At 34.7% G+C, this 66,262-nt stretch overlaps 5 protein-coding genes across 6 annotated transcripts; 4 read left to right on the top strand and 1 right to left on the bottom strand.

Moving 5' to 3' along the window:
- The first annotated feature begins 26,958 nt into the window (after positions 1-26,958).
- Positions 26,959-29,224, top strand: LOC125192647 (uncharacterized). The gene is made up of 4 exons (XM_048090269.2): positions 26,959-27,430; positions 27,558-27,655; positions 28,803-28,871; positions 28,945-29,224. The coding sequence occupies exons 1-3, from the start codon at positions 27,211-27,213 to the stop codon at positions 28,854-28,856; spliced, it is 372 nt and encodes a 123-aa protein (XP_047946226.1). The 5' UTR covers positions 26,959-27,210; the 3' UTR covers positions 28,857-28,871; positions 28,945-29,224.
- An 873-nt stretch (positions 29,225-30,097) lies between these two features.
- Positions 30,098-32,090, bottom strand: LOC125192130 (uncharacterized). Its single transcript, XM_048089603.2, has 2 exons — positions 31,672-32,090; positions 30,098-30,486 (listed from the first exon to the last, which is right to left on the bottom strand). Exons 1-2 carry the CDS (start codon positions 31,859-31,861, stop codon positions 30,365-30,367), a joined length of 312 nt encoding a protein of 103 aa, XP_047945560.1. The 5' UTR covers positions 31,862-32,090; the 3' UTR covers positions 30,098-30,364.
- A 3,542-nt stretch (positions 32,091-35,632) lies between these two features.
- On the top strand, positions 35,633-38,244 carry LOC125197459 (cold-responsive protein kinase 1-like). The gene is made up of 7 exons (XM_048096198.2): positions 35,633-35,990; positions 36,277-36,462; positions 36,551-36,681; positions 36,762-36,975; positions 37,067-37,298; positions 37,466-37,616; positions 37,712-38,244. Exons 1-7 carry the CDS (start codon positions 35,945-35,947, stop codon positions 38,033-38,035), a joined length of 1,284 nt encoding a protein of 427 aa, XP_047952155.2. The 5' UTR covers positions 35,633-35,944; the 3' UTR covers positions 38,036-38,244.
- A 6,298-nt stretch (positions 38,245-44,542) lies between these two features.
- Positions 44,543-48,157, top strand: TBL5 (TRICHOME BIREFRINGENCE-LIKE 5). 2 transcript variants are annotated; one of them, XR_007171273.2, is made up of 6 exons: positions 44,543-45,323; positions 46,017-46,209; positions 46,286-46,479; positions 46,552-46,707; positions 46,863-47,271; positions 47,564-48,157. XR_007171273.2 is itself a non-coding variant. In XM_048089322.2 (5 exons), exons 1-5 carry the CDS (start codon positions 44,617-44,619, stop codon positions 47,182-47,184), a joined length of 1,572 nt encoding a protein of 523 aa, XP_047945279.2. In that variant the 5' UTR covers positions 44,543-44,616; the 3' UTR covers positions 47,185-47,375. The 2 variants fall into 2 exon arrangements, 1 of the variants encoding a protein (XP_047945279.2); XM_048089322.2 differs by lacking the exon at positions 47,564-48,157 and having other exon boundaries at positions 46,863-47,375.
- Positions 48,158-62,204: 14,047 nt separating this feature from the next.
- Positions 62,205-64,954, top strand: EIR1 (Auxin efflux carrier family protein). The gene is made up of 6 exons (XM_048095622.2): positions 62,205-63,541; positions 63,604-63,844; positions 63,929-64,014; positions 64,089-64,246; positions 64,330-64,406; positions 64,519-64,954. The coding sequence occupies exons 1-6, from the start codon at positions 62,248-62,250 to the stop codon at positions 64,583-64,585; spliced, it is 1,923 nt and encodes a 640-aa protein (XP_047951579.1). The 5' UTR covers positions 62,205-62,247; the 3' UTR covers positions 64,586-64,954.
- Positions 64,955-66,262: the final 1,308 nt, after the last annotated feature.

Genomic DNA, 66,262 nt, shown 5'->3' with positions numbered 1-66,262 from the left:
GTAATTTTAGTAATAGTCGATGTATTATTTTCATTGTAAAGTTAAAATAATTGATAAGTACTAATATAGTACTCCACAGTGATTAATATAAATTTTGTGTTATACTATAATTTAATTCAATTATTGTTATCGTGCATCGCACGGAGAAAAGATATACTCCCTCTGTCCCACAAAAGATGTCACACTTGTGGGACGGTACGAGATTTTAGGAGGTTTTGTTTTGTGTGTTAAAAAGAGAGAGAAAATATAATTTTTATATTCATGTGAGAGAGAACTTTTTCTAAAAAGGGAAATGTGACATCTTTTGTGGGATAAACTAAAAAGAAAAGTGTGACATCTTTTGTGGAATGAAGGAAGTATTATATTATAAAAGCAACATGTAACTAAGCAGTGTACTATTAAAAGTGTATTGTATAAAAATATATACTGGTATACTATCTAAACAATTTAATCGAAATTATCAAGTTTGATTACTTTACCAATTAAGATAATATATAGTACTCCATACAAAAAAAAAATAGACAAGTTTTATCATTTTGGATCGTTACAAAAATTTAAACTAGTTTAAAAATAAAAAGCTTGAAACCATTATCAATCATACACATCAGTCTAAATGTAGACTATTTCCACCACATTTCCTTCTCTATCTTACCTAATCAATTAGATATCAAAATATCGTAAGAGCGTCTCCAATGACGGACGTCGCCGACGTCCGACCGAACGTCCGCCGTAGTGAAGAAGAAGGGCGCCCACGTCCGTCGGATGGGCTCGGACGTCCGATTTTTTTATATATTAAAAAAAAAAACTCTATAAATAGGGCTCGTTGAACTTCATTTCATTCACACCACTTGTGTTAACAAGTTTCTCTCTCTAAATCTACAAATTTCATTTCTACTACAATGGAGTACAATAGGAACTCCCCCACCACGAGCGGAGGAAACACACCCATGCTTCCCACCGGAACGGAGGGAAACTTTGCGGGGATGAATCCCCAAATGGGAGGCCTTTCTCGTGGTCAGGGAATCGCAAAAGTTTTGTGCGGGTGTCGACTCGGACTAGAAGCGGACGAAAATCAACTCTTCCGGTGAGTACAGCAGCAGTGCTGGTTCGCACGAGCTCCCCGAAGCCGAGGAAGTGGCCCCGCTACCACGATCAGACTCTCGTCGTCGTCGTCGCCCGATGGTCCAAAAGGCTGCGCAGCGGATGGCGAGGAGAAGCGGCAGCGGCAGCGATTCCTACGAGGTCGAATCAGAGGCCCCTGAAGGCCCAGGTATGAACGACCGTCTCGCCCGCGCGCAGCTAACGAAGACCCTGATGCAGAGTATGAATAGGCGGTTTAGCACGCACGATCCTGTGTACAAAAGGATGTGCAAGGATGTGATCGATGCATGTCGGCGCGATTTAGGAATGCCACCCATTGATGATTATGGCGTCGAGATTGGGGGCGGGGACGTCGGAGGCGGCAGCGGCACGGGCGACGGGGACGAGGACGAGGACGAGGAGGAGTGAGAGCTGAGGGTTGTATTTCTCGACTTTTTATGATTATGTAATTTTTAGGTATTATGTAATTTTATTTTTAAATTATGTACTTCCTCCGTCCCATTGAAGATGACCCACTTTCCTTTTTGGTTTGTCCCAATCAAGATGACCCATTACTTAAAATGAAAACACCTTTATCTCTACTTTATTCCCTCTCTCTTGCTTTACTCTCTCCTCTTACCACACAAAATATAACTGCATAAAATCCCGTGCCGCCCAAGAAAGGAGTCATCTTCCTTGGGACGGAGGGAGTAATTTTTTTTAAATTATGTAATTTTTTTAATGAAGTATTCGAATTTTCCCGTATTCCGTGTCGACATTTTAATTTCGTAAATAAAAAGTCCGTAAATTGAATAATGGCGGGAAGTCCTAGTGGATATCGTAGTGAGAAGTCCTAGTGCATGGGAAGTCCTAGTGATGTGACAGTAAAGTGGGAGGTCCTAGTAATGACGTGGCAGGAAGTTTTTGTGGGAAGTCCTAGTGGGAGGGGCGTCACCGGAGAGGCTATAAAGCACCCCACCCACGCCTATTCCCTCTATTCTCATTTTATAGTACTATTCTAACACATTCTGAAACAATTTGCTGCAAAATATTTACAAAAAAATATGTGTGTTCTTATTGATAAACAATGGTGAATGGTTAGTCACGCTCATACTTATACGTTTCGTCTGCGTCAAATTTCACTCATTAATCTAACAAATTTTTTGACCATATACTGAATTTGCAAGACAATTAGACAACCAGAGACGTGTGGATATATTAGAGTAGGATCTAATTAATTATTTCCATATTAGCATATTATAGTTGGCGAACATTTATAAATGACTTATATATACTTCACTTTTTAAAAAAAGTCTAAATTCATTCAAGTACAAGACATTTAAGGTGATTTTCGTTTTGAATAGTACTACATGGTATCCATTTCTTAACAATTTCGCAATTACAACTAAATCAAAACGATGCGGCGATAACGACTTTTGTTTTCAGCATTTTTTTTTTCCACTTTAATAAAATTTAAATTAAAATCATTACGTTGGAGACAAGATATTTTTAACAATCTTGTAAACTAAACCCGAATCATTATTCTTCGTTCAGTATCAATATAGTCGGAGTATTGGGGAAAGTTATAATAATGGGAAAAAAGAGACCTTTTAAAGTATGTTTTGTTGAGAATATAGTAAAAGATTTTTTTTAAAAATGAAAATCACCCGAAGATTGAATGCAAATATTAACCTTTTAAAGAGAACGAGTTTGATTGTTTCGAAATAAAAATAATATTTTTTATTAATTGCCATTTCGAAATAAATGTCGAATTTTTATTATATGCCATTTCGAAATAAAAGTCAATTTTTTTATTATATGCCATTTCGAAATAAAAGTCAATATTTTTAATTATATGCCATTTCGAAATAAAAGTCAAATTTTTTATTATACGCCATAGGATTTAATAAGTTTCAATAGCTTTAGACATCCGTTTCTTTCCGTTTGCAGCTGTCAAGTCACGCCACGCATCAAAGAAATTGTATGTTGAACATAAAACAATTTTATTACTGTAGTTGAATACGAAGCTAAATTTGTCGCCAATTTTATCTCTGCATATGAATGAGCCATAAAATATTTGAGTAATATAAATACGAATTATATTATTTTTACCATTTCCAAAAATTATAAACTTTCTAATTTAGAAAATATTTGAGTAATATATTATCTCTATACATTTTTTATTTACAACTTTATGGCTACTAAACGCTACTAATAACCACCAAAAATTCATATTTATTAGGGACAAGTGCAGTATTCATTTGCATATAAAAAGAACACAAAATACAAATATTGTGTATTAACCTTATAGTAAAGTGATTGATATTTTGTAAAAAAAAAGTGATTAATATTTGATGTCAATGATCTTAGGATTCATATTCACTATAATAATGTATTCTACCTTTTTAATAAGGTTACTTATAATAGTTTTTATACTTTTATTAATAAACACAAAAGATTTCTATTAAAATTAATACAATTATGAATTTGCCTCTTATATGCTATTGAACTATCCTCTTTAATTTATGATAACATACATTAAATGATTTAGCATATTCAATATAGACACCAAAGCATAATTATACAGTTGAATCAAAATAAAATTTGAGCATAAATCATTAACATGAAAAGATAATTCATCAAACCTAATGGAGTACAAAATAGACCTTTCAAAAAAATGTGTACAAATTAGTATTCATCAACATTTAGTAATATGATAAGTAGATGTTCGGTATATGAGATTATATTTCTTAATTAAATATATATACTATTTCGTTGATGAGATTGAATCTATAACTTAATTTTAAATAAATAATTATTTAATAACTAGTAACTCTAATTAAATAATCTCATGATTTAATTTTAAATAAATAATTATATAATTATTAATCATAATAATTAAACGACATCTAATAATATAATATAATACTAGACTGAAATAATTATACACACATTAGTAGACTTGTGTACATGATAGAAAGATTGACTTTAGTGAGGTGGGGTCATGCCAATTATAAAAGGAGCTATTTTATTTAATGATTCTTCCACTGTCATATGACTAATGACAATAAAACAATACGAATGGTGGTAATTAACTCATTTATATCAACCATTCATACATTGAAAATTCTATATGTCCCCACAATTGAATTAAAAGCTGCCTAAGTAAAGTTATTCAATTTTTTTTTTAATGTTTTCATATTTCATGTGTGTCCAATCTCAACAAATTTTGTCCCTCTTTTACAATCTTCTATTATAAATCAACCCGCTTACCTAAAATTACTATACAAAATATCAATTACTATTTTCTAAACTTTGAGAAAGAATTGTTGCGTGGTAAGCCAAAAATCTCTGGTCAAACCTTACGGGGCTTGTTTGTGAGCAGACTCGTGGAGAGCCAGATTCTAGTCAACTAAATATTTATTTAGTTTTTATAAAGTCATCAAAAAAATTATCATTTTTGTAAATAATTATGCAAAAGCCATTTTCAACAAATTAAATTGCATCAAGTTTTCATGGAAGATTTTTTTTCCTTGCATTTGTTCAGTGCATAAAGTATTCAAATTTGAGACCTTTAAAAAAAGAGTGAACTATATAAATGGGACTTGATCTTTCACTTTTGCACATAAATAGTATCTGATATTTTCTTTATATCGTTTTTGGTACTCTGTGACAAAAATAACCCTAGGTACCAAACATGAGATTTTTTTGTTATGGAGGATATTTTTGGAAATTTCAATTAAATAGTACCAAATATGTGATTATTTTTTCTAACTTTCTTATTTCTTTTTTAGTTTCTTCTTCATTCTTTTTTCTTCGTTTTCTTCTTTTTTATAGTAATTTATCTTTCTTTTTTCTCTCTTTTTTCTCCTTAGTTTATATTTCTTCTTCTTTCTTTTTTCTTTTATCTTCTTTATCTTCTTTCCTTTTAAATTTTTATACATACATCAATTGCATTCATAATATAAATAAAAAACAAAATGTCTAATTAAATTAATTATTTAAAATAATTAAATCAATTGAATCAATTGAATATTTTTTATTAAATTACTTTATACTCATTTTAAGATTGAAACAGCTAACTAAAAATATTCAACTCTTTATATCATTATGAATACAATTCACAATTATTATTACATAATATTTTATGATTCATAATTATATAATTATACTATAAATTATTAATTACTACTCCTTCCGTCCCAGATAATTTGGGACACTTTGACCCGACACGGGTTTTAAGAAATCTAATGGAAAGTGAGTTGAAAAAGTTGGTGGGATGTGAATCCTACTTTTAAAGTATTAGTTTTATAATAAAATGTGAGAATGAATGAGTTAGTGGAATATGAGGTCCACTACCAAAAATGGTAAAAGTGAAGTGAGACAAATTATGTGGGACGGCCCGAAATGGAATACTGGGGCGAATTATCTGGGACTGAGGGAGTACTAATTTTTACTATTATAATAATATTTTTATAATAATTAAATATAATTATAACTATAATTATAATTAACTATATTTGAATGATATTAAAAATTAATTATTAAGTTATAACATCAAAATAATAATATTGATATTGACTAATAATAATAGTATAAAGAGTGAGGAGAATGAGAGAAGATATTAAAATATCACTTTTGGTACTATTTTATGTATACCTAAAATATCCTTTATGGCATAAATGAGAAAATGTATTTGTTTCGAGGGCATTTTGGGAAGAAAATTGCATCTGGTACCAAAAATGTGATTTATAGGTGCCAAAAGCTATAAAATAAAGATCAGGTACCATTTACGTACAAAAGTGAAAGATCAGGTACCATTTATGTAGTTCACTCTTAATAAAATACTCACTCAAATTTTCGAAAACTAACATGATACTAAAAAGTAAAACCTATTAAGGTTTCGTTTGGTAAATGGTCATGAAACCGAAATGGAATTCTATGAAATTGAATTTTAAAAAATTGAAATCTAATTCAAATTTCAAATTCCTTCTTTACTAAAATGAAACACTTCTTCCATCCCACCATAATTAAACTATTCTTATTTGTTTTTGAGATGACCTACCTAAAGTGAGTCATTTTTTATTTGGCAAAATATGATTCGCTCTCTTACTTTATTATCTCTTCTACATTATTCTCTCATCACTTCTCTACTTTATTCTCTCTCACCTCAACTATCATTTACTTAAAAAATTATGTGCCTAAAAGAAATATCTTGCTTATGGCTGGACAAGGGAGTAACTATGAAATTAAATCTGATAGAATTGCATACACACATCTATACACTATACACACAATGCATACTCACTGAATACACACACTATATACATACTAGAACTCTTCACATGACATGCAACACCCCACACTTACTAAATACATGAACAATATACATTGCACACACTTAGTGAATACACACACAACACAACACAACACAACACACATAAGACACACAATACACACACTACATGTGCATGTGCGCGCGCACACAACACACGCGGTATAAATACCAAAATCTTTTTTAGTTTTCTCTCTTTTTAATGCTTTCTTTATTTTAATTTATTTGTATTTTCTTTTTTATTTTTATTATGATATATTTATGTGTTTCGAACATTATTATTTTCTCCATTTTCTAGTGTTTTTTTTCGTTTGCTTATGTTATGTTTTAGTATGTCTTTCACTACTCCATCCATTCCTGAAAAATATGAACTAATATTTTTTTAGTTTGTCCCTGAAACGTATGAACTCTTTTAATTTTAGAAACTCTTATCTCTCTAATGAGGGTTGATCTACTCTCCACTAATAATATTTTAATTACTCTTTCTTTCTATCTCTCTTATTTTACCAATTATGGATTAAAACTCATATCGGACTAAATGTTCATACTTTTCAGAGACGGAGTGAGTATTAATTTTGAGTTAACTCTAAAAACATCACTAGAGAATGTGGTTTGCATATTTTCTTTACATAATAAAAAAATATATCACCAGAGGTCCCTGGATAAAAAATTAATCACATTTGAGGTACTTTCCCTCTAATTTTGGACTTTTTCACCCTTTTCGCTCTAATTTTAGACATTCTGCCCTTTTTCATTCTTTAGTTTCAAGGGATAATTTTGTCTTATGTTATCCTTTTGGCCTTTTCGTCTTAATTATGTTACATCTATGGCCTTTGATAAGTTACATATTGGGCTTTATTATTTACTCCCTCCATTCATCAATAATTATCATTTTTGTCTGTCCACTAATAAATACTTCATTTGTTTTTTTACTATCTTTGGTAATGGACCCCACATTCGATTAACTTTATTTCACTTACATTTTACTATAAAACTAATATATAAAAATAGGAGTCACTTTTCACTAACCTTTTCCATCTACTTTCTACTACAACTCTTAAAATTTGTATCCGGTCAAATTTGGCCTTGTAACTGTGGATGAAGGGAGTGCATCTTTCGTCACATTTAATATTGGAGTTTTATGATTAAAGATGCATACATAAATTATCGAAAAAATAATATATGTAGGATATAATACTTAGTCAGTTACTTATAGCAGTTATGGTGGTGGCACTATTGCGAATATTGTCATAAATGTTAACACGGGCTTAAGCCCTTATCATTAAAATAATGGAACACCATTGTGTACAATGTGCAATGCGTGTATTGTCTGTATGTTTTCAATGTGTGTATTATGTGAGCGTGTAATATGTATGTTGTGTATGTTAACTTTTTACGGACTCAATTTCCACATTGGTTGTGAGAATAACTGGTGTGGGGTATATATACTAAATGGTCTCTCTTTCCTAACATGCTAGTCTTTTGGGGTGAGTTCTTGATAAGGCTAATTTCATGCATTGGTTATAAGGTTAAATTCTGCAGTTTCCCAGGTCTAACAAACCTTTTTGAGCCAGGTGTGTAGAAAAAATGCCAGTCCCAGGAGGATTACAAAGATCACCTGGTGAAGGAAGCTGGCAAGGAAAATTGAGCAGAAGGATGAAGAGCCACTAGACTGAGGAGCATCGATTGGAGGGCAAAATAGGAATCACAAGAACAGTCTAGAAGCTCTATCCGCTATAAAAGGGAGCACACAATCTACATGAGGGACACACTTGATCATCACCTTTTTCCAGCTCCTAGCTTAGTTTTTCTACCTTTTTCTACACACTCACTTGGGGGAAAGTTTAGGAGGGTTTTCATTTCATCGGAAGTTTGGGTGAAACACCGTCTCTACGGAGGCGAAGAAACAATTGTCTTTAATTTTCTGTCTACTTTTGGTACTCGCCGAGTCCTCGCTGTTCGAGGCTCGGCTTTGGTGTTGTTTCTATCGTCGGATATCTCGTATTTTGCAATGGATATTTCTGTTTATGTTTTGTTTATCTTATTGTGTTGTTTTGGGTTTGATTTGCCGATCTTTGTTGGTTGATCTGAGTTTGAAGCTGTTTTATAAGAAATCTGTTGATGAGCGGTTAAATCTACGTAGATCAGTGAGGATCGGAGATGGTAATGATGTTTGGTTGTTGTGGATGGCTTGGATCCAGAGTGGATTAAGCGTCCCGTGGTTGGATATGTTGTTTGAGTTTCATTTAGTTGTTTAAATTCTGCATTCTCGTTTACCTCGTCTAGTAGCCGTAGATCTGGCTTAGTTTTAACTGTTCTTCGATTTTGTTGCTTTTAATTTCGCCTGCTTTGCTTCGACTTTCGTTCTTGCTTTGTTTTAACTGGTTGTTTCATAATAAATGTTGGAGAAGATGATGTCGCTGTTAGTTAGTCCTTTAGTTAGTTATTTTGCAACTTTTCAATCGTACTCTACCTTTTCAAAAAATGGTCCCCACATTCAGTTGTTTTCCCGGGTCTAGGTTAATTTAGGAAACTGTTTGTTTGATCTAGCAATTGTCTCGCTCCATTTACCTTAATATGCATGTTTCTAAGTTTCTGTCTAGATCTAGCTGTTAGAGTAGCATATTTCAATTACCAAGTCTAGGAATTAAAGCTCAACCCTAAAATTGCGTGGCAGCAGCCAACAAAAAATAGTCCCCAAGTTCTTGAACATGTTTACTTGCGTATTCATCTCTATGGATTCGATCCCTACTTCCACATACTAGTTTTCCTAGGTAAAGTGGGTTGAGGGTTTTTTGAAGAGGGAGTTAAGGAAGTGATTGTGTGCCCGACGACATGTAGCTCAAGGTTCTCTGAGTTCCTAGACCCAGTGTCAAGCGGATTTCCTGGACCGAGGGTTTTCTTCATTATTTTTAAGAACACGCTTTCGCTAGCCGTCATTAGCTTCTAAACACAAAAAAAAAAGATACAGCTCTTCAGTTCTCATGTTTGGTCTGTATCATAACTGTATACTGTGTGTTATGTGTGCTTTTTTGTGTATATTTGTGTATTGTGTGCAATGTGTGTATTGTGTGTGAATGTATGTGTGTATTGTCTTTGTGTTTTTCAATGTGTGTATTATGTGTGTGTATGTTGTGCATGTTATGGTATATTGTGTGTGTTATGTGTGCCTTTTGTGTGTGTGTGTGTGAAGTGTATATTGAGTGCAATATCTATATTGTGTGTTTGTGTTATGAGCAGTATATGGATTGTGCTCTAGCCTCTATGTATGTACAATGTGTGTATTATATGTTTGTTTGTGTGTAGTGTATATATTGTGTGTGAATAATGTGAAGTCTATATATAGTGTGTGCGCAATGTGTGCACGATATGTATATGTGTCCATCGTGTGTGTGTTTGTGTATGTATATTGAAGGACCTACTAGACACACTAGTAGATGGGGGTAGTCACTGTATGCACAGAAAGAAAATAACAGGTTTCCTAGGTCCAGCAAATCCGCTAGATCACACGGTCTAGGAACTCGTTGGTCGTCGAAAAATCCTGGTCGTCGGACACACAGAGCACTCCTTCAAAAAAAAAAAAAAAACCTCAACCACTTTACTAAACCTAGCACTGGGAATTAGGGATCGATCCCATAGAGATGGATGCGTAATAATCTTGCTCAAGGATTTGGGGATTGTTTTTGGGTTGGCTGCTGCCATGCATTTTTTTGGGTTGAGGAAATTAAACTTAACTTGGAAATTTTAAACTGCTAAGCTAACAGCTAGATCTAGGCGAAACAACAAAGCATGCACGGAGGCTAAATCGAACAATCACTAGATCTAAGAAACTACTCTAATTACCTAGATCTGGGAAACAAACTGACGGTGGGGACCATAACTGAAAAAACAGAGTACGGACGAAAAGCTGGAAAAACAACTAACTAAGGTACTAACTAACAGCGACATCATCTTCTCCAACCAAATTGCGTAAAAACTCAGAAGAAAAACAGCATGAGCGAAACCGGAACAGAGCAGACTGGATTAAAACAATTTTTATGAGTAACAATTAAGAACTAAACAGATCTACGGATGCTAGACGAAGTAAAACAGATAGCAAGCGGAAAACTCAGAATCCATGCATAACTCGACTTCCCCTGTTCAGATCCAACCTCGAACGCTAAATCCACTCCGGATCCAAGCGTCCGACACAAACTCCAGCCCAAAGAAACATTTCATAACTTCCGATTTAACCAACAACCTCCGATCAACAACAACACCGCAGATCTACAACCAAATTCCCAGATCGAGCACCAAAGCAGCAAAAACAAAGATCAACATGTAACTTGCCGAAATAAAACTCTCAACAGCAGGATCAACGTAAATCAACTTGAAATAACACAAATAATACGAAAACTAACAGAAGTGCATAGATAATCAGTAACATCAACAGCCCAATCGACTTCCAAAAGTGAAGTTCGAACGAAAAGAGTGCAAAACAAACTGAAAATAAAGAGATTGTATCTTCGCCCTCACGCGGACAGTGTTACGACTGAAATTTCTGAAGAATTAACCCCCTTGGAACCGAAACTAACCCAGATCTCCCATTTCCCAAGTGTGTGCTGTGTGTGAGCTAAGAGTGAGCGAAAAAGAGAGTGATATCTTGTGTGTTGCATGCTCCTCTATTTATAGGCGTTGAAGTGGGGCCCAACGAGGTATAGATAGACTTTGTTGCCCTCAGCTATTGACTCCCTTCTTCAAGCCTTCTCTTTTTTCCTTGGATTCTGCTCATTTCTACTTCATTCCTTCGCTAGACTATTTCCTCCAGCATCTCCTGGATCTAGCGATTCTGTCACACACCTGACTTAGAAACCGTGTTAGACCCAGCAAAATGTAATATTTTTTTCACTACATAACCGATGCATGAAATTAGCCTTATCATATATGTAACGTGCGAGTGTGTATACTGTGTGAGCAACGTGTGTATTGTATGAATGTGTGTGTGAATTGTGGGTTTCGTATATGCAATGATATACTCCCTCCGTCCCGCTTTAGCAGTCTCATTGACTTTTCTGTACTCGTTTTGTAAAAATGATAATAAATAGTTAAAGTGGAGAAATAATAAAGTAAAAAAGAGAATAATGTAGATAAGACGCTTCTCTATATTATTCTCTTTTTTACTTTATTATTTCTCCACTTTAATTATTTATTATCATTTTTACAAAACGAGTGCAGAAAAGTCAATGAGACTGCTAAAGCGGGACGGAGGGAGTATTATATATGTGCGTGCATATTTTAGGTGTAATGTGTGTTTTTTTTTTGCGCGCGTAGTATATGTATTGTGTATGCATGATTGTGTGCTATGTATATGTGTCTATGTGGACAATGTGTGTATTGTGTGTGCTATTTGTATGCATTGTGTGAATATGCCCAATGTTATTTCCATTTGCAATTTTAAATATCTCTTGGTATGAAATTCAAATTGTACAATTTATATGATTTGCTATTCTAAATTCAAATATTTTTTATATTAAACGTTGAATTTTGAATTGAATGCTCTCCATCTTCCATTATATGGTACCAAACGAAGACCATCTTCCATTATATGGTACCAAACGAAGACATAATCTACTTGAGCAGAAAGAGCCCATAATCATCTCATCAACTATTATCAGTTATAAAGCTTAATATTAAAGATGAGCCAGTGGAAGCATCCATCGCTTTTCCGTTATGTGATTTATATTTTAATTAATTTGCTTAAGAAAATTTGTAGCCTAGCTAAACTCGAATAGAACACTACAAGGATTTATCATTCATAATGTGGCTCCAAATTTTGTTAACCAGTGCATGACCCACTTCATTAAGCAATCATTTCATCTATCCAAAAACAACTTGTTATTTTATTTCTTTTTTTTATTTAGTAAAACCTACTCCATCCATCTAAAAAAAAAAGTAGGCAAATTTTACTATTTTAGTTGTCCTTAAAATTAGACCATGTCTAAATATGAAAAGTTTTCAACCAATTACACACTACTCATAATATGGACCCACAACACTATTTTCATTATCTTTTTATTGTCTTTCTTATTTTTTTTTTCATCTCTCTTTTACTTTACCAATTGCATATTAAAACTCGTGCATATACAACTTTATCCTATTTTTTAAGGACGAATGGAATAATATTTTTATAAAAAAGTCAATTAACATCCACTGGCATACATGCTATAGTTTTATTGTATATACTGTTTCAAACAGATAGCCATTTTAAACGGTTGGCTATATGTTTATGGCCACAAAATCAGTTATAAAGACTAAATATTAGGCACCGAATGGTGCATGTGCAACCGAATTCGTTGGGGATCTCAACACTAACTAAATTTAATTTTGAATGGTTAATACATGCTCCCACCATTCAACAATCCATTCTACAATAAGAGTCACACTTCATTTTTATCATTAATGGTAAGTAGGTCCCACATTCCACTAACTCACTTCTCTTCACTTACATTTTATTATAAAGAGTGAACTACATAAATAATACCTGATTTTTCACTTTCGCACATAAATGATACCTGATCTTTATTTTATATCGTTTTCGGTACCTATAAATCACATTTTTGGTACCTGATGCAATTTTCACCCCAAAATACCCTTTTAAACAAATTCATTTTTCCATTTGTATCCTAAAGGATATTTTAGGCATTGACAAAACTAGTACCAAAAGTGATATTATAATATCTTCTCTTTTATCCTCACTCTTTATACTATTATTATTAATCAATATTAATATTAATTATCCTCACTCTTTATACTATTATTATTAATCAATATTAATATTATTATTTGATGCTATAAATTAATAATTAATCTATTTTTTTATTATCATGTAAATATACTTAATCATAATTATAGTTGTACTTATATTTAATTACTATAATAATATTATTGTTATAAAAGTAAAATTAGTAGTAATAAATAAATAATAATTATTAGTTTATATTAAATTAATAACTAATCAATATAGCCTTAATCAAAATTTAAAATTGTGAATTGTATTCATAAGGACAAAAGAGTTAAATATTTTTAGTTAGGTGTTTCAATCCTAAAATGAGTATAAATAATTTAATTAAAAATATTCAATTAATTTAATTACTTTAAATAATTAATTTAATTAGGTGTTTTGTTATTGATTTATATTATGAATGCAATTAGATGTATGTATAAAACACTAAAAAGAAAGAAGAAAAAGAAGAGAAAAGAAAAAAGAGGAAACATAAACTATGAAGAAAAAAGAAAGAAGAAAGAAAGATAAAATACTAAAAAGAAAGAAGAAAATGAAGAAAAAAGAAAGAAGAATAAACTAAAGATGAAAAAAAGAAATAAGAAAGGAAGAAAAAATAATCACATATTTGGTACTATTTAATTGAAATTTCCAAAAATATCCCCTATAACAAAAAAATCACATGTTTGGTACCTAGGGTTATTTTTGTCATAAGGTACCAAAAAGGATATAAAATAAAGATCGGGTACCATTTATGTGCGAAAGTGAAAGATCAAGTACCATTTACGTAGTTCACTCTATTATAAAAAAAAATAGGTCTAATATATCACTAACTTTTCCAACCCACTATTCTTTATATTTCATAAAACTCGTGTCCTCAATAAACGTGACTCTTATTATGGGACGGAGGGAGTATATGATTGTATCATTAATTAAATTTATTAGATTTTTAAATTAGGGTATCAAAAATCTTATTATAAACTTTAATTTATCATAGTTATGCAGTAAAAACATCTAACAGTAAAACTATAAGTTTTAAAATTAACTAAAAGTAGAAAATAAGTAAAATTACAAATTAAATTCAATCTATTATTATAAAGGCTTTATATCTAAAAATCACGACATTTAACTAATTATTAATGTAAACTTCAAATATAGTATAAATGTTATACACAACACTACAAACTTTCAAATATACATTTTACGCACAACACAATTATTTCGTGTTTCTAATTGCTTCTACTAACCAACATGATCAGGTGGTCAATGGAACCGTTTCTCAAACATAGGCAGATGCAGAAAAAGATGTCATTCGAAGCTTTACCAACTCAGTTTCTTATAATTGATTAGTTATATACATATTAATATTATATAAAAAATCTAATTTTAAGTTAGTAGTACAATACATTAATCTAACTTAAAGTTATGTTTACGTATACTTAGTATTTTGAATTTTTCTTTACTTTCTATTTTCCTTTTGACATTTCTTCTTCTTTTTGAAGTAATTTTTCTTTGATTATTATTATTATTTTTTTAATTTTAGCCCTTCATAGTCCTTCATTTTATGACAATTGATCTTTATTTACGTTATTTTAGTAAGGATTAAAATGATTTCAGACAATTTCAACAAAAATAACAACAAAAGGAATGAAAAAGTAAAGTCCCTATACCCTTGGGGTGTGTCAGCCTGTATTCTCAAATCTCAAATAACTTCATTTGTCCCATTAGAAATGAAATGTTTTTCTCTTTCGATTGTTTCATTGAAAATGAAATGTTTCTTGAAACGAAAATAACACTATCTCTGCTTTTTCCTTATCTTACTTTACTCTCTCTCCATTAACTCACAAAACAACATTGATCATGTGTCAGAAACCAAATGTTTCATATTTATTGGGACGGAGGGAGTATATTACACTATTTAAAATTATTTTATAAGTACAATATATACAAAATTTTATTGGATTTTCTAAAGTAGAATATTTTTATTTATTAAAAAAATTATATTTGGAATATATATCTGACCCGATATTGATGCTTAATATCACGAAACTTTATGAAAAAATGTTTTTTCTTATGAACTTTGAACCTGATATATAATATCACGAACTTTAATACCCCCCCCCCCCCCCGTTTCATAGTAGTGGAGTCATTTTGTCACTTTAGTACGTTCGGGTCATTTCCTTTTTTAGTAAAAGTCAACATATTTCTTCTCACTTACTTTACTCTCTCTTACTTTATTCTCTCCTACCTTTTTCATTTCCTATTTTATTCTTCCTTTACTTAACTCACTTTTCTTAATCTTCGTGCTGGAAAGAAATTTCTACTGCTATGGAACAGAGGGAGTAGTTGTTTAATTTTTTCCATCAGCAACAAAATTCAAAAACATTAAAATGAAATGGATAATCATATCTGGCTTCTACGAACTTTTTAATCACACCACTATCATTTTTTCATTAGTAACCATATCTTAATTATGTGATATAATAACAAATGAAATATAGTCAGATTTTGTTGTTGGTGGAGAAAATTAAACAACTACTATTGAAATTCATGATATTATACGTCAAAGTTCAAAATTGTAAAAAAACAAAATTTTAAATGTTTTGTGATATTAGGCTTCAACAGGCGGGCACACATGTAACTAATGAGGGGCTTAAGCCCTTCCCCAATTAATTTTTTTTTTTTTTATTTTAGTTATATAATATTATGATTTTGTTGGTATTTTTTGTGTTAAATAGAGTGCAAAAGTTCCTATTAAAACAAAAAATATAGGAAAATTATTATTTCATACAAAATTAGAATATATAGCCCCTGCTATAACAACTTTTTCCGTCTGCCTCTGGGCGTCAATATCCCTTTTCTTTATTAAAAACAATAATTTTTATTAATATAATAACTATTTTTACAACAATCATTATTATATACACAAAAAGTGCAATTTTCTATTTACCAAATTGTAACTTTTATCACTAGAACAATCATTTTTTATATAAGAACAGTAATTTTTAATAAAACAACTTTTATTAATAAGAACAATAATTATCTCTTGGAACTTATGGTACGAGAGTGTTCATACAAATTTTTCTCTTAATAAACTGCATCCAATATTAACAATGAGTGAACTATACTTTTAGTCTTCATACTTTGCTGCTCGCATATTTGCAATTTCTAGACTTTAAAAATAGCATCAGACATTTTTAAATTTTGAAAAATAATTATTTAGTTTTAAATGAATTTAATTTTGAAAAATAGCATCAGACATCAGACATCAGACATTCTTTGCTGCTCGCATAGTTGAATCGCATTCTCTTTTTATGGATAAATGAATTTAATTTTAAAAGCTGCGCTACGGAGGACTCGAATCTGAGACTTTTGGCATCAAGCATTAATCTCTGTACCGCTTGGCCTAGTCACACACATAATCATATTCCTTTTTTATTTGTCCAATGTAGTTGAGTTATTTCCTTTTTTAGCAAAAACTTTATTTTCTCCTATACTTTACTCTCTTATCATATGTCTTACTTTATTCCCTCTCTTAGAGCAATAGCAATAGGGGGTCCAGAGAAAAGAGGAGAAAGAAAAGCCCGAGAGCGGCTGGGCAGTGGCTAGAGCGCCTATTGTGCGCCCGACCGCAGCCGATAAATACCAATTAATTCTGTATTTGACATTAATTAGATAAAATGAATTAAATGGGAGGCTAGGCTGGGCTGTGGCAAGGCTAGGGCATTGGCTAGGCCGTGGAAGGGCATAGCGATGTAGTAAGAGGAATTTTAGGCTGGGGTTTTTTTGTATTGGTAACGCTCTTACTTTACTCTCTCTACTTTAGCTTTTAACATTTGAGCTGGTGGTCTGACTTTTTGTTGAGGAATGGCTCGGGGTCAGGTTGCGGCCGACCTGTAGTGTTTCATTGCGTAGCTGGGTGGTTTTTTTGATTTAGTGGTAGGTAATTGGGGGGGTTTTGCATAACTTTTTGGGTTTGTCTTTTTGTTGCTTTTTTCGTTTGTTTGTTAACGACTATTTTGCTCATTGTTTTCCTTTAACTTAAGCATTTCTTTTTTTATCAAAATTAGAAACAATATTGATGATTATATATATAGTCCATAAATTGAATTAACTTTATAAATAATTATATTGTGTACTTCTTATTTTATTTTACCATTACATATTTATTGTATCTATGATTATATGTAATATGTTAAAATATAAAAATATTTAATAATAATAAGATAGATCTAAAACTAATTTTATTAATTTAAATCCTCATTTACCATGAAAAAACTGCATATAGCGATATAGTTAATTTAATATGGGAACATAACAATGAAATTCAGGGAGAGTGATCCATTGCTAACTAATTAGTAATTCCAAATTAAGACAACTCTTAGCCATTAGATTAGGAGATCTAGTGATTGAAATAATGTCATATGGATTATATTTTTATTTAAGGAAATTATTAAATATAAATAAGGGGTATTAATGTCAATTCCTTCTCATTAAAATCATCTTAAAATTTTAAGTTTACATAACTCTCTCGATTTAAATTATTTTTTCGCAAAAAATATATCAAATTAAAGATAATTTTATAAGGATTTCAACGAGATCTCAATTGCAAATGTTCCGATGACGTTCGGATGATGAAATTTGATATTTTTTATTTTAGTTTTCGTATATGTTGATAACCAGATTTTTATCAACAAATACATCAAAAAATCTCAATAAAACCATGTAAAAATCTCAATAAAATCATGTAAGAATCTCAATAAATATGGGTTGATATTTTCTTGTACTAGTGTTGATATTCTTATGTCATATTGTTGATATTTGTAATACACTATGTTATGTTGATATAAAAAAACATTCACGAAAATGATCATATGATAACATAATGACGATATTACCCATTTGTTGATATTTTGTCTACAATTTATTGAGATTCGTAAGATTTAGTCTCATCCACTCATTTTAAAATCTAAAGGTGGAGATTTGGTCTTGATTTTGAATTAGGGTGCTATAAGCATTTGATTCAATATGTAAAACACTAAACGACTAATACTAATCAAACACGTATAGGAATTAAACTACTATAGATAATTATTGCTTATATACAGTATATCTAATATATATGAAAGGTGCAAACAAATTTCCATATAATTAAGGCAATATGGAAAATGAGACTATATTTTTATTTATCACATTGAATTGCTACTTTGATATTTTTTAGTTGAGTCAGTTCACTAGTGAATATTTTCCCAAACCAAGAACGTTTAAGATAGCCGATAAATTATTTAGCTTTAAATGTAAATAATACTATGAATTAAAGAAGGAAGAGTAATATGAAATCGAACGAAGATGTTTCATTTTAAAAAGAATTAGTTCGTTTAGTTCGTCGGATATATTAGCCATGTTAATATTAGTCCACAAACTTAGCTTTGCCCAAATTAGAATACGTGGAAAAGAATTAGAAAGAAAATAAAAGTTCATGTATTTCATTCAAAATTTCAAGTCCACATTAATATTAGAGTTGATTTATTTATTGATAATCAACCAGATTTAGAAAATTAAAAACGAGACATAAATATTTAAAAATACAGAATTTATTGTAATGGGGCAATACATTTATCAGTACAACACCCTCCCGATATACTCGCCTTGTTTCCTGAAGATTATGTTTGTGCTAAAAATAGCCACTCATTATTCAAATAATATTAAGGCAATAATATTGATCCATGTTACTGCAAGTGCAATAGAAATTATTGAGTCAAATATCACAACTTTCTTCATTTTTTTAGTTTAAGTTTTTCATTAAACCAATGATCTCATGTTGTCACATGGGGAAGACACATATAAATTAAGATTAATTTTAGAAATAATTGGTGAAAATAATTGACTCACAAACACCGTCGGCTATGTCAACATATTTAATATATTAACAGACTAGGAAAAATATAAGATTTCCAATTTTTTCCTCAACTACATGCAACGAACATCCTATTTATTAATAAGAATCTGTCCAGATTCCAGTTCACTCATATATACTTTATGTATGTAACATGTTTTGAATAATTACAATTCTTAATAATTATAATTAGAGGAGTAAAATATACGTATATGACCATAGTTTAACCATAAAATAGAAACCTCTCTTTTGTCCAGTACTATAGTTCTATAGCTAATCAATCACGGTTTCTTTTAATTAAAACAAACCACTAAGTCCACTCATAGACGTGATCATTTATACACGCATATAGATATAGTGTAAGTTAATTATATGTAGTACTTTTCGAAAAATATCTTGATCCAAAAAGGCTGGATCATCTCGATGATTGTGTGTGTTCGGTGAAGGCAAGAAACAAAGTGTAAATTCCTCCTTTAAACTATTTCATCCGCCCTATAATAAGAATCATATTCGATGTGATCACAGATTTTAAGAAATATAAAAATAGTATTGACTTTTATATTGGTTTTATACATCCAATCATTCATCCATTTGCATCAAGGTTATATTACATACTATGATAATTACATATGTAAGGTTCCCTGGTTCTAACGACGCTTCACCACTATGTATAGTAGTACATATTTTTTGCACTTGTATTGGACATTTCGTATGTACATAAATAGACTGTACCCACCCTGTAATGACATTATGTGCATAAAATCTGCATATGAGTTTTGACAAAAATAAAATAATTTTTTAAATCACTGTATATGTATTTATTGAATGAAATAATAATATTGAATCACAAAAATTACAGATCCATATATATCCTCACACATATACATGTAGGAATAACATCATTAGTTTAATTCTTAGTTAAAGATTAGTTTACCAATTGATGTGATGAGCATTGTAGGCACAATGTATGAAAACTTACAGTTTACTAAAAGGTTTTGAGATGCGCGGTTGACTCCCGACAAGGAATTTTTCTATATCCAAGTCACTTGAAATTTGAAGTGAAATTTATGACTTTAGACAAAATAAATTAATAGGGGTATGATTTTTACTTTAAAAAAATTCCTCACACACAGGAGAAAAAGTGGAAAGCAAAATCATTACTACAGGCTCAAAGTGAGGAAAAAAAAATGAAGTTTAAGGGACCTACAACGGGTATGTAGTGTGGGGATTTCATATGATTCAACGGGGGTTTCAAATGTATCACTCCCCCGTCTCATAAAAATTGTCTCAATTAAAATCTTTTTAAAAATAGATATTAAATATACTCTTTAATCTTTTTATTGTGGGACCTTTATTTTATTACACACGCATCAGATCAAACTGGGATAAACTTTGAAGGAAAGAGAGAGTAGCTATTTGTTAGTAGTTTTTAACAATCATCGAGAACCATTTTCTCCAATTCTAAATAGCAATCTTCTTTAAGCATATACTACGTTGGAAACACAAAACTTACACATATTTTATAATATTTCAATTCACTAAATAATAAAGTAATATTTTAAGATGGAGAGTGGCAGGGCAGTAGAGGGAATTGCAGCAAGGAGAAGAAGGCGATGTGAAGAAGAGGAGAGGGAGAAGTGGACAGCGGCGGTAGAGGGAATTGCAGCAAGGGAGCAGGAGAGGCGCTGTGAATTTTAGAGTATACCCTAAAATCTAAATCACTAATATCTTACTTATATGCTAATAAGTATATTAACTAAAAGATAATTAAAAAATTAAATTACATTTAATTATAATAAAAATATAATTTATTAATTTTAAAAAATAAATCGGGTATTTCGGGTATACCCGATCGGGTATCGGATAATCCGATACCCGACCATCCAAAATTCTTACTACCCGATCCCGATCCGATACCCGAAAAATCGGGTTTCGAGTATCCAATTATCCGACATTTTCGGGTTCGGATATCGGGTATCCAATACCCGATATCCATTTTGACACCCCTATCGAGTATTATGAGTATAACTCGCACTTGAGTCGTTCTAGGCCCAACTCGAGCATACGCTTGGCCCGACTCAACTTACCACGGCTCTGATACCACTTGTTAGGACCATTAACTGCATGATATTGTACGCTTTGGGTCAGGGACGGATCCAGCTACTAGTTAGCATGGGCAAATGCCCCACCTCAAATTTCATCACATATACATAAATTATACGGAGTACATAAATATACTCCCTCCGTCCCACTTTAAGAGTCCCGGTTTATTACTTTTGGGTGTCCCACTTTAGGAGTCCCGGTTGGAATATTCCATAATTGGTAATAGGCCTCACATTCCACTCACCTTTTTTCCACTCACATTTTATCATAAAACTAATATATAAAAGTAGGACCCACATTCCACTATCTTTTTTCACCAACTTTCCTTTATATTTCTTAAAACCCGTGCCGAACTCAACCGGAACTCCTAAAGTGGGATGGAGGGAGTATTTGTTTTAATTTCTCACTAATTGTCCCTCTTAAATCTCATAAATTTTGTCTATATATATTTTTGCCCCTCTTCATATAAATTCCTTGATCCGTCCCTGCTTTGGGTCAAGATATGCCCGTATAGATTTTTTTTGGGTCACTCACAAAAAACCTTAAATTAACTTGAGTTGGACTACATTGTATATAGCTTCCAGCTTCCAACATCCCTCATTCATCAAATATGTTATGAGTGTGTAACTGAACACTCATCCTACATAACAATCGATGATAAAAGTAGACAATATAAATAACTGCCGATGAAATTACGGTGGAAGCACATTTTATTTTATAATGGTGTAATTTTCAAAATTTTATTCCTTCAATAGTGAACATATTTTGTTTATTGTATGTGACCTTCCGTTTATTTTTGTCAACTTTTTAGACCAATACGAGAAGAGTTTAACATACATAAATAGTGGCATGCATCAAAATTTCTTTTATGAATATTGGTGTTCATTATCAATCAATCAACCCGTACATATATGTATGATGAAATTGGAGGACAACATCTCTTGGGCAACAAAATGCACGTTCTTGCATTGAACATTGCACGACACACAATGTGCTAGAGCATATATATAGTTGTTAACAATGGGAAAATCAATAGTTGAGACATTATCTATAGAGTAGTGTAGGAGACAAACACATAAGGCTAATATCTGCACACCAGGGATGGGGCTACTATAGTGTAATCTCATACATATATGATGCTCTTTTGTGCTGTTTTAGAACAATATGCATCCCACTTGTGGCCTACTTTCACTTTTTCAACATTCTTTTGGGATGGAGAAGAAGAGGTGAGAGAGAGATTTTATTAAATTCCATCCCCCAAAATTTAATGGTCCCACTAATTGTGTTTGTTTCTTTTTCAATTTTCTAATCCATCAAAATATGGGAAAAAAATATACTCCACTAATTTAGAAAAGAGATTTCAAGTGCATAGGCTTGTGGGTTGTGACAAGGAAAAGGACTTTTAGGTGAATCATTGGGGGCACTAAAGAAAAATTCATTGAATTCTTATAAGTTGTTGTTTCAACTTATGCCTCCCATCAATTGTCGGCCTCTCATAATAGAATGGCTGGAATTTTAGGGCCTTGGGTTTGTAAAGGCTTGGTTTGGATAAGACAAGTTGACAAATAAAAAAAGAAAAGATTGGGAAATTCTAAAGGAGTGATGATTTTTAGGTTTTCTAATGAACTAATTTTAGGTTTCACCAAGCCATAAAAAATATCAGAAAAAATTGGATTTCACTATCACATTTGGAGATCCTTTATAAGTGAACGACACTGGACCTAGGTGGTGTTCGGTTTCCTAGATACAATGATACCAAGATATAATATAGGATTAAATTGTGAGATCATTTTAGTTATGGGGGTTAGTGATGACTAATTATTCTACGATTATCCATCTAGGATTGAGTTGTGGATTAAATCTCATGAACCAAACACACTACATATGTAATCCTGGGATACAACCTTGCAAATTGAACACCCCTTAAAATATGATAGTGAATTAATTAATAATAGTTGGACTATGAATTAAATAATTCACACAATATAAACTAAGCTCATTGACCCAAGACCCATGTAACAGTTGCTCTGTATATTTTTTTTTATTGTAGAGTATGTGGAATCACAAAAAACCTAATTTTCTTATAGAGAAATGCAGAAAAAATAACACTACGCAACAAGGATTTCCTACCTTCTCAGTGATTGTAATTTTGTATCAGAGAATAATTCATGCATCAAACCAGAATACACATGGATAGCAATAGTAGTGAATTCAATTGCAGATATGATCAAATCCTTGAAATCAAGCAACAAGTAAGATTTATACATCATATTAAAGTGAATTTTAAATATATTGAGCAAGAATCGACCCATATGGTTCCTTTCGGAGGGTAAATTATCACTATAGTGTTGAGGCATTTTGATGATGGTTAATTGGTGGCCATAAGGAATCTTTAGAGGCACCTATTACAAACTCAACTTTGGCCCATACTAACAATTTAGAAATGAACCACAAAACACTTTATTCTTGCACCTTTTGGGTCAATCAAATTAATCTGTCCCATGATGTAATTGATGTTAACTCCCCACAATATATTTAAAACAGACAAAAAGAAAAATCAAACTTTGTCATTGTTGTCCCTTCGTACCCTGGTCCGTTGGGGTTAAGACTTGTTTTCTTTGATGAAAATATCCGTTTATATATTATGTTCTAATGTTTTATGAAAAGGTAATTTATGGAAAGTATTACTCTTATTTAGTCATATTGGAGATGAAATCAAGGTAAGATTTTATGAGATAGTTGTAATAAAATAACAATTTGCAATCATCCTTCCGAATAAAGTAGCATCAATATATTAGCCACTTCCAATGAACAAAAGATAAGATGACGGATGATAGCAAATATACAATGCTGGTTTTGGTGTCTTTATTTATCTATTGTGAAATTTGTACGAAAAGTGAGTTGAGGTGGATTCCATCTTCATTGCCTAACTAGGAAAGAGCATATTGATATATGCACTTCCCAAGAAGCATTGTGGATTTCATACCATTTGTGAAAGTTAGGGGAAAATTAGGTTTGGTTTTGAGGTCATTGATTTGATGTAATGCAAGTCATTGCCACTTAGAGTTAGAGTAGATCTTGTGACACGATTCAAATTTTATATACTTAAATTAGAGCAAAGATCTGCCACTATACTTTTAAAAAATTAGAGTCCTCTCATTAAAAAAACACGAGCTTGAAACCAATATGTTCATTAAGCAACACTCTTTGCCCATGTGAATGAAGCAAATCATTTGGTTAGTCCCCTAAACCTAATGCGCTGACCGTTGGAAAGGGGAATTAGTCATTTATCTGTCGACAGAGGAATATATCGAGAGAAATAAAACCGGACTTTGACATCTAAAAAGTCTATCTTTTGACAAGAAATGCCCAATATATCTTTCATGACTTCTTAGATATCTCGACCGATTTTAAACTTGCATTTTGTAATAATACACGAATATCTAATTTTTTGTTTCAGAAATGACTTGGGGGCATCCTATAAATTGGAAAATAGCAGTGGCATCTTATGTATACAGGATCCTTCACATTAGTGTTTGGGTCCAAATCTGAAGTTTTTGGGTAAAATTGAAACTAGCCCAAGTTTGATTTAAAGCAATTGGGCTTATATTTGTTATCCCACTATATGGGTTTCATAATCACTCGCTCGACTACAGTGGACATCTATGTCCAACAGATTAAACAAAATGTTACTAGTATTATTAATCAGACGTAGGGCTTAATTAACTAGGGATGGGCAGTTTAATTTGACCCCAAATCAAACTAAACCATAAAATACGATCTATTGTTACTAAAACTGAACCAAATGAAAATATATGGTTTGTGTGATTGGTTAATATGCTTCATAATTGTAATACTATAATCAAGCTAACGTCATTAAAATAACAAAAAATATGATACCGTTTAAGAATCAAACAAATTTTTTTCTTAAATAATAGTAGTAGTACTAAACAATTCAATCCATGAATGGAATGAGTTATAATATCTCTATACTACTTACTATAATATTTAGAAAGAGCATATATATCTTAAGGAGAGAGGTAAATAAACAAAAAAAATCGTATAGCTATCATATTTACTTTTCCTTATTAGAAGTCTTATTTATGGACAGCATGAATTTTTAAAAAATGTTAAGAAAAGTGGATGAAAAAAAGTTAGTGGAATAAGGATCTCACTTGTATATTTTAGTTTTAAATGAAATATGAGTGACATAAGTTAGTGGAAGGTGGGACTCTTATTTGCGGACGGACTAAAATAGAAAAACAGGACTCCTATTTACAGACCGTGGGAGTCTCTTTTTTCATGAAAAATTGTTTTCCAAAGGTAGTGGTATTCGAAAATATATTATACCGTTTTCACCATTTTTAAGAGGTATTTTTATCTCTCCACAAATGAAGAGGTAAAATTTTATAACTACCATATTCATGGAAAAACCGTTCTCCAAGGAAAATGTATTTGAGAAGGTATTACACTTTATATTTTTAATGCATATACTATTATTTTATTTTAAAAAATAATTTACCATCCTATCAACCTTTTTTCCTTTGGAATGTGTTACTTTTTGGAAGCGTATATTTTAATTTTTGAGAAGGTAAACACATGATATACCTTTTTCATTTACCTTTTCTTCTTGGAGATATTCTAAAGTATTCCCTATGTCCAACTCAAGATGTCCACATTTTCGTTTTAGTTTGTTCCACTTAAGATGTCCTCATTCCATATTTGGAAACAAATTCATCTCTCTCATCTCTTCATTAAAACACCCAACTAACTTTCATCTCTCTATTATATTACACTAAATAATTTTTCCTAAAAATTTTTGTCACTCAAAATTGTGGACATCTTGCATGGGACATATGTAGTAGCATTCTTTTGTGCATATACTCCCTTCATTTCACAAAATTTGTCTTATTTTATCATTTTTATTATTCTCATAAAGTTTGTCACAATTAGAATCTTGCCAAAAATATGAATTAAAATATCTCTCAATCTCCTTAATGAGAGACTTGTATTTTACTATATACGTCCATTTAATATTCCCTCTGTCCTATTAGAAATGAAACATTTTCCTTTTTGGTCTGTCCTATTAAAAATGAAACGTTTCTAAAAATAGAAATAATACTCTCTCTACTTTTTCTTCTCTCTTACTTTACTCTCTCTTCATTAACTCACAAAACAACACTATATAAAATCTTGTACCGAAAGTAAATGTTGCATATTTAGTGGGATGGAGGGAGTATAAAATAGTAAAACAATTTCTTAAAATATACGTCGGAATCAAATTGAGTCGAACTTTGCGGATAGAGGTGAAATGACGTTCATGAGTAGTGTCAGACCGATTAATAAACCAATAGACTCAAAACTAATGTCGGTTTTGCAGTCTTATTTTTAATTATTATTTTTAGGAAATATTCTTTAATCTTTTCTCTGATAGAGACAAAAATCCACGCGAACATGGGGCGCTGTGAATTATCACATGAATTCTCGTAAAAGCCCTCCTTTAAAAATCCTTTTCATTTTCAATATTTGTCTTCTTTTACACAATAAAAAAGGGAATAATAAAGGTTAAGATATTGAATACTCCCTTGAAATAAAAATACATAGGTAATCAATACATATTCAATGGTGTTCAATTCCCTTGAAAAAATTTTAAACCTCATATTTCAAGGCTGCTTCCTCATTAATATCCTCCAATCCTATAATAATTCTTATTCAATTACTAATACACAACGACTCATTTAGTCACAATTCATAATTTATGTCGTTAAAGAACAAAATCGAATCAAAAATTTGAAAACACAACTGTAAAATGCTTTAAAGGCAAGTGGCGATTTTATAAACGCCGTTGTAACACACTCTCCACAGACCAGAGTCCACTTCCAAATTCCAATCCTCACTAAAACTACTCTCATTTCGCTTCTGCGCTTTGTCTGAAAAAGGGCAAAAGAAAAAGCCGGCGGAAGAAAGAATTCAGCTCTACTTTCCTCCCAGCTTTGCTAACCTCCGCCAATTTCACTATCAATTACTGAATTGAAAATGCCAATCAAGACTGAATCCGCTACTCCGCCGCCGAGGATCGGAAAGATCGGGCCTTACACGGTGTTCGTGACGCCGAATGATGGGCCCAGGCGCGAATCTCCAGCTCCGGTTCAGGCTCCCTCGCCGCCGGCGGTGATGGCCCCGCCTGCCCAATTCTACAAAGAAAAGCCTTCTTCTTTTGCTTTCTTCTGGGACGCTGTAGCCAGGGTTCAAAATGGTATCTTTTTCACCTTCCCCTTTTTGGAGCCTTATTTCTAATTTAATTTTGCAATTATGATTTACTCATATGCATTGATAATTTTGAGAGGGAAAGATTTGGGCTTTGATTTGATTTATTTTTGCAGCTCATGCGAGTTTGGACGAGCATGTGGCACACTGGTTTGGCTTGAATCAGTCAAAATATCAGTGGGCATTGGATGATTACTATGAAAGCAATGGAAAGGTGACTTTTTTTGTTTGTGTGAGGGTTTCATGGCTATTAGTACTACTATTTTTTCTACCATAGTGAGATGAGATTTGCGGTTTGTGTTTGGGATTTTGTTGCTTTTGGATTTGTTGGGTGTTTTCCCAGCAACTAGATGCCTCTAAATAAGTTTTTTACTCAATCAAAAGGGGAAAGTTTTGATTTTTATTCTTGTGATGGATGAAAGGTTAGTTCTTTAGAATAATGGGGTGGGATTGAGTTGATTGGATAAGGAGGCTATATTATCAGGCACTTGACTGAAAGATTAGAGAGGGAAACTCGAAATGTTCGGATAAAGGTGGAAAAAGACTACACTTAGAGATCATTCACACCATAGAAAAGGTAGCTTATTTGCATAAACGGGTGAGTAGTAGTATATTTTACAAGCTAAAGCATAAAAGATTAAGAGGGTGTGGTTGTAGAACATAAGTTATGACAAATCATGTTCCTGATTGTCATTCTTGTAGATAATAATCAACTTATTTTGGAGGGATAAACTGTTTAGTGATGTTCACATTTGCAATACTGGCTGAGTAAGATGATGCTTAGACTGTGTATGTGTTGCTTCTTGTATAAATTTTGCTCTCATTTTATCAGAATTTATCGACTCAAATCTATTTTTGAAGTGAACGTTCTCTTTTCCCTTTTCCGGGTCTTCCTTTGCAAGTGTGGTTAGCTTTTTTTTAAGGGGATACATTCAATCTCTTACTGCCACTCGTGGTTATACTATAGTCTATACGCAAACATATTGGCCAAGGATTACCTAAACACATTGACCAGTTCCCTTGTATCTTGTTAGGTAAAAGAATTTATGGTGATAAAAAGAAAAGGAGATTGGAATGAATTTTGATTTTTTTGGCCTACAACTTCGGGTCAATATTTGGTCTATGTTGTGTAACTGAGTAAAGTCGCTTCTTAAGAGTGCGGGTGGAGGATCATATACCATCCTCTCTACTGCTCGAGCATATATTCCTGCCCCTACTATGTTGGATCACTCATATCTTGTGTTAACGCAATAACAAAGTTGATGTTTCAAAGATTCAACTCCAACTCTGACATGAACATATATTTGTTGTGTTGTAACTGCATCCAAAAATTCTCACCTTTTGTCACGTGTCAATTGCAGAGTCAGAATGAAGCGAAACCACAGGTTAAACCGAACAAAATTCAGAATGTGTGATGCGCTAACAAGCAGGTAATATTTCCATTACTTTTCCCCTTGAGGTTCTACTAAACTTGCTCCTGATCTTCGAATTAAATTGTTACAGCGAAGAGCAGATATCATTTTGAGATTAGTCAAAATTTGGGATACCAAATAGCAGATTGACCAGTGTGGGGAAATTCTTGCAATGTGTACTACTAGTCTACAATATGGCCGTTATGCTCATGATCGAGCTAACCTATCTACGCGATATTGTGGTGTTTACAGCAGAAGCAAAACTGTTATAGCTTGTTTGTACTATTAATTTGTGTTGTAAAACAAATACTGCTAAAATTTGGCAATTTTTCAATACCAGAAGGGGTATCAAGTGCCTGGTTTTTTGTTCACTTTGTACCTTCCATTTCTTCTTCAGAGTTTTTTATATGCATATTCAAGTCTGTTGTTGTACTCTCTTCTTTTTACACGTAATTTGCGTGAAAACCAATCTGTTCAACGCGCTTACGATATCAATTTTAAGTTTTCACCTAAAAGTTAAAACAGGCACAACGCTTCAAGGGTTTTGTCTTTCGATATTTTTCATTTTCAGAAAATATCAAAGCGCGGGTAAAGTTTAAGGAGTATTTTTGTAAACTGCACTTTTATCATTTTTAATTTAATGACTTGTTTTGAAAAATATTTTGTTAGATATCCACACAACCATGTCTCTTCCATTAAATAGTGGTCTCATCTCACTTTTTAGCACATTATTTGCTTACGTATGAGTAGAAATTTTAGTAGTACTAGTATGAGTTTGTATAAAAAATAGAACTTTATAAATAAAATTCAATTTTTTATAATTAAAAATGATTTTATAATGACAAAACTATTTTATGTATTACTACGAAAAAGTTCATCACATAATTACAATTTAGCTTTTGGAATAAAACATAAATTATCTGTTAATGGATAATAATGGTAATGAAATAATGATAACAAAGATCATCATCACCAAAACCCTTGCTTTCCAAGCCAACCAAACCAGAGTCTGTTTTTGTCTCTCCTTTACTAGAAATTCATGAATCAGGAAAAAAAAACCAGTCTTCTACCAGCTTTTTTCCATTTGAGTATTTTATCGAGGCAGATTTTTGTAACAAAAACTGTTTTCGAACCACAAATTTAGAAACTATGTTTCACTATGCCACATACATAGTCTTGGCATGGAGAAATCACTATGATATTCTACACAAATTTATTAACCTGTGTTGACAGCTCATTGCACATATAGAAAAGAAATTCGAAGTTAAGCAGTCATGTACTGACAAATCTTGAACTCCAACAAACTGTAATACCCACAGACATACATAACAATGGAACAGCTACGATGATTCACACTTGCTGCGTCGTCTATGAGGCACGAAATTAGATTATGCATGTGAACTGCCACGATGTACAGAACTAGAAACACAATGAATACAAAAGAGACGAGTGCAGCAGCAGTGAACTAAGAGGTATCTGTACATTGTTTGAGAGTGTAACCAAACATATAGCTAGACGGCAGGTATGTTGGCAAAGGAGAAACCTTTGTAACCTTTGTATGCATAGTAAGCAATCCGTGTATAGTAGAATCCAGGAAGGAATAAAATTCCACCCAGTATGGCAAAAAATGTCCCTGCATATACAGCATTGTGCCAAAAATAGGTTACTAACGAGCCAATGGCAAAGTATACATCCTACAGTGGAGTACAAAGAAAAATATACACTGATACAATACAATACAATAAACAGATCAGAAACTTGGCCTACATAGTCTCTCCATCAACCAACATGAAGTATGGAGGCAAAAATGATTACAGCGTTGGATGGAGAACAATCAAGGCTGCTACACCAGTCGTCACTTGATAGCAATGGAGATAGACATAATTTTTGCTCGATAGTTGGATATTAATCATGATACTAACATATAAGCAGTTTCTAATCTTATGATGCAATGTCCAATCACGATCTACAGATATCTCACTTCTTGTCTTATCAATGTTTCGAGAATAGCCCCGAACAGTATATCAAACCTAGACGAGTTTCAAGATTCTATAGTTGACAGCTTGAAATATCCACAATAAGGAAGAGATAAAAATATCACTTTGAACTTAACGAATCATGTCTCTAAACCTCTTCCACAGAGAAACACTAACAATTAGCAGATCTATCAGTAATCGATGGAAAATTTTTCCATATTGCAATCCATTCATAATGAGATAGACATAATTTTTGCTTGATAGTTAGATAGTAGTAATAATCATAATAAAAACATAAGCAGTTTCTAATCTTATGCTGCAATGTCCAATCAACAATCTACAGATCTCTCACCTTTGTCTTAACAATGTTTCGAGAATAGCTCCGTACAGAAGATCAAACCTAGATATGTTTCAAGATTCTATTGTTGATAACTTGACATATCCACAAAAAGGAAGAGAGCAAAATATCACTCTGAACTCATAGAACCATGTCTTTAAATCTCACACTAATAATGAGGTGATCTATCAGTAGAGTTTTCCATATTGCAATCTATTCAACTCACATTCTTTTCTGTTTGCTCAAATCACCCTGCTTAACTGAACAAGAGCAAATTTTAATCATACGTAACAAACTGAACTAATCCACTCCACGCTCCAACAATATTATATGAAAATAATAAAACCCTAAACAATTTCTGAATCAACCTAAAAACCCAATTGATAAAAAAAAACCCCTAGATTCTCCAATTGACAGCTCAAAAAAAGGGGGAAAACGAAAAGAAAAACAGTTTAGCTGAGAGAAGCGTGGGCAAATAAATTGAGAGGCCGGGGAGCAAGAATACCGTGAGCGCGGTCTCCGCCGACTTTATTAACGGCCATTACGGCGCCGAGGACGATTCCGAGCACGCCGAAGACGAGGAGGGAGAGGGCGAGTGCGATCTCCTTGATGGGGGGCTTGTTGTTCACACTGTATGAGGTTCCCATCATTATGTCCTCGTCGGAAATCGAGAATGTGTGGTCCACATATGCCATCGCTAGTTTCGACAGATTTCTTCAAAATGTTCTCTTTTTCTTTCCTTTATCTTCAGTAACTAGATTGGATTCCAAGAAACGGGAAAAACTGACGAAAATAAGAAGATACTAAGCTTGATTGAAAAGGGGAGCTGTGAAAATGGTGACCTTAAGGATTAACAGTGGGCGATCGATACCGTGCGTGGAGAAGAAGGGATTTTGGGGTTTTAATGAATTTTTTCAATTGGACTTTTTCAATATTTTGATTTTTCTCCAAACATAAACATTTTGATTTTTCTCGATACTTCGGCAATTAGTTTTGAGTTTTTAATTAGCTTAAGTAATTGACCTTCTGGAAGTAATACTGGCATAAAAATGTATTTTCGACATTATATTAATTAAAAAAATAATTAGTAATATCAAAAAATATTAAAGTGATTTCACGTACTTCATCAAAATCATCACACATTTCTATTTCCATTCGTCCAACAAAATTTGTCATATTTAACTTTTTTATTATTTTTAATAGTGAATCTCATATTTTACTAACTTATTTTCACTCGTGTTTTATTAGTCCATAAAAGTATAACTCATGTTACACTAACTTTTACAACTCACTTCCATTATATGTATTAAATCTCGTATCCAGTCAAAATATGATAAAATTTAAGGGATCAGAGGGAGTAGTGCCTAAAATATTTTGTCATTTTTTTGTTTATGTTATGAGGGAGATTTCTTATTTATGTTTTGCGTGAAATAAAAAAGTACTCCATCGTAAAAATTATAAAATGTAAATAGCAAATACTCACTCTAAGAGCAAATACTCCTTTTTGTTTTGATGGAGACTTATTGTATTTTAAGAATTCGTTTACAAGAATTTATCGGGGATAAAGGGAGTATAAAAATTAAGTCCATCTTGATAATTATAAAATGTAATAGTAATATAGTACTTAGTTATAGGGATGTCAATCGGGCTAATCCATTCAGGTTCGGGCCAGCCCATTCGGGTTGTCGGGCTGTTTGGGTGCAGGCCATTCGGGTTATGGATTTTTCGGGTCATAAATTTTCAACCCTAACCCTAACCCGTCGGGTTTTGGGCTAACTCATCGGGCTATTCGGGCCTAAAAGCTTTCGAAAATAATCTCTTGTATCAAAATTTTCTTCTATAAAATGATTTTAAATTTTAGATACTTTTTTCTTTTTAGTTTAGAATTATATAAAATCTTTAAATTTTCATAGTTTTCTTCAATAATACTTGAAAAGAAGCCTTTCATCTCGATCAACTACAATATAAATTAAAGCTTGTGTTCGTGTCATTATTATGACATTGTTCGTAACTAATTCTTTATGAAAAATAAAAATCACATCTTACATAAATCATTATTAAAATGATAAATATATTAAGATTTTGATTGGTTAGTTCTTAATTTTGTCTTGATTGGCTTTGGTGGTGGTAAGACACTAGTGGCAGATGATGGGACGATGCAATAATGAGTTGAGATGAAACTTGAAAGCTGATATTGTGGAATCGAGTGGAAAAGTGTAGAATGGAGATTGAATAAGACTAATGATTGTGTAGAATGAAGATTGAGGATTCAAAAATATAAAAAAACCCCTAAAACTTAATATTTTATAATTAGAACTCACAACCCATCGGGCTGACCCGCAACCCGTTCGGGCCAACCCGTTTAACCCGTCAACCCATTCGAGTCAACCCGTTTAGCCCGTTTTGTATTCGGGTAATAAAATTACAACCCTAACCCGCTCATATTACCGGATTGTTCGGGCCGGCCCACGAGTTTCGGATTGAATTGACATCCCTACTTAGTTACATCATAAATTAGCATTTATGAAAAGTAATTGTATAAGATTTCTTTAACGAGGTTTTAAATTGTACAGATAAAAATTGAGTCAATCACAACAACTCAATTTAATAAGGTCTAATATTAATTGATCTAAGGTGTTCAATTATTATTGGATTAACCTGATAATGACATAACCCAATAAAATCTAAAATGAATTCAATATACTACTAAAAAAATTTCGATCTAAATACAAACTTGACCAGCTACCTTCAAATACAAATACAACTCGTACCACAATTATATTATGATAATGGGGTCCTATTCTAATGCTTATAGCACCCTAATCTAAAATCAAGACAAAATCTCCATCCTTGAATTTTAAAATGAGTGGATGAGATTAAAGCTCACAAAATCTCAATAAATAGTAGACAAAATATCAACAAAAGGGTAATATCGTCATTATGTTATCATATGATAATTTTCGTGAGTGTTTTTTTATATCAACATTGTGTATTACAAATATCAACAATACGACATTAGAATATCAACACAAGGACAAGAAAATATCAACACATTTTTATTGAGATTGGACATGCATAATATTGAGATTTTGCCTACAATATGTTGAGATTTTTTGTTGCATTTGTTGAAAATAGCTGCTTATCAACATATACGAAAATTGAAATATAATTTATCAAATTTCATCACCCGAACATCGTCGGAACATATGCAATTGAGATCTCGTTGGAATCCTTATTAAATTATCTTTAATTTGATATATTTTTTGCGAAAAAATAATTTAAATTGAGAGAGTTACGTAAATTTAAAGATTTGAGATGATTTTGAGGAGAGAGAAAGTAGTTAGTTATAATTACTACATATAGGATTTGACATTAATACCCTTTTAATTTAATTAATAATTATTTAAATTTAAAATATATTACACTTAACATTATATTAACCACAAAATCTTCTAATCTAATAGTTGAAAATTGATCTCAATTTGGGATTGTTAATTAGTTAGCAATTGATTACATCCTATGATAATGACCAAAATAAGATTTATATGATGACAAATGATATTATATTATTAAACATGTCTTACACGATTAAACCAAATTTTAAAAATAAGATTTATATGATGACAAATGATATTATATTATTAAACATGTCTTACACGATTAAACCAAATTTTAAATCTAATTTATACGATAAAATCCAATTTAGACAATTTAAACTTGATTCATAACCAAAAGAATGAAATTAAAGTATAACTTTTAATAAAAAAGGATAATTAAAATAATTAAATAATCATACTCATACCTGTCATATAAAGTCTCACATATTTGTAATTCGGTTCGTTCACAAAAATTAGTCTAATGCCAAAAATAGAAAGTTTCTCCCAATTTATTACCACTATTATTCATCGGTGACCACTTTTTATCTTTCTGTCTCCTATTTTACTTATTTTTTTAAAAACTCTTTTTCTTACTTATTCTATCTATTTTATCTCTTTTTGTTTCATTTATTTATTAAATATTGCATTAAAATTGTAACAATTGGTTGATGCTATTGCCAAAGTCTGTTTTCAATCTCAATCTCTTTTACCGTAAAAATAACTTAATTCCCCCAGCATGTAGGGCAGACGTTCGAGTCATTAACAAGATAGATAAAGTACTATTTCCATCATCCCATAAAAATATGATTTTGCGAATGATACTGATTTTAGTATGGAATTGATAAAGTAGAATGGAGACAAAAAGAAAAAAAAATAACTAGAATATTGTTAGTGGAGAATGAAATTAATAGAGAAAAATTTGCTAAAAATATAAATAAATTAGTAGTAATTTTATATGACAAAAAAAATATTTAAAAAAAGACTATTTAACAAAAAATAAGTAGACAAATAAATTCAAAATCTTAATTAAACTAACTAAATCGGCAAACATAATTACATAAGTAGAGATTGCGACAGAAAAATTCTTGCATAGAGCGTTACAGTTGTAGTCATGTACCAGCATTGAACTGGACCTGGTGTTCATATATTGCTCTATTTGTCAATCTTTATGCTTCTCCTATTTGTTTTATACCAAGTGTTGCCGGCCGAGAAGCGCTGCCTCTTTTAAATAACAACATTAAATCTTTCGATAATCACACGCATTCCCAATTTCGATAATCCCACGCATTCCCAATTTCGATTATACCCATGTTTTTATTACTTCGCGCAAACAAGAATAGGAGATAAATAAATAAATAAATAAGATGAAGATTGAATTTTTGCTGGAGTAGAGTCGGATGCATGCAAAGGGTTTTGATGAGAACGATGCCCCGTGTAACAGTTGAAGGTATGAATTCCATATGAGTTTTCAATTTTACGCAGCCATTTTTCATTTTTACAAGCTTAGTGATACGAGTTCTTGATATTGCTGTCGAACTGTTTGATGGATTGCCGCCAAGAAACCCAAAGCTAGAAATGAAACCTCTGCTTTAAATTTATAACTGTAGGAAATTGATTTTGTTATTTGTCATAATTGTAAAGATTTTGTTATTTGTCATGTGAAAGCAGTGGTTTAACTTTAAGCTGATTATTGTAAAGATTTTAGTTTGAAATTTTGTAATGGATGGATGCAGTGAGCACTCCACCATCAGCTGCTCTTGGCATAGAGAGTTCCCCTTCAAAACATGCTTCTTTACCTCTCTTCATATTCCTTGGTGGGATCATACTACTCCTTTTGCTCATCTTAATATTCATTTCTCGGAAAGTGATCAAGCCCGCAAAATTCAGATCCCTCGTTGCTCGGGCAGTAAACCGGCCAGGTTTGGTCTTTGATAGTTTTTTAGAGAATCCTGTTTAGTCAATTCAAGTCATGTTCTCTCATTGTGGCCTTTGTTTCATGTGCTTCAGTAACAAGAGATATTCTAAGTGGAAATCTCCGTACGATTAGCTATTTCAACTTGGAGACACTGAAGAAGGCTACCAAGAACTTCAATCAGTTGAATCTTCTTGGAAGAGGTGGATTTGGACCTGTCTACTTGGTAAGGGGTTGGAATTATAGGAGTTGTGCCCTTACATGTTTTTGTGATTCCAATTATCTATCTTGTTTTGTTATTTGAAGGGAAAGCTGGACGATGGAAGGCTGGTCGCAGTAAAAAAGCTGGCAGTCGAGAAATCACAGCAGGGTGAATCGCAATTCCTCTCTGAGGTGAGGATGATCACAAGCATACAGCACAAGAATCTCGTTCGCCTTCTGGGTTGCTGTTCTGATGGGACTCAACGGCTTCTTGTTTATGAGTACATGAAGAACAGGAGTTTAGACCTTATCGTTTATGGTAACACATTAACCTATAACTTTGCTCTTGTGCTCAAATCAAGAAAAATTGCACGACATAAGTTATTTTTTCGTGTGATTTGTGTATGCAGGGAAAAATGACATTTTTTTGAACTGGGGTACTCGATTTCAAATAATTCTCGGGGTTGCTCGAGGACTGCAGTATCTGCATGAAGATTCGCACATCAGAATCATACACAGGGACATTAAAGCGAGCAACATTCTCCTTGATGATAGATTTCAACCTAGGATAGGCGACTTTGGCCTCGCAAGGTTTTTCCCAGAGGATCAAGCTTATCTCAGCACCGCGTTCGCAGGAACCTTGTAAGTAATTCTCTCCCGTGCAAGTAAACTAGGATATATCTTCGTGTAAAGAATAACTTTATAGTGACTCTACTCATATTAGAATCGCTGAAAAATTGGATGAAATACGATTAAGAATTGGGAAAACAGATTGATAACCATGACTGTGTTTTGCATCTTTTCTGCAGAGGATATACTGCACCAGAGTATGCCATCAGAGGCGAGCTGACTGAAAAGGCTGACATATACAGCTTCGGAGTTCTGGTGCTTGAAATTATCAGCTGCAGAAGAAATACTGACCTAACCTTGCCATCAGAGATGCAATACCTTCCAGAATATGTAACTTAAAATCCTACTCATTTTCTTGATTTTGTTTCTAATCCACGAGTGAAACTCACTACATCCGCTCTTTTTGGTGCACGTTATCCCATTAGGCATGGAAGCTATACGAGAGGTCCATGCTAACTGATCTCATAGATCCAAGAATACGCGAAGATGGCTTCGTTGAGAAGGATGTGCTGCATGCCATTAGAGTAGCTTTCCTATGCCTGCAGCCTCAAGGAAATCAAAGGCCACCAATGTCTGAAATCGTAGCAATCCTAACTTGCAAGGTTGAATTGGAGACGATGCCTGCGAAACCTGCCTTCTTGGAGAGAAAGAAGAGGAATGATGAGAAGATTTCATGGGACTCAATATCAGAGCCTTTCCCTTCTCCTTTAAGGAGCGACTCTCCTACCTTCCCTCGGCATCTAAAGTAAGATTTTGCCAAGCAATTTTTCGAGCAATATGCAGAAACCGTATTTTGTTATTTATTCATTTGGCTATTTGTTACATTCAAAACATCAACATTTGTTATGTAGATAAATAAACTCATGGTACTATAATTCTTCTCCTCTTCCAGATTGAAATCAGTGACCATTTTGAAACTGTATTTATCAATAAATACAACAAAATAATTGGCTACTTATGTGTATATGTTCACCCCCATTGCACATGGGATGGGCCACAAATACTATATCTGATACCCAAATTCACTTTTACACAATTTTCATAATATTTGATAATTCTTCATATTTGCACATATGTATGTAGGGATATATTCAGATTCATAAGCTAAATGATGTTAAAGATCAAAACATTTATAGTCCATTGGATCTTGTAATGTAACCGTTAGATTAATGCCACGTGTCATCTAATAATATAGATTATTAGTCAAATAATGTAACTTAGCTAATAATGTACTATTTTAGTACAATAATGTAGCATTTTAGTCTAATAATGTAGCTCGGCTGATAATGTAGCATCTTGGGTTAATAATGTAGTTTATCACAACTATCCAATCTCAGGATCCAAAGGCTGAGATTTGTTTTGACTTTTAATAGAATTTCACTTATTGACCTTAATGCGCTCCGATGTATGCATATGCAAGTGAAAGTGACTGGTATTAAGAAAAAAGGTAGGACAAAAAAGTGTGTGCATGCATGAGATGGGATGAATGATTTTGCTGGAACCACCCAACTTATAGTTAATAAAATTTGCCTTTTTTACTCTGCTTTTGGTTGGCCAAAGTAAAAGTCTGCATTTAATTAATATTTTCTGCTGCAATTCAATGCCATTTCCTATATCAGGTTACTAGTCCCATCAACACATAATTAATAACGGATCTAAACTAACTCATATAAAATGCTTTATTTTTTGCTGCTGTTCACACGGACACACTTGTATCTGTGTGAGACTTCAATTATCTACATCATATTAGCAACAAAATACATAGAAATGACTAGAGAAGATAAAGATGTATATACCCTAATTAGGAGCTTTTTTTTCAAATTTGAGAACACTTCATTTTAATGATGTAATAACAAATCACATAATCTTTCTCACCTAAAGTAAAATTAACTGAAAAAAGAATTGATTGGCACTTGTTGATCAAAGAGATAGATACACATTATATGTACGGATACAAAATACATCATCATTTTCCAGCAATATCATCACCTAATTAAACATACATAAAACTAGAGAAATATAGGAAAATAACAATCTTCTAAGCAAAAAAAGACCTGTGGATTAAGATAGTTAGAGTAGAGAATTGTAGGGTTTAATTCTACTTGTTGTGAAGAGGGTTTGCTCCGGTTGGAACAAGGCGCTTCTGGTCGCCATAGGCGACATTCGGGGATGAGTATCTGGAGAAATGCAGCCTTACTGAGGTGGTTGTCCTCTCTCTAGAAGATTGTAGATGATTGATTGGATGAGCAGCAGCAGCAGCCATAAGTGTTGAGGTGGTGATGAGAATGTGATGATGGAAGAGAAGAAGGAGAAGGAGAGAAGCCTTCATTGTAAAAAATGTGAGCTGAAAATGAAACAAATATGGGATTATAACATGTTTGAAAGTGACCAATTTATTAGTGAGCAAAAGGAAACAAGTATTTGCAGGTTTGAAGGCATTTATTGAAGACAGTGGAGATTTCTGATGCATCGACATCTACCATATCAGAAATCTCTCACCAAACTGCATTTATTGCCTTGTAATTTCCATTGGTCGTCAAATCTAAAGGGATAAAGGAAAAACACTTTTCTTTGGGTGAAAGAAATAGAAAGGATTCTGGAGAAATATGCATCTCCTTATTCACCTTTCCATTATCTTTATGCGACTATATATACTTATATGGGGGCGGACACTAAAATGAACATGATCGAGTAGGGGCTAAAATTTCAAAATCTTGGTAATGGGGGCTTTTATGTAATGATATGTAATAAATTTTGAACAGTTATAGAAAAAACTTTAAAAAATGAATTTAAATGGGTGTGAAGCCCCTTGCTCTCTCCATGTAGATGTAGGTAATGGTATAATATAATGTGTCTGTGTGTGCGCGCGGCAGCGTGCAGGCACCCAACGTTGAAAGGAATTTAGTTAAGAAAGCCTTTTCATTTCAATTCATTCTATTTTAAACAGTACAGTACTTACTACTTATAAATAACTTTTCAAGAAAATTAGAATGTACTAAGTATAATTATTAAAATTTGGAATGATAATAATAAAATAGTACTACCTCCTCCTTTGCAAAGAGTACGAATGATGAGTTCGATACGGATTTTTACAAATAAGAGGAAAAGTAAGAGAGAGAAAGGATAGTGAAAATAATGTTAGTAGAGAGTGATGTTCACATTATTGTAATGATAGTTGTTAATGATAATGGTATAAGTTGTGAAAAAATAATGTGTAGGGGTAATATGTTGTTTAAATTTTCTAAAATTAGAAAGTTCATACTTTTCAAGGACGGACGAAAAAAAAATAGTTCACACTCCTGGGGACGGAAGGAGTATATATTTTTGATTAATAACTTACTACCTCTGTTTTCTCATAACTGAAACGGTTCTTTTTTTTTCACCCGTTTTAAGAAAATCATAAATAGTTAGAATGAAGATAAAATATAGTAAAATAGCAAATGACGTAGAGAAATGTCTTACCTACATTAATATCTTTCTTACTTTACTTGCTCTCCACTATATCTATTTATTATGATTTTCTTTAAAACAAGTGCAAAAAAGATGTGACTCAGCTATGAGGTAAACCAAGGTTAAGTAAGAGCATCCACAATAGCGGACGAACGCACGCCCTAGTGGCTCGGGCGCCGCGCTCGCCCGTCCAACTAGCATGTGACGGATGAGAGCGACGTACGAGCGGTTGTTTGCTATTGTGCTAACGTGATCGGCTAGCGGTTTTTTTGATTTTTTTTTTCAAACTTTATATATACGGCTCGTTGCACTTCATTTCATTCGCACCACTTGTGTTAACGAATTTCTCTACCTTCTCTCTTCATTTCTCATCTGATCTGTGGATAAAAGAAATGGCTAGTGATGGTGATGCTAACGACGCGCGGCGAATTAATGAGAGTTGTGGGCCTATACATCCGCAGAGATAAATCGGTTAATACAACAACACTTGTAGCAGCAGCAGCAGCCGACGGTCCCTCGTCCCATCCATCATCGAGTTGTAGTCCCCCTGGACCACGTCGGTGCCCACTTGTATGACGACCACTTCGCTGAGCAGCCACGGTTTGGTGAGACCTTTTCTGGCAGCATTTTAGGATGCTCTGGCCGGTATTTATGAATATCGTGAACGCTTTAGAGCGTCGGTACAAGTACTTCCGGTTCAGGGAGGATGTGAGTGGCAAACCCGGTCACTCACCCATAATGAAATTGTTATTGCACTTTCTCCATCCGTATTCGTGTCGAATTTTTAATTACGTATTTGTGAATTTGTGCATTTGTTATACTGGCTAGGGTGTCGGCTAGTCCTAGTGCTAGGCTATTAGAGCATCTCCAATGCTACATAGGCCAGCAATAGGCCAGCAATAGGCTAGCCATTCTCTCCCCTGCCACGTCAGCAGCACTAAAAAATCTACCTGCCACATCAGATTTAGGCCAGCCGCAATAAAAATAATTCAAAATATACTACATTTACGGAATTAAAATTACGATTAAATTACGAAATTAAATTTACGACACATATACGGGAAAATTAATCCATTCCATTTAAAAAAAGTACAAAGATTTAAAAATAAGTACATGATTTTTTTTTTTAAAAAAAGGGCTTCCACACACAAGCCCCGCCACTCTCTACTCCTCATCGCCGTCGCCGTCGCCGCCGCCGTTGCCGCTGCCGCCACCCGTGGTATCTAAGCCCACGTCTGAACCCCCTAGCCGTGCCCTCGCGACATCCAAATCAACCCGCATGCTCTCGAGCATCGAGTGAAGAAACATCTTCTCCATGGGGTCAGTGGCGGTCCTCCAATCTTGGAAGACCTTGTATATCTGAGCCCGCGTTTGGTTACACGAATGGAGAGTGTACTCGAGTGGGGCGGCGGGTGGGAGGGCGGAGGACTGGACCTCGCGGGGCGATAAGGGGGATCCGCCCCTCGCAGCCCGTTGCGCCCACTTCTGTCCAACCGGGTGGGGGCGACCAGCAAATGAAGGAGGGGATGGAAACTCCTCAGCATCCGCGGGGAGGTCGTGGGATCCGCCGCTGCTGCCGCTGTAGTCGCCGGTATAGTTCAGTCTCTGCTTCTTCGGCCACCCAGCGTCGCACCCCGCACGGAACTTCTCGGAGTCCTTTAGCAACAAAAAGCACTCCCAGAAGTGGAACTCCTTGTACGTCCCCGCCAAGGGGAACTGACTCTCGGCTATCCTCCGGGCGTCCTCCTCATTCTGCCCACTAGTGAGCTGACGGAGGGCGTTGGCGTACAACGCCGAAAAACGGCCGACCGCGGCCCTGATGCGCTCCCACCCCTTCCGGACCTCCTCCCTGAAGTCCTTTCCGTGCGGGCAATGCCTCCTGTAGGCAGCTCTAATCTTCACCCACATGTTGACGACCCGCTGGTTGTTCGCAACTAGCGGATCGTTGCACACCTCCAACCACCCCCTGGCCACCCCAGCGTACTCATCCTCCGTCCACTTCCTCCGGCCGGGGTGTCGTCAACAACGGGCTGCGACGACTCGCCGACCGCCTTGGCCTTCCCCCTCGTCTTCTTCTTCTTCGCCGCGGCCCGTCCCGCTGGAACGGGAGTGTCCGGATTGCCGAGATCGATCCCCATGTCATGCAATAACAAAAGATCATCGCCAGTGAATTGCGTCTCCACGGGGGTCGACATGTGGGACGAAGCCGTCAAAAAATCCATAGAGGGACGATAGACCGTGTCCCCCCCCCCGGTGACCCCTGCATCCCTCCCTGCCACATCATCCCCATCATCTGCTGCAGCATCTGCTGCTGCATCTGGGGCATACCTCCCCACCCGCCACTCCCCTGCCCCCCGCCCGGCATCCCCCACTGCATACCCCCCGGCATACCCCCCTGGTTCCCCCCCCGCAATCCCCCCGGCGCACCGGCCATCATCCCCATCAACTGCCCCCAAGGGACGTTAAACCCTGGGCCCATCTTCCCGCCCATCTTCCCGCCCCATCCAGATCCCACAGGTACGTGGGAGTCTGAGATCCACTCGTCACTGGACTGGACTCGTTGTTGTGATCCATCGCTCGATGATGCTCTTGTACAGAAAGTTAGAGAGAGAGAAAACTCGTTAAAACAAGTGGTGCAAATGAAAATGAAACGAAAATCGCGTTTATATAGATTTTTTTTTTTTTAAAAAAAAAAATTAAATTCGGGCGCTGGCCGGTCACTAGCCGATCGGGCCGCCACAATGGCGGCCAGCGCATCGGCCAGCGCCGAAGGATCGGCCAGCCCACGCCGATCGGCTCGCCAATTTCCGGCTAGCCGACCAGCCAGCGACGCGAATCAGCTAGCCGGTCGCTAGCCGACCATTGGAGATGCTCTTACTGTGCAATGGTTAGTCCTAGTGATGTGGAAGGTTGTGATTAGTCTTAGTGACATGCAAGAATGTGTTTTTGGTTAGTCCTACTGCTAGGCTATTGGTTAGTCCGCACTATTGCGGATGCTCTAAGGAGTACTCCCTCCGTCCTACAATAATAGTCACATTTTGCTATTTCGGTCTGTTCCACAATAATAGTCACATTTCATTTTTACCATAAATGGTAAGTAGGTTCTACGTTCCACTAACTCACTTCACTTACATTTTATTATAAAATCAATATAAAAAAATGGATCTCATATTCCACTAATTTTTTCAACTCACTAGTACTATTCTTTACCTTTCTTAAAACTTGTGTTCATACTTAATGTGACTCCTATTGTGGGACGGATGAAGTATATCTAATTTGTAATTTTAATAAATATTACTACTCCGTTCCACAAGAATATACACTATTTTCTTTTTAGTTCGTCCACTATTTTCTTTAATAAGGTGGGACACACTCTCCACTAACAATACTTTACTTACTTTTTCTACATACATTCTCTTACTTTATCAATTTTGCATTAAAACCATGCCGTCCTCAAAGTGTATATTCTTTGGAGACGAAGTGAGTAAAAATTTACTAAAAAAATTATTTTAATTAATTCTCGGTGATTAATATAAATTAAAAAATCAGAGTAATAAGTTTCATTAATATTTCCAAATGCATGATATTTGTTATTAAAAATTACTGCACCATAATCTTAAATCATAATTTGAGAAATTATAATCTCCCATAACAATATTTTGTTTTCATTACTAAAAGATTATTGAATTAAATTTGTATTAGTTGATAATTTTCTGCCAAGCTAACTGCAAATCTTTTCCAAAACTCAAGAGCTCAACAAATCCATAAGCGTGAACCCAAAACCTAGACGATGTGAAATGTAGTTGAGATATTCGATTTTTACGAAATGAAAAACCAGTAAATAAAAACCGAAATTTCGAAACAGCAATGTGAAAAAACCATGGTAGCTTCGTCCTTGCACTTCACCAGAAACAAGCTCCTAACTTTCTCTCTCCTCGTCCTCCTCTCTCTTCTCTGCTTCCTCCTCTTCAACAGAAGCCCTCTCGATCCCAAACTCAGAGATCTCAGCCTCATCTCCCAATTCCCCGCCCCTCTCCTTGACTCGAGATCCCCTCTCTCCCACGACGAATTCGATGATACCAAACAACCCACTTCAATTTCATTTGATATCCAAGAAAAAACGGCGCCCCTTTCATCAAAATCTGATCTTGATGATGAACCTTCAGAGCCATCAATTTCTTCAAATGAGGAAAATGAAGTTCCCACCTCATCAAAATCGAATCTTGACGACAAATCTCCTCAGAATGCTTCAGAGCCTCTGGATCCATTGGAGACGGACGAGGAAAAGACAGCTCTCATTACACCGGAGTCCAATTCCGATGACAGAAACAGCACGGAATTGGAAGAATCTGGTGCAAAGGTGGAGTCTTTGGAGGAGACCGGTGGTTTAATTGATAATGCGGTGGCGGAAAAGCTGAGGAATTGTGATATGTACAGTGGGAAATGGGTGAAAGATGAAGGGTATCCGCTGTATAGAGCGGGTTCTTGTCCCTACGTGGATGAGGCTTTCGATTGTCAGAGCAATGGGAGGCCGGATTTTGGGTATACACAATGGAGGTGGAAACCGCATGGATGTGAACTTCCCAGGTTTATCTCTCTTTTGAGGGTTTGAGAAATAGCAATACAGTGTGATGATGTGTTGGTTTTTGTTTGCTGATATAAGCTAGTTTATGGTGATTTGTTTGTTTGCCTCTAATATGTTAATTTGGTTAATCCAATGGCTTGGATATTTTGGTGAAAAATGCAAACAAGTTGTTTTTTTTATACTTAATGTTGCAGTGTTGGCATTGCTTAATTCCTACTCTGGAATTTGAAGATTTGGATTAGAGGTTGGAGTCAATTGTTGTGTTGCCATTTTTGGTATATACTTGGTGAAGTAAGCTTTACTCAAAATTGGTGATAGTGATAAATTAAGTAGTTGACACATTTATCTAGAGTGCTACCAATTCTTCGTAATCTGGTCAGCATTTAAATTTTTTAGTTGGGTACAACAGTCAAAATTTTGGAGGCAGTAATATTAGGAAGGACTGTTTAAATAAAATGAAGATGTTGGCATGAAAGTGTGAATCTTGGTTATATTTTCCAGTTAGAAGTTGCAAGAAGTAGAATGATAGTATGAAATGAAGCTCCTTTAGTGAATTTCTTTAGCAACAGGATTATGGTTCAGGTAGACTTGAAATTGTACTTATGTGTGCTTGCTGTTGTCTGATCATGTGTTTTGCCATTCACGCGCCTTGTTTTAGCGATGCCTATTTATATGGAAAGCTTGTGACTTTGTAGGTTTAGCGCGACAGACTTCTTGGTGAGACTGAGAGGAAAGAGGCTTATGCTGGTGGGAGACTCTATGAACCGTAACCAGTTTGAATCTCTGCTGTGTCTTCTGCGTGAAGGGCTTCCGGATAAGTCCAAAATGTATGAAACTCATGGATATAAAATAACTAAAGGAAGAGGCTATTTCATGTTCAAATTTGAGGTAAATCTGAGCAGGTCATTCTTCGTGTCATCGCTATTGAAAATACTTATGATGGCTGTTGAACTGGTTCTTGCAGGATTACAACTGCACTGTGGAATTTGTTCGGTCCCACTTCCTTGTCAGGGAAGGGGTTCGTGTCAATGCACAAGGAAGTTCCAATCCTACTCTATCCATCGACCGCATTGACAAGACAGCTGCTCGTTGGCTGAGAGCAGACATACTCGTGTTCAACACGGGGCACTGGTGGACCCATGGAAAGACGTCTAGGGGGTATGTGAGACGATACTTCCCCACCAAATAGAGTTACGTTTATATTCATGAATATCACTCCCATTGCTGCAGGAAAAACTACTACAAAGAAGGCGATTATGTCTACCCTAAATTTGATGCTGTGGAAGCATATAGAAGAGCCATCAGGACTTGGGCAACGTGGATCAAGAAAAACATGAGCCGCGAAAAGCTGGTTTTTTATCGTGGATACTCGTCTGCTCACTTCAGGTACAACTTTCCCAACTCTGTTATGCTTTATTTTATCTATCATTGCTTTCAATTCTTGGACCACATTTCCTTCATTGTTAGATAAACAAACTATACTTTCTAGCGTGTTAGGAGATTTTCGATCTTGTTCAAATGCTTGCATTTTTTAACTACAGAGGTGGAGACTGGGATTCTGGTGGATCGTGCAACGGAGAGACTGAACCGGTAGTGCAAGGGGCAATCATCGATAGCTACCCTCAGAAGATGACGATTGTGGAGGAAATCCTCAAGGAAACGAGGGTGCAGGCAGTGCTTCTGAACGTTACACGCCTGACCAATTTCCGCAAGGATGGACACCCCTCCGTCTATGGAAAGAACGTGACTCAATTGAAGAAGGTATCTACGAGAAGGCAAGACTGTAGCCACTGGTGTCTTCCCGGAGTGCCCGATGCCTGGAACGAGTTCATCTATGCTACATTGGTAGCCAGACAGACATAGTCACAAAAATCGTGTAGCCATTTAAAGTTAATTGGTGGAGTCGTCCTTGAAAATGTAATTGATGGTGAGCATTGAGCAATGCAAAAGGTAAGAGAAGCAAAAAATGTACTATATTCATATTTGTATTTATTTAGTTTGTTTATAAAAAAAGCCTAAACATAAATCATGTCCGAATTGGACGATGATTTCTACTTTGTTCTGAGTTTTCTAATGATTGTAGAAATGAGCATAAATCAACAAAATAAGTCAGAACCGAACAAAACATTTGTAATTCGGTAAACTGAACCAAACAAAAGATTCTTAACTGTAACAGTAAAAAAGAACAAAGAAAAACTTGAAAGGAAGATCTTATAAAGTAGTTTCTTGATTTCTTTTGTAGGATGCATCTGCAACGGCGCCAGATCAGACGGGCTGTCTCGTTCCGAACTGCCATCAGAACGCCGTTGCGTCTCACTGCAGAGGGCTGACAACCGCGGAGATCACATCTCTGTCTGACGGGATGACGCGCCCACACACGTGGCACGATATGGAGTGCGCGGTGAAGTGGACGTCGTTTTGACCATTGGAATTTTAATTTTTTTAATAAAATAAAAAAATATCAATAAAATCGGAAATAATAGAAATTTCCTACTTCCACAAATATTACTGTTTATTATCGTTAAATCAATTTTTAATTTTTTTTTCCATTTTAAACCCCTAATACATTCATAAATCATCTATAAAACCTCAAGCAGTCCCCTATGCAAGGGTGTGGTGGCACCGCTAAGCGAGCGCATATACCGTCGGGCACTTGCACGCGATGTTGCCGCCACGTACAACTCCAAGAAGATCTAGTCGAACACATTTGGACGAGATTTGGCAACGAGTAGGTGATTCCACAAAAATTATGTATTTCATCACTTTCACTAAATTGTAATTTTAGCATTTCAATGTCATTTTAATTTTATTTTTAATATAACGTCTTTTTAATATAGATGTCATTTTTAAAAGTTTAATAGGAGTATATTTTTCATTGAAATTAAATTGGTTTATGCAAAAATAAAATAAAGAAGAAATGAAATAGTGAAACCCATAAATAGTTAATGAGTGAACTATAAAAATGGTTCATGGACTATAGGTTTTTCTCGCCAATAGTCCGGAGACTTTAAAAATATCTCCAGACATCTCTGGACTAAGGGTTTTATCTAAAAAATTGTCCTTTTGGCTTTTTTTGAACAGAAAATGCCCTTTTAGGGTGCTGGACAATTTGGTCTTTTTACACTTTTAACTTTTTTCAGTGATGTACTAAATCTGATATTATTTCAAAATTACTCCCTCCGTCCCAGTTTAAGAGTCACATTTTGCCATAAAAGTCCGTCCCAGTTTAAGAGTCACATTTAGAATTTTCCATATTTGGTCATACAATTTTACCCCATTGTTCATCAAAATTATATCAAAATGTCATTATCTACATAAAAAGAAACCAAATCAAAAATAAAAAACTTAACCTACCCCAACCCCCCTAACCCCACCCTCATTTGACTTTCATCTCTCTCTCTCTCTCTCTTTCCACCTTCCCGTCTCTCTTTATTCCTAATTGAATGAACCTTAATCGACGCCTCCTATAATCGCCTCTCTAAATCCTCCATTACTCCATCACCGTTCCCTTCTCATGGCCGATGAATGGGATGCAACGCCGGAGTTTGAATCGTTGCCATCTTTCGATACACCACTCGAAACCCTAATCGTCCCAAATACACCACCGACAGTCATTGACTGGTGGAAAATCGAACGAGCGGTCGATTAGTACCACCGATCGGGAAACCCACGACCGTTTTGGGGCGTTGACGGGTCTGAAACGCTTCCACAATCTGAGGTCATCGACGAATCTGAAATTCTTCCACCAGCTGAGGTCTTCGACGGATCTGAGACCTAACCACCGTCTGAGGGCTTTCACGGATCTGAACGTCAACCACCGTTCCAACCCCATGACGACTCTGAAACGCAGGCAACATCCCTGCCCTTTGATGACTCTGAAACTCAGCCACCGTCCCACCCCTTTGACGACTCTGAAGCTCAACCACCGTCTTCATTAAAGGTGGATAAGATTCTCATCGCTGAAAGCTTGGAGTTTATACTCAATGATTCATGTCCTCCATTTCCTCGACATAATTCCACGAAGAATGTTCGAGAATGCATTATGCATGTACTTGACGAGCTCTTTGAGGAATAAGGTCAAGCTATTTTCCTTTTAAGTAGCTCGACAAGTCTTGGTTAATGACGATGAAAGATGGATATAAATAGAATCTGCCAAGACGATTCGATTGGAATATCCTTGAGTGACAGAATGTTTTGAGGATCTTTTGATCACTCAAATAGTTTCTGACACACAAGTCATCGCCTAAAGTAATAAGAAATGACTACAAGAAGGTTTAACTGAAAAGTAGAAAATCTTCAGAATAATAGTCGTTATATTACTGTTAGAGGAAAGTAACATGATAGATGACGAATTCATAAAGGCTGCATTTTCTTAAGTCCTAGTTCATTTGAACAAAAGACTAGATATGGAAATGGGAGAGCCTGAATTGTCGTCAAAGTTTGTTTAAAGCGAGAAAAGATGCTTTGTGAGTTGGATTGCCCTATTTTATAGAAGGACAGTGACTTACATGACAATGCAACTTCTAAGTAAGAGATCTTGATCCAGTTAGGTTTTTGTTGCAGTGGGAGCTATTAATGCTCAAATATTGTTTTATGGTTAATGCTTAAGGCAACATAGTATTAAAATAATATAAGTGCGACAAGGTTGAGTATTCAACAACACATCAACTTCTTAATCATTGAATGATAAGGTATTTATGGCTCTTAGTCATAAGGCCAAGAAAATACTTAGCAATTGTTCGAACTGATCTAAACTATCAAGATTTTAACATTTCGTTAAATAGCTTGAGAGTTGAGAAAGTCTATTTGATGCACTATGAGTTAGAATCATTTGATTTTTCAAGAGATTCAGAATACTTATAGAAGTGCAACATAGAAAGACTAGCAAGTCTCAATGGTTTGCACCATAAGGAGACGAGCAAAGGGTTATGATCAGTAGTGGGAGTCTAGTCTCCATTAACGAATCCAAGCATTCATCTAATGAATGGGATAGTTATGTAAGAAGGAATCGAAGTCTTTCTAAGACAAGTTTGATTAAGTGATGAGTTGTGCTCATTAAGATCTTATCATTGATGGGATAAACATTAAAGAAACTACCAACATCATTACCTTCTACAAAACACGAGTTGTGGACTAGAGCGTCTCTAGTCTAGCACATCTCAAGGTGTAATATTGTTCCAACACGTGTTGGAAAAGTGTCCAAGAAATTGGAGTTGTGTACTGAGGCATGTTTTAAGGTTTGTCCCAAATGATGTAAGATTATAAGTTCTGTAATCTTCAAAGATATAATTCTTGTATGAAGATCATGAGATGAACTACAAGCCTAACAGCGTGGTGACTCTCAAAATAAAGAGAGAGATATCAGATTTTCCACATTACCAAGAAGTCATACCATTAGAAACTTTTGCACTAATAAAATCAACTTCAGTACCTAAGATTGTAAGAACCATGTCGTAGTGGGAGCGTTCCGCTGGAACACAACAAGTTCATGGGTCTAAGAGTGTCGTAAGACTCAGTCTTAGATTAACTTGAATATAATCCCTTTAACTACAATGTGGTATTGATTAATTTGGATAATCATCTTTGAAAAGGTGATAGGTTCCATATTACAATCTATGATAGACAACATATTTTACAAGACTTGTAATACTACCTACAGGCTGTGTCAGTCAGTGGGAGCAAGTATCTTTACAAGTGTAAATGTGGATCTCAAATGGCTAGACAATGACAATGGGTTATGCTCAAAGAGAATTATCTTCTCGCTATCGTTGTGCCAGGATTTATTCGATCATATTGTCTATTAGAACTTACATAAATTAGAATGTATGTATTATGATTGTCAAGACAGCCTTCTATAAATAGAAGTCTTGAGGAAATCATCTACTAGAACATTCTAATGGATATGAAATTAAGGGCAAGAAACGCATGATTGGAAGCTAATATAGACCTTCGTGGTCTTGGGCAAGCATCTAAATCAGAGTATATGTGTTTTATCGAAATTGTCAAATATTTAGAATTTGACTTGTGTCCTTAATAGTGCATTACATATGGTATTATTGGTACTCTACGATGATGAAATCTACAAAAGTTGCAAACAAATAAGATTGGCATCTGGCGTAGGAAACTGGTTGTCTGCCCAGTTTAAGATAAAGGATTTAAGAGAAACTAATTACATTCTTAGCATCTAAGTCTTTTTAAGATTGCTAGAAAAAATGTTGAGATTCTCTTAGGAATTTTATATCTACACATTGCTTGGAACATTTTAGCATTAGAAAATCCATGAAAAGGTTTATACCTTTCAAGATGGAATTGTCTTGTCTCTAATCAAGTGTCGTTTGACGCTTAGTGAGATCAAGAATTATGAGACTAGTTTCGGAGATAGTTGTCTCATGTATGCTATAATGTGTACTAAGTTTTGATATTAGTTGTGCTTATGCATGACAAGTATATATCATATTAACCATGACAAAGGACTTTGATTGAGGTAAAGAGTATACCATAGTGCTTGAGAAAGACTAATTGCTATATTCTAGTTTACCAGTCATTCATGTAATGTCCTTGGGGTTACACTGACTTAGTTTTATGACTAATCAGTGATCGAGTAAGTCATCCTCTGAAAATGTGTTTACCTTAGGAGTATCCTCCTAATAGCTTTAATCGTAAGTTTGAGTATGCCTATGAGTATTACGTTTGGTTGTGATTACTCTAGTGAAGGCTAACTCAAGGGACACACGAGCTAATAAAGCTAAGCAATCACATAGAGAGATGAAATTAATTAAAAGATCAAGTACGCAACAAAGACATTATGGTGGAAAAGATATGATCAGAGAACAACCAAACAGATTTTTCACATAAAATGCCTTTGTGGAAACATGTTCAAACATGATGTGAAATGAATGGTGGTTCGATATATCTAGTACCAAGATCTGCTTTGTGTATAAGTGGGAGAGTTTTTGGCAGTGGGTATACTCGAAAGCATGTTTTGAGTATAAGTGGGAGATTGTTAGGTTTGGTATACTGAAAAGCATGTTTCGAGCAAGTTTCGCTCGAATAGAATCTTGCTTGTATACGTAAAACTCTATAATCCACTTTTAACCCGATTCAATATTATTCGAGCAGTTTCGTACGAATAGAATCAGTATATTATTACATTGTGTTTGCTTGTGCATTTATAAGATGTTTTATAAACATTTAAATGTATAAGAAGCAAACAAAGTCTAAGTCTTTTGCTTAGTAGACTGGTTGTGGGCGTCGTCCACTTTAAGGTAACACAGTCGGTTCTATGCAATGCTTTGCAAAAGAAAAAGAAGAATTTCACAACCCAGATAGGCTTAGACTACCTATCGTGAAAGGTTGCAATGTCAGTCCGATTATTTCTAAGTCTTTCTGAAATAAGATGACGTTGGTGTGGTATAGCACTGAATGGATCTAACGGCAAGACATGTCTTTATGCTATCTACTGAAAGACTAGGTCTTGATAAATAACTATTTCTTAATCTACATACGTTAGCATTGAGCATACGGTATTGATTATGCACTACTTTGACTTATCAAATGGTGCGGGTTTTTCGCAACCCAATAATCCTGATATATTGGGTAGTGATGATTAATATATAGCGGTGCTAGGATTGCTATTATGTTGAATCGTGCGCGAGGCGAGTCTCGTTTGATAATGTCCTCAAGAGGAGCTTGAACAAGGTTTTATTATTCGGAAACTGGCCAGTTGGAGTTTTATTACTCTATGAATAATAAATAAGTGTTTCTTGCTAAGTCCACTCTTGGAATTAATAAGATGTTAATTAATTAAGTCCATAGCAGACATTAATTAATTAATGGACATTTATATCTTAAGCGCGGGAAATAAATAATAAACAAAGTGGAAACCCGGATTACTTGTAATTTCGGATTTGGATGGGGAGAGTTCAATATTACTTCTGTAGTGGCTGCTCGTAATATTCCAATATAAGCTTGTATTAAATTATGGGTTCAATTTAATTAGTAAAAAGCTAATTGGGCGAGCCCATATCCAAAACCTTCCATAGATCCCTGTCTGGGCCCAAAAGGAACTTAATATAAATAGGAGAATAAAGGAGACAGAATTATCACAATTTTTATTCTCAAAATTTTCGAAAATTTCGAACTCTCCAGCTGTGGAGGATTTCGAATTCTTCACCTATTCCCAAAAGGATTTCTTCTGTCTTCTTTATTCGAGTCCTAGTATTTTGATAAGATCAGCCCACCCTGATATCGAGATACAGTGCGGGAACCAGAGAGAAGATCCGTGGTCTAGTATTGAAGATCATCACGTGGAGAAGGCGCAAGCAATCGTCGATTCTTTGGAGAATCAAATCGGTAACTCTAAACCGTAGTATTCATGTTTAGGATTTACTTTCTATGAGCATGAATTAGTTGCGTTCTAGCATGCAATTTTCTGTTTAACATGTGAATTGATTAATCGCATAATCGGTCAAATAGATCCGTTTCTGATTTATTTGTTTTGTACAAGTCTTCCGCTGTGCAAGGGGCACCAAACCCCAGCACCAATTCCCCGTGAAAGTGTGTGCAGAGAAGTGGAAAACTAAGCTAAGAGCTGAAAAGTGATGGAGCGTATTCTTCATGTTGATCGCATGCTCTTATTTATAGTGGATAGAGCTTCTAGACTGATCATGTGTTCCCTACTTTGCCCTCCAATTTGATGCTTCTCGGTCTAGTAACTCTTCCTTCTTCCGCTCATTTTCCCCGCCAGCTTCTCCATCCAGGCAATCTTCGTCTTCTTCCTGGGGCTGACGATTTCTCTACACACCTGGCTTATAAAACCTTGTTAGACCCATGAAATCACAGAATTTTACCCCATAACCAATGCATGAAATTAGCTTTATCATTGATCTTGTTGTCTAACATGAAAGATCTTCTCTAATCTGTGAGTATTTTTTCAATTCTAAGCCACCCCCTGTGTAAGATTTGGAGGTTGTTTCTAGGGAATTGATTGAGGGTTATTGCTGCCTTGGCTATGTTGGCTTGTATGCTCCTCCAGGATAAAGTTTTTCTGATGGATTACATGTGATAAACTATGTATTCACTGCATTGGTTGGATTATTGTGAATGTAGCCACCCCTGTGATGGTTTGGAGACTCTGATTTTGTGCGATTGGTCCTTTGTGATGAAATTTTTCTGAGAGAAAAGCATGCTATTTTGTGTATTCACTGCATTGGTTGGATTATTGTGAATATAGCCACCCCTGTGATGGTTTGGAGGCTCTGATTTTGTGTGATTGGTCCTCTGTGATGAAATTTTTCTGTGAGTAAAGCATGCTAATCTGTGTATTCACTGCATTGGTTGGATTATTGTGAATGTAGTCACCCCTGTGATGGTTTGGAGGCTCTAATTTTGTGTGATTGCTCCTCTATGATGAAATTTTTCTGATGATAAGCCACCCCTGTAATTGGTTTGGAGGCTTAAGCCATATGATGAAGCTTTTCTGATGGTTTTTAAACAAAAACACACACCTACATCAGTTACACCTGGAATTCATACAAAATGCAGCTTATATACCCTAACCCAAAATGCAGGCTATAACCCAAAAACAAGTTTACATCCTAAACACCAACCTATTTTGATGCTTATACTGTAAACCCCATGACCCAAGTGGCCTATCTAGAAACCTAAACATTGCTTAGATGCCCTATGTCATATGAGGCACCCACATCATTCTCAGGGAGTAGTAGATACTCCAAGCTTTCTGAAGAGCTGGAAAATTCTCGTGCGAGTGTGTCAATATATTCAAACTTCTCAAATCCAGAGAATCCACTAGATCACGGGGTTTAGGAACTTAGAGAATCCTCGAAATCACCTGTCGTTGGGCACACAATCACTTCCTGCTTTTCAAAACCCTCAACCCACTGTTCTAAAAAGAATTAGTATAAGGAAGTAGGGATCGAATCCCACAGAGATGGATGCGTAAGTAAACATGCGAGAAGATTTGAAAACTGTTTTTGGCTGCTGCCACACATTTTTGGGGTTGAGATTAGATTCCTAGACTCGGGAAATGAAATGCTCTATTCTAACAGCTAGATCTAGGCAAGAATAACAGAACATGCATTACGATAAACAAGACGTACTCAAGATCACTTCTCAGCGAAAACAATTGCCAGACCTAGCAAACGACTTTCTAAACTTAACCTAGACAGAGGAAAAACAGATTGTGGGGACCATTTCCCAAATTAGTTAAGTACGGATGAAAAACTGCAGAATAACTAACTCAAGGCTTAACCAACAATTACTTCATCTTCTCTAACGATTTGTGATCACGAAATAGAGATGAAAACAGAGCAAACTATGAAACGGAACAGATTAAACTATATTAAACCATTAAACTACGATTAACTACGGAAATTAAACAGATCTACTATTACTAGACGAGGTAAATGAGAAAACAGAAGCTAAGCAGCAAATCCATGCAGAAATGAACAGATCCAAACTCTGGATGCTTCACCCTCTCCGGATCCAAGCCATCCACGACAAACCACTGCAATTCCCATCTCTGATCACACAACTTCAACCAGATACAAACAATCAACTCCGATCTCCACACAATTCAACTCAAAACACCGATCAATCGCTAAACGCAACCAAAGTAAACAGGAAAACAGTAATAACATAAAACAAAACCATAGCAACAAATTCCATAGCTGATCTAGTGCAGATTCAACATATATTAACAAAATACGGCCGAGCTTCGAACAGCGAAGACTCGGGAAATTCAGAAACGTAAACTTAACACAGAAAATAGATTGTATTTTTCGCTTCCCGAAGAGACGGTGTTACACAACTCTGATGAAATTCTGAACCGTAAAACCCCCCAAACTGATTTCCCCCAAGTGTGTGTAGAGTGTGAGAAAGCTGAGCTAAGAGCTAAAATATGATGGATCCTTTATCGTGTGCCGCATGCTCTTATTTATAAGGGATGAAGCTTCTAGAGTCTTCCTTGTAATCCCCATTCTGCCCTTTTCTCAGCTGCTCCTTCGTCTGGTAACTTCTTCTCTATTTTGCTCGCTTTCTCTGCCAGCTTCCTTCTCCAGGCGATTTTCTCCTTCTTTTTGGATCTGGCAATTTCCTCTACACACCTGGCTTAAAATTTGTGTTAGACCCGGGAAATTATAGAATTTAACCCCATAACCAATGCATGAAATTAGCCTTATCACTTTCTCTTACCAGATTCTCTTCAACCTCAAGTGAGGTAGGAAGCCCCACTATCCTACTCAACCTTCCTTTGTTCAAGTGGGGGATTTTGTAGTTGTTGCCCCTATGGACTTCAAGGATCTTGCTGAAACAGCTTTGCAATGTTAGGAAAACCTTGTTCAGAGTTTCTGGTGTGAGTTCCTCAAAAGAACTCCAAACATTTCTCAACAATTCATCTATATTGGTGGCTAGTTTGTCATCTTGTAGTGACTGTATGGCCCTAAAAAAGCCAAGGTCCAACACATTGGTGTCTGGGGAGTTGGCTGATTGGCTAATTAGATGGAATTGAAAACCATCTGTACTTGCAAGAGCCTCAAATTGTAAGTCAGAGGATTTCAGGTGGGGTTTGGCATTATCTTGTTGTATATATATCTCCTTGCTTGCATTGGCTGGCCACTTAGCCTTGATTGTTGGAATAATCTGTGCATGATGTATGATTGAATAAATGAATGACTAAGTGATGACATTACCAATGTCTGATAGTAATGTGAAACCAAAAAATGTACATACCTAATTCAAGAGACATTCTCTCATGGCTTCCTTGTTAATTGATGGGATAGGCTTTGTCTTAAGTGTCCCTCTTGGCCTATTCTTTGACTTCCTTTTTGGCTGGAATTTGATGTGTGAATGGAAATATGCCTATTTTACCATCAAAGATTGTCTGCCCATCATTGTCAAACTGTGGCATTGTCACAACACACATGAACATCACTTTAGTGGTGAATCTTTTTGACTTACAAGACCTGTAAGGCTCATTCTCATCCAGCAACAGGTAGTATTTGTCTGAAGCTTTTGTGATGTAGAACCATTTCTCATGGATATGAACTGTGTTGTGCATTGCATGATAGAGAAACTTACCTTCATCTATAGTTGACTGAATATGCCACCATCTTATTCTAGCAATTTTGTTTGCATCAGTGAGTGCATGCTTTATGGCATTTGTATGTGGTCTTATCTTGTTATCCTTCACCCATCTGCCAGCTGTGGACTTGCTAACTTCCATCTTAACAGCAAGTTTTCTTATTGAGGATCTCTCAAGCATAGACAAGTGTCTAAACTTATCTTCATCAAGAATTACTTTACCTTTTTTCTTGCTATATCCTGATGCTTTGCCTTTCATGACAACAAGTTCCCCATTTTCAATTTGCTGATTGGCTATCCTCCATAAGCGGCTGGCTGTCCATGCACTTTGAATTTTTTGGCTGCCTCTTCAAATGAACCATGTGGAAGTGCTCCAACACGGCATTGTTGTTGAAGAAACTGTACAATAAGGTTATTCTCTTGGCTGCTCAAACTCAGAGAGGCCCTCGGCCCTTGCCCATGCTTTGCCTCTTGAAACTGCTCCTGCTCCATCTCCATCTCTATTGCCTGAGAATTTTCAGAGGGTAATTTAACTATAAAAATGTTTGCTTTGTTTTTGGTAGGTGGAATTGAAGTCTTTGATAATAATAGTGGAGTGAATGTATTTATAGGTGTAGTTTAACTTTTGAATGGTTTTGAATTTGTCCCTCCATGGATTGTAATAATTCCCTCCTTAATTTGAAGTTTGATTTAATAAAAAAAGTTGGTTCCCTCGTTACATTTGTTTGAGATGTGATGGCCGATGGCCTCCTTCACATGTGTTTATTTAATTTTTTTTTAATGTTGGCGGCAAGTTTTAAAAATTTAAGGAAGAAAGATTAATCAAATTGAAACATTAAAAACGATTAATCATATTGAAACATTAAAAACCGTAAGTTTATTTAATTTAATGAATTTGTCTCACAAGTCAACAATAAATATCTTTTAAATCCAAAAAGTCAAAAGGGACTCACCTTCAATCAACTCACTTCATTTATTACACACTCTACCATCTCACTTTATTTATTACATACTTCAACTCTTTCTTAAAACATGTGTCATAATTAAATCTAACTCCTAATCTGGGATGGGGGGAGTATCATTCTTCTTTCTTTTTTCCATCCTCACTTTGTTTCTTTATTTCAATATTAAATTTAGATTTTTAAATATCAATAAATTTTTATTAATTATTAAAATTATTAAATAACAAAAATTAATTATTTCAATCAATATTTGATAGTGTCTAATATTTAATCAATAAGATAAGTCGACGCCTATTTAGTTTTAATCAATATTTAATAATTTTAATCATAAATAGATGTGCATCTAATATAAGACTATATAATTTTCGTTTATTTATTTGAAAAAAATCAATATTAACTAGAAAATTTAAACAAAATTACTCCTATATAAATACTTCAAATGGGTAAGTAGTAGGAAATAATGGACAGCGAGACACAGACTTATTATAGTACGAAGTATAATGTTTTGATAAAAAAGGTTTTCAAAAAATATAAAATGAACTAATTTTGTGGGCTGAAATAAAGTGAAGGATGGCAAAAAGGAAGAAGAATGATAATTTTGAAATAATATCAGATTTAGTACATCACTGATATATATCAAATTTAAAAAATTAAAGTGTAAAAAGACCAAATTTCCCATCACCCCAAAAGGGCATTTTCAGTTCAAAAAAAGCCAATAGGACCATTTTTTAGATAAACCCTTAGTTCAGGATGTCTGAAGATATTTTTAAAGTCCAGAAACTATGGACGAGATAAATCCATAGTCCAGGGGCCGTTTTTGTACTCCCTCCGTCCCCCATAATTTGTCACCATTTGACCCGACACGGGTTTAAGAAATGTAATAGAAAGTGGGTTAAAAAAGTTAGTGGCATGTGGGTCCTACTTTTATATATTAGTTTTATGATAAAATGTGAGTGGGAATGAATTAGTGGAATATGGGGTCCACTACCAAAAATGGTAAAAGTGAAAGATGGCAAATTTTTAGGGACGAACGAAAAAAGAAATATATGATAAATTTTCAGAGACGGAGGGAGTAGTTCAATAATAGTTAAGAGATTTGTTACAGATGTTAGTTAAAGGATGAAATAAAAAAATGGTTAAAACTGATGCGGGATAATGGATAATCTAAGGGTTGAGGTGATGTAAGAGCCATTATTGTGGATGCTCTAAGGAACCTACTAAACTGCGGCGCAATGAATTTAAAGTGTCAGCTCTTTTGCAATGCTCATAAACTCAATAGCATTGACAGAGAAAATGGATTCTGAGAAAATGATTCTGAATAACTTAACTTTTCTATGTTTGGATAAACATCGAGATTGTTAATTTTATTTTAAATTAAAACACTAAATCAAACTAGAAAAAGTTAAGATTGAAAAAAAAATAGCTAATATTAATCTAATAGATTACTTATCCCGTATTTTAAAACATCAAAGAAAATTGTTATAATTTTAACCTTATGTTATTCAATGCTAGTTGAGGTTATAATTATTAAATTTAATAATTTAAAATTTTTATTAAGATTCTACTAATAAACCAAATAGAAAGATAACAATACTTATTATAATACTGTTTTAATGCATAATATAATTAATATTAGATTTAGATTTATTTAACAAGTTATTAGTTTGTAACATAATAATAACATAAATAAAATAATAATAAACTTTATTATTATTACTATTATTATTATTATTATTTATCGATAACTTAATAGATATAATTCACAAATTCAAAATTATTTTCTAGATTTGTTATTAATTTATAATTAAATAACAAAATAGGAGTAATAATAATAATTTATTGTTATAGTATAATTTATAATTCAGATGATTATATTGTAATTACTTAATTAATTATTAGTATAATAATAACGATAACAAAAAATAGTAGTAGCAACAGTAATAAATTATCACTATTATAATAATTATTATAAATATAGTCATTATTATAATTGTAATTAAGTATTATGATACAAAATTTTTAATATATTAAGAAATGTAATGGAAAGTGAGTTGAAAAAGTTGTAGGAATGTGGGTCCTACTTTTAAAGTATTAGTTTTATAATAAAATGTGACTAGGAATGAGTTAGTGTAATATGAGGTCCACTACCAAAAATGGTAAAAGTGAAGTGTATCAAATTTTCAGGGACAGACCAAAATAGTAAACTGTATCAAATTTTCAGGGACAGAGGTAGTAATAATAATAATAATAATAATAACAACAACAACAAATAATAATAATAATAATAATAATAATAATAATAATTGTTGTATAAAATAATTAAAATTATATAAAAATAATCCCTCCGTCAGCGTTAAATGTCACTAGTATTACTTTCGTTTATAGACCTCATGTTCCACTAACTCATGCACACTCACATTTTATTATAATGCTAATATATAAAAGTGAAACTCACATTCCACTAACTTTTTCAACCTACTTTGCATTACATTTTAACTCTTGTTGTGTCAAAGGATGACATCTAATGACGGTCGGAGGGAGTACCTACATATGTAAGAATCCACAAACTTTGGAAAAGAATACCTAGGAAAAGTCGGGGAATCAGAATCCAATAATGTTGCACTAATTTCCTTGTTTTTAGAATTCTAATTCTAATTACTTTCTCAATTTTATTAAACTAAACATTGAAATTTAAAAATTAAAGAAATCAGATTCCTATCCCAGGACCCAGGCGAATCAAGCAAACAAATATGACCTTAGTAAATAAAAGTAAATCTTCAATTTGGTCCCACCTTTGAATATTTCAAGACTCAACATTATATTCAACTGTGAGTCTCAGAAGCTAGGTAAAAATACATTTAGCATCAGAGTCAATTGCTATATGTTTAACCGGTATTACATATCCCAAGTAATATGAAAATATATAAGCTGAAATGTGGCTCGATTATACACGAGAAAAGATAATCTTTTTGAGTCGTAAGAATCAACATTTTTATTTCCCTTTTGTGTGAAAAAATCCCACTTGATTGCAGCAAAGTTTGATTTATTATGAATGCAGACTCCCAGAAACCAATTTAACCGTTTTCTTTTCATAGAGTTGCATGTGACTATAAGTGGCTTGTCTTGGAATTTCGTGTATACTATTCCTTATTTTTACTTCCCTCACACAAACTTGTTCACATAAGCAAAATTTCCCCGTTAGTCCTCAACAATACTCTCCCTCCCGTTCGTTAATAAAGGACCCACTTTCTAGAATTTTATGAAATTATTTAACTTCATAATGAAAAAATAAATTAATAAAATATAAATCTTATTTATATAATATATTAATTTTATAAAAATGTGTACGTAATTTGTTAGTAAGATATGAATCCACTTGTCAATATTATTAAAAACAAAGTTAGATGGAGTATGTATTGACAAATAAATAAAAACAATAAATGACACATTTTATTTTATAGCAAAAAAAAATCAATTTATCTTTCCTACTTTTTTTCTCGACTTTTTTCTCACTTCTAGTACTTATTTACTACTCTTTTCGTCCCTCAGTATGTATCTTTCTTTGATCTGACATGGATTTTAAAATAAATTTAAAAGAAAGTGAATTGTAAAAGTTAGCAGTATATAAGTCTCACTTTTATATATGAATATTATACTAAAATGTAAGTAAAATGAGTAAGTGGAACGTACAATCCACTAATAAAAGTAGTAAAATGAGAAAAATCAAAATGGAAAACTGAGAGATGTAATAAAGAGAACAGAGAAGACTAATATTTGTATTAAAATCTTAAAGACGAGTGTCCCTCCCTGTTATATATTTATGGTCATTATAGGTTGGTGTGCTTGAACCAATTTTCCCGAAAGCATGATCACCGGAAAAGACATCTACGATGTCCTCGCGGCCATCATCCCCCTCTACGTGGCCATGATCCTTGCCTACGGCTCGGTCCGATGGTGGAAGATCTTCACCCCGGACCAGTGCTCGGGCATCAACCGCTTCGTGGCCGTGTTTGCCGTCCCCCTCCTCGGCTTCCACTTCATATCCACCAACGACATCTACGCGATGAACTACCACTTCATCGCGGCCGACTCCCTGCAGAAGGTGGTCATCCTGGCCGCCCTCTTCGTGTGGCACGCCATCAGCAAGAAGAGCAGCCTGGAGTGGATGATCACCCTCTTCTCCCTCTCCACCCTCCCCAACACCTTGGTCATGGGCATCCCCTTGCTCAGGGCCATGTACGGCGACTTCTCCGGCAACCTCATGGTCCAAATCGTGGTGATGCAGAGCGTGATCTGGTACACGCTCATGCTCTTCATGTTCGAGTACCGCGGCGCCAAGATGCTCATCACCGACCAGTTCCCCGACACCGCCGCCTCCATCACCTCCTTCAAAGTCGACTCCGACGTCCTCTCCCTCAACGGCCGCGAGCCCCTCCAGGCGGACGCTGAGATCGGCCACGACGGGAAGCTCCACGTCGTGGTCAAGCGATCCACTTCCGCCTCCATGATCTCCTCCTACAACAAAGGGATCCACTCCTCCGGCATCACCCCCCGCGCCTCCAACCTCACCGGCGTCGAGATCTACTCCGTCCAGTCCTCCCGCGAGCCCACCCCCCGCGGCTCCAGCTTCAACCAGACCGACTTCTACGCCATGTTCAACAGCAAGGCCGCCAGCCCCAAGCACGGCTACACCAACAGCTTCGGCGGCGACGTCTTCTCCCTCCAGTCGTCCAAGGGAGCCACGCCTAGGACCTCCAATTTCGACGAGGAGATGATGAAAATGGGGAAGAAGAGGAACACCACAGGCCGCAGCATGAGCGGGGAGCTTTTCCATCCCCCGCCCCCGCCTCCGCAGGCCTCGTATCCGCCTCCCAACCCCATGTTCTCTGGGCCCAGGAGGAAGGACAGCGGAAGCGCGAGCAACAACAACAACAACGTCAACATCAGCAACACAACAAGCAGCGCGAGCACCGCTCTCCCCAACATCAGCAACAGCAACAGCAACGCCAGCACCACTCTCCCCAACAAGGAGCTCCACATGTTTGTGTGGAGCTCCAGCGCCTCCCCCGTCTCCGAAGCAAACATGAGAAACGCCGTCAACAAAGCCGCCTCCTCCGACCTCTCCACCATCGACGATGCTGCTCTTGCTCATTCCAGAGGTACTTGTTTCATTTTCAATTTAGTAGTAAAGTTGATTTATTGATCTGATTGGGATCGGCAGAGAACGGGAAGAAGGAGATTGAGATGGAGGATGCAGTCAAGTTCCCACCAAATGCATCTCCGTATTCATGCCACAAGAAGATGGATATGGAGGAAGGTGGAGTGATGGACAAGAAAACACAGATGCCACCAACAAGTGTGATGACTAGGCTTATTTTGATCATGGTTTGGAGGAAATTGATCAGAAATCCCAACACTTACGCTAGTCTCTTTGGCCTCATTTGGTCTCTTGTATCATTCAGGTCTCACTTTTTTCCATTACAATTAACCTAGCTAGTTTTTGAATTTTCGAGATGTTGTTGATGATGATGATCTATCAACTGCAGGTGGAACATTGAAATGCCATCAATTGTGAAAGGTTCCATTTCTATTTTGTCTGATGCAGGCCTTGGCATGGCCATGTTCAGCCTCGGTAACATTTTTTCACTTTGTTTCAATTTTGTTTAATTTGGTTAAGTTAATTAGTACTAATTATTAATTTTACAGGTTTATTCATGGCATTGCAACCAAAGATGATAAATTGTGGGAAGTCTGTAGCCACATTTTCAATGGTTGTTAGGTTCTTAACTGGTCCGGCCGTCATCGCCGCAACCTCCATCGCCATCGGCCTCCGCGGAGTTCTTCTACATGTTGCTATCGTTCAGGTCCAATTTTTTTAAATTAATATAAATAAATAAAAACAGTAGTAGAAATTACTCAATTAAATGAAATATCTCTTTGGAAACAGGCTGCGCTTCCGCAGGGGATTGTTCCTTTCGTGTTTGCTAAAGAATACAATGTGCACCCAGACATACTTAGCACTGCGTAAGTATTTTCATACGCAAATACACATAAAAGTTAGCATTATAACGCACCCATACCAATATGTGTTCATAATAATAAGATGATTTAATTTGTTATGTGATATTTATTGCAGAGTTATTTTTGGAATGGTGATAGCCCTGCCCATAACAATTCTGTATTATGTGCTGCTTGGGGTGTAAGGCTGTGTTTGGCAGAGCAGAATGGAGAAATTGTTTGGGTTGCTGAATCCAAGAAGAAGAGATAAATTTAATCAAATGTGATTCTCCTAGATTAAACTTAGATGCAGGCTTGGATATTAATTATCCTTCATTGAAGTCAGTGTACAACTAGGAAATCATGTGCCTCTTCTCTGTTAGCTTATTATATTATACAAATTTTTTTAAATATTCCTTGTCAGTTTTCCTTTTTTGTCTTAGAATAAAATTAGTACAATTTCTAGATGAGCTATTTAAATTAATAGTAGTATTAGCTTATTTTCTCATTGGCACTTGTAATTCTCATACAGCAAGCTCGTACTACTAATTAATTTAATTTATTAATTAATGTTATTCGTTGTTCAAGATATTTACTATAGATCCCGCGTATTAGTGGCTTATGAATATTGTTACATTTATTTTAGGAAGACAGTAAAATCTAATTCCTGACAAATGTGCTAAAGATACTCTTTGTATTATTCATTATTTCAATTATATTAGAGACAAGATCTTGTTACGCGGAAGTCAAACAAGAAGAATGAGCTGAAATTTAATTTAATTAACACATATTTCTATACCTGACAAATTTAATCAGCAATGACGACGTTGAATTAACCCTTCATGCATGTGGATGCTTTGCATATAAAATTGATTGAATACGAAATTAATTGTACTTTGGGAAAAGACGATGCCCCATTTCATGGCATTCTTATTCAACAGATAATAATGAATATAATTAATTGATAATTGCTGCAAATTTAGCATCTTATTTAGTATTTAAAGGGCTGTAACATGTGAGATAATTTCCTTGTTAGGAGGCAAAGAAACATTTTGCCATTTGATCCTTCTGGGTTTTCCCGATCTGATAACTATATAGATCTTTTAATATGCAAAAATACGTACGGATTTGATTCTTCATGACCAAAAAATCTTTGCATATTAAAAATATGGAGTATTTACACAGCGTAACTGTGTAAAGTAACATGTTATGTAAATACACAGAGAGAGTTGTCTAAAAAATATACTAGTAGTAGTTTTTATATGTAGTATAGATATCAAGATTCGACGCTCAAGAATGATGCCACGTGGCCAACAATTTTAATGACGTGTTACGTTAAAGAGCAATGGAGGAAATGTATACTACGAAAAATCGATGGATATTGGACACTATAATAATACAATCGTACGTCAACCCATGATAAACGTACATGTACATCTATGAAAGAAAACAAATTTCGTCAATATTACAATGAGATTCAAATCCGACGATGATAATAGGCAATTTATGTAGGAGTAGTTACAGTTAGTGTTGTAATGGCTTATGTATTATCGTCAATGAATATCAGTTATCGTATAAAATCATTGTTTGATATTCATCTCACCGAATATCAGTCATCGTATAAAAGGTACTCCCTCCGTTCTTAATAATTTGTCACCATTTAATTCGACACGGATTCTAAGAAATATAATAGAAAGTAGGTTGAAAAAGTTACTGACATGTGGATCCTACTTTTATATACTCCCTCCGTTCCTTCATAGTTGAGTCATTTTTTCATTTTGAGAAGTTCTCTCATAGTTGAGTCATTTCCATATAGAGTAATTTTTTCTTGTTTCTTACTTTACTCTCCCATCCTTTATTCTCTCTACTTTATTCACTTTTTA

The sequence above is a fragment of the Salvia hispanica genome, chromosome 4 (genome assembly GCF_029641045.1).
Source record: "Salvia hispanica isolate PSC_SH4W2 chromosome 4, Shi_PSC_v1, whole genome shotgun sequence".
NCBI classification, from domain to species: Eukaryota; Viridiplantae; Streptophyta; class Magnoliopsida; order Lamiales; family Lamiaceae; genus Salvia; species Salvia hispanica.
The sequence above is the reverse complement of the archived record's forward strand: the minus strand, read 5'-3'. Positions and strand labels throughout refer to the sequence as shown.

Bases quoted from the DNA above. Each gene is read 5' to 3' on its own strand.
- LOC125192647 (XM_048090269.2), top strand. From the start codon at position 27,211: ATGCCAATCAAGACTGAATCCGCTACTCCGCCGCCGAGGATCGGAAAG. The intron at 27,431-27,557 runs GTATCTTTTTCA...TTATTTTTGCAG, and splicing joins TGTAGCCAGGGTTCAAAATG to CTCATGCGAGTTTGGACGAG. The intron at 27,656-28,802 runs GTGACTTTTTTT...TGTCAATTGCAG, and splicing joins ACTATGAAAGCAATGGAAAG to AGTCAGAATGAAGCGAAACC.
- LOC125192130 (XM_048089603.2), bottom strand. From the start codon at position 31,861: ATGGCATATGTGGACCACACATTCTCGATTTCCGACGAGGACATAATG. The intron at 30,487-31,671 runs GTATTCTTGCTC...CTGTATATGCAG, and splicing joins CGGCGGAGACCGCGCTCACG to GGACATTTTTTGCCATACTG.
- LOC125197459 (XM_048096198.2), top strand. From the start codon at position 35,945: ATGCAAAGGGTTTTGATGAGAACGATGCCCCGTGTAACAGTTGAAG. The intron at 36,976-37,066 runs GTAACACATTAA...TTGTGTATGCAG, and splicing joins TTTAGACCTTATCGTTTATG to GGAAAAATGACATTTTTTTG. The intron at 37,617-37,711 runs GTAACTTAAAAT...TTATCCCATTAG, and splicing joins TGCAATACCTTCCAGAATAT to GCATGGAAGCTATACGAGAG.
- TBL5 (XM_048089322.2), top strand. From the start codon at position 44,617: ATGGTAGCTTCGTCCTTGCACTTCACCAGAAACAAGCTCCTAACTTTC. The intron at 45,324-46,016 runs GTTTATCTCTCT...GTGACTTTGTAG, and splicing joins CATGGATGTGAACTTCCCAG to GTTTAGCGCGACAGACTTCT. The intron at 46,708-46,862 runs GTACAACTTTCC...TTTTAACTACAG, and splicing joins TACTCGTCTGCTCACTTCAG to AGGTGGAGACTGGGATTCTG.
- EIR1 (XM_048095622.2), top strand. From the start codon at position 62,248: ATGATCACCGGAAAAGACATCTACGATGTCCTCGCGGCCATCATCCCC. The intron at 63,542-63,603 runs GTACTTGTTTCA...TGGGATCGGCAG, and splicing joins TGCTCTTGCTCATTCCAGAG to AGAACGGGAAGAAGGAGATT. The intron at 64,015-64,088 runs GTAACATTTTTT...TTAATTTTACAG, and splicing joins CATGGCCATGTTCAGCCTCG to GTTTATTCATGGCATTGCAA.